Below are 72,089 nucleotides of genomic sequence, written 5' to 3' on the forward strand. Positions count from 1 at the left end.
TGTTTTGCTTAAAGTTGTAAATAACTTTGTAGTAAGTTTGTAAGTCTGCTACTGTTTTTGTTTTCTGCATCTAATTAAGCACCTCCCCATAGCTGAGAACTGGTTGGCATTTCCAGTGAACAGATAATAAGTTGTTTTTTGTTATTTTACATAACTTTTTTGTAAGTTTGTAAGTGTGTTACTGTTTTGTTTTTTACGCCTAATTTAAGCAACCCCCATCTACTTATAGGTGAATTTTGGTGCATTATTTTGTTATAATTATTATTGTTACATTAAAATTGATGTGTGAGAAGAACAGTGTTGTTGTGCAAGAGAGGTAATATCAATACTCTATGTGCTGGCCATAGGCTTCAACATAAAAAGTCCCAAGTTCTGGGATATATTCCCAAAATATCAAGAGCTATCTCAAAAACCACTGTTGTTTGTACTCATTTTAATGCATTTTTCATGCTGATTCCAAATATAGTCTGAAATATTTCAATTTTACAAGAAATTTGGCACTTGTCATCTGCATGCAGTCAACATCCGTGTGAGGGATTTAAAAAAGAGTGCAGATTTTGGTTGTTGAGAGATTTAAAGGTAAAGGGTTGAAGCTTGTATTTACAGGCCTGAGTGCCAATCTCTCCTTCAAATTGATTTGGGGCCACTCACTTTCCAGTGCAATATTCACCAAATATATGCACTGAATACAAGACTGCTGTTTCTTATTCACCCATTATTGTGAGAGGAAAGAGTTTAGTATTCAGATTTTTCCCCATATCTTTGCCTGAATATCACTACCACTATGTCTTGGCTTGGTTACAGTGATATCTCAGTGTGGATGCTGCTGCTATTCTTTATAGTGCTTGGTAATAACACTGTTGCAGATGGTCATCCAGAGTACATGTCAATAATATGTGAAGAGGAGGATATTACCAAATGGTGGGATTATTATCAATTCTATGCACCAGGTGGCAATGGTACAAAATGTCACATCCACTGCCCCATAGACTGCACCTGTATCCTTGGTAACTACACAGTATCAAGCAACTGTACTAATGGATACATAGCTGAGACTACAATCCCATACCCATCTTATGTGAGGTATCTGAGCTGGGCTGACACCACATTGCATGGTGTCAAACCAAAAACATTCTCTCTGTTTGCTGATATATTAGATGGATTACATCTAAGTAATAGCAGTCTCCAGTACATTCAGCAAGGAGCTTTTGATGAGTTAACTATTCTGAGGTATCTATTTCTACAAGATAATAATCTTACTGCGATTACACCTGGTGTATTCAGTGAGTTGATAAGCTTGGACAGGTTATACCTTTCAAGCAATAATCTTGATATTACACCTGGTGTATTCAGTAGGTTGACAAGCTTGAAAATGTTAGACCTTTCAAGCAATAATCTTACTGAAATTACACCTGGTGTAGTCAGTGAGTTGACAAGCTTGAAAGGGTTAGGACTTTCAAGCAATAATCTTACTGCGATTACACCTGGTGTATTCAGTGAGTTGATAAGCTTGGACATGTTATACCTTTCAAGCAATAATCTTAATATTACACCTGGTACATTCAGTGAGTTGACAAGCTTGTTGCAGTTACACCTTTCAAGCAATAATCTTAATGAGCTTACACCTGGTACATTCAGTGAGTTGACAAGCTTGCAATGGTTAGATCTTTCAAGCAATAATCTTACTGATATTACACCTGGTGTATTCAGTGAGTTGACAAGCTTGGAAGGGGTACACCTTTCAAGCAATAACCTTACTAAAATTATACCTGGTCTATTCAATGAGTTGACAAGCTTGTGGGATTTAGACCTTTCAAGCAATAACATTACTAAAATTACACCTGGTCTATTCAATGGGATGACAATCTTGTGGTATTTAGACCTTTCAAGCAATAATCTTAATGAAATTACACCTGGTGTGTTCAGTGAGTTGACACTCTTGGAAACATTAGATCTCTCCAACAATTATCTTTCTGTGTTAAAGCCTGGCACTTTCAGCAGATTATTCAGTCAATTAGTGCCATCATATTATAATGATGAATGGGTCGATACATTACGCCTGACATTGTCACACAATGACCTTTTCATGTTACATTCTGGCACATTTCAATATCAAACCGAAGTCAGATATCTTGATATTGATCACAACCGATTGCAGTTCCTTCCACAAGATATATTTCATAAACTGAGCCAGTTGCGACATCTGGACCTGTCGGGAAATAAATTGACTAGCATTCCTGCTGAGCTGTTCTTTCATTGTTTATATTTGGAAATAGTTCACTTGCTTAACAATCCTATTTTGTGGATTGAGCCAAATGCTTTTGTAGGGCTGCTGAATGAAACAGATTTAATTGTAAGTGACCCTTCGATCTGTTGTTTTACATTGGCTAATTGCATATGTGACAAAGCTCCATCTCCATTCCTCACATGCAAACGTTTGTTGCCATATTTTGGCCTTCGAATAGCAGTATGGTTGATATGTGCTCTTGCTATACTTGGAAATAGTTTGGCTTGTTATGTTAAATACAAGCATAAACAGCAAAGTAATAAGGTCCAATCCTTGCTGATCACAAATCTGTCAATATCTGATTTCTGTATGGGTATATATCTGGTCATTTTAGTTTCAGCAGACATATATTACACACATTATTTTCCATCATTTTCTGAATCGTGGAGATCTAGTATGCTGTGTAGAATAGCTGGTGCCTTGTCTGTATTATCCAGTGAGGCATCAGCTTTCTTCATTACACTGATCACCATTGATAGGTTTCTGGGGGTGAAGTACACATTCAGGTATCAAATAAGCACTAAACTTTCCCGTATTATGGTTGCCCTGCTGTGGTTTGTAGCATTAGGCATAAGCATAGCAACATTGGCATTATCACAAGGCAATCCTGATATCTATGCAGTATCAGAAATCTGTGTGGGTTTACCCATTTCAAGAACAATTTCTCATACTATAAATAAAACATTGATACATCAAGTTGCATGGTCAGGTGATGGGGAGTTCACATTAACATATTCCTCTGTTGTACGCACAGGGAGCAATCCAGCTATGTATTTCTCAATTGCTATATTTACTGTCCTTAATCTGGCATGCTTTTTTGTTGTAGGTTATTGTTATGTGGCTATTTTGATCTCTGTCAGGCAAACAGCTAGGAGAGCTGGTCGTTCTGCCAATTTAAAACAAGAACTCAGAATGGCTATGAAAGTCTATCTCTTAGTCTTTACAGATCTTTGTTGCTGGGTTCCAATAGGCGTATTGTCTATTCTAGTCCAAGCTGGGGCAGTAGAGGTCAACCCAATTGCCTATGTCTGGATAGCAATATTTGTGTTACCTTTCAATTCCGCCATTAATCCTTTCTTGTATACTTTGGCTTCTTTCATTTCAAGCAGCAAGTTATGTAGCAAACGAAAGAATGAGCAAGAAATTATTCCTCTCGGGGTAATCAAGGGATCCTAGAGAGTTAATTAAATAATGAGATGTATATAAATTATGATATTGACAAGTCTGTGATTATATGTATTGAGTCATTGTCTGGAGCACACTGATACAAATAAACAAATAAAGCTAAATGTATGGACCCAATTGTGTGAAATTGCAGAGAGAAATGTTGGAAATTGCTTGGATATATTGCAAATTGTGCACAGTTATGTAAAACATTTGATCAACAATTGAGTTGATTTTTGAGACAATTTAATCCAAGCCATTGTCACTGATTGATTGATAAATAAGACATGTTTTCCTGATTCACCCAAGTAGTCACCAAGTAATGGGATATTCCGGTTGGAATCCATTAATTAATTGTATTAAGGTTAAATTTGATATACAACATTTAAAGTCATGATATCACAATCACATTGATTGGCAAATTTTGAAATTTAATCTGCGTCGACCGTTTCATAATAGAGACACTGCGATTTCCAAACGTGGACATCGGACGTACGTTGATCTATTCAAAACCACTCTCCTGTATCGAAGCGAGGTCACGTATTTAGCTATTTTTGAAGATATTCCACGCGCGAAATCGACGTAGATACATCGTTGAAAATGCACAAAATTTGTCCATTTCACAATATGTTAAAGACAGTCAAAGATAATGAACATATGAAGGAAAGTCTAATTATAATTATGATTCTTTTTGTTTGTAACAAATCATTTTAATAAAGGTACAGCGATGTGTTAAAAATGGACTAAATTTAAACGCAATATTCACACGCAGAGATTGCACATTGAAATGTGTGTGATACTTTGCGTTAAAAAAATGACATTGCGATTTCCCATTTTGGATTCCAACGAATAAAAACGCAGATGCTACGTTGAAATATGCTGATTTTACCTCATGTCTAAGTCCATGCTACGCAACCAATTTTCAGGACGAAAAAGTCTCATTTTGAAAGTAAAGTCATGATGTATGTATGTAGTGATCTTTAATCTACCAAAATATAATTATGTTTTTGGGCAACTATAATATTTGGGGAGCACAAAAAACAATCAGCTTTAATCAGCATGTAGGTCAATATTTTAATCAAAATCAAAAACGGTCTGTTTGAATTTAGGCAGAGACTCAGCTCACTGTTATTTTTACAATCACTATGCCCTCTATCGACCTAGGTTAGAAGCTGTTAGACTAGATCTAATATTATAGTCTTTATTCTAGCTGTCTTGTTCTCCTTCGTGACGAATGAGCACAATCCAGTCTGGAACCGAGACTAGCAATATTTAACACCGTATTAACGTACGTAAAAACGTACGCGAAAACGTACGTTCCACGTGCTGCGTTTGGAAAATCGCAATGTCTCTATTATGTTACAAGTATTTGACCTACAGTCATGAAAATTTGGTTGGCAATAATTATTGCCCATTTTTAACAAATGGTCTATTCCAGTTGAAATCCATACACCCGCTTTGGACGACATGTCTTGCATATGGGGTGTATGGATTTCACTGGAATAGCCCAATTTAACTAGTGCAATGGTTGCATATGTATTTGCCTTAATTATGCGTTTTATATTATGTATATTAAGCAGGGGCGTAGCCAGCTTTCTTGGTCGGGGGGGGGGGGCAAAATAAAATTTTGAGGGCACAGAAAAAAACAAACAATTGCATCATACAATACATAGAGACTGTATGTCTTCGAGCTTAAAGGCCTTATTGGGATGATCTGCGCGCGCAGCGTGAAAAAAAAAAAAAAAAAAAATGGTATTTTACATTATTTTCGCCCATTATCCGGCTGAAAAGGGCTTTATTGTTACAATGTGCGCGCGTAGCGCGGAAAAAGTTTGTATTTTACACTATTTTGGCCCTGAATTTTGCTAGAAAAGGGACTCCTTGGCCTTTTTCTTTTCCTTTGCCCTCATTATTTTCTCTTTCATTTTTTTTGTCAGGGGCACTCTGCCCCCCCTGCTGGCTACGCTACTGATATTAAGCAACAATTGGAATTGTACTTTTTTCTTTCTTTTTTCTTCAATAAAGCGTTGTTTCCATGGTAATTTTTTTCAATCTACTTGAGGACAGATTTTCCCGATGTTTAAGACGCTATACCAAGTTTTAATTAATATTATTATCATCAATATAGTTGTGGTGATTATTGAATATATTTTAATAAATGTCTTCAGTCTTCAGTCTTTATGCTCCTAAATAAAGCAGATAGCTTGTCCAAGGAGAAATGTGCTGCTCAAAACACAGGTGCAGATGTGCCAATAGTGCAGGATATGTACAAGATGTGCGAGTAAAAATGAACTCTAGATGCTTAGAGAACCTGGTGGACTGCAGAAGGCTGTAAAGCTCTAACTGCAGGGAGTGCTGCTGACTGGAAGGCTTGGACTGATATTGATGTTACAGCTTCCACAGGCAGGCAGTTCCAAATTGGTATCGTGCGAATGAAGAAAGAATACTTGTAAGTGTCCCGAGATGCTCGGATGGGCTGATACCGGAGATGGTGGGTTAATCTCCCAACGGTTGGATGCAGTTTGATGATGGGTGGAAAGTTGACATTTATGAGTCCATGATGTATTTTGTGGAACATTGAACACTGAATGAACAGTCTCCTTGTTTTAAGAAGGTCCAGATCTAACTGGTGCAGTAGTGGTGTGACGCTAGACCGCCTATCAAAGTTTCCACAAATAAATCGGGCTGCTTGGCGCTGGAATGTTTCCAATGACTTGATGTCCCTAGATGTATATGGACTCCATGCTGATGCAGCATATTCAAGCTGAGGTCTTACTAAACTTTGGTAAGCCTTTAGTTTCACCTTCTGTGAGCATGGTCCAAGATTCAAACCACCAAGTTCATGATATCATATCATTGTGATCCTGCATACTGACAAATAGCAGAGGTCTATAAACAGTCCCTATAAAATGTTTTCGTAGGGACTATAAACCGTCCCAATACCGTCCCTACCGATTGACCACACAAAACACAATTTACACACTAGTGAGCAAGGTTGTCTTTCCAAGCACCGATTGACCACACAAAATACAATTTACATACTATTGAGCAATGTTGTCTTTCCAAGCACCGATTGACCACACAAAATACAGTTTACAAACTAGTGAACAAGGTTGTCTTTCCAAGCCCGATTGACCACACAAAATACAATATACAAACTAGCGAGCAAGGCTGTCTTTCCAAGCACCGATTGACCACACAAAATACAATTTACAAACTAGTGAGCAATGTTGTCTTTCCAAACATCGATTGACCACACAAAATACAATTTACAAACTACTGAGCAATGTTGTCTTTCCAAACACCGATTGACCACACAAAATACAATTTACAAACTAGTGAGCAATGTTGTCTTTTCAAGCAGCGATTGACAACACAAAATACAATTTACAAACTAGCGAGCAATGTTGTCTTTTCAAGCAGTGATTGACCACACAAAATACAATTTACAAACTAGCGAGCAATGTTGTCTTTCCAAGCACCGATTGACCACACAAAATACAATATACAAACTAGCGAGCAAGGTTGTCTTTCCAAACACCGATTGACCACACAAAATACAATTTACAAAGTAGTGAACAAGGTTGTCTTTCCAAGCCCGATTGACCACACAAAATACAATATACAAACTAGCGAGCAATGTTGTCTTTCCAAGCACCGATTGACCACACAAAATACAGTTTACAAACTAGCGAGCAATGTTGTCTTTCCCAGCACCGATTGACCACACAAAATACAATTTACAAACTAGCGAGCAATGTTGTCTTTCCAAGCACCGATTGACCACACAAAATACAATTTACAAACTAGCGAGCAAGGTTGACTTTCCAAGCACCGATTGACCACACAAAATACAATATACAAACTAGCGAGCAATGTTGTCTTTCCAAGCACCGATTGACCACACAAAATACAATTTACAAACTAGCGAGCAAGGTTGACTTTCCAAGCACCGATTGACCACACAAAATACAATATACAAACTGGCGAGCAAGGCTGTCTTTCCAAGCACCGATTCACGTTGTGTCTCAAAGCACCAAGAAAAATTTTGAAGATTCGATTATAGGTATAAAACAATTGATATTTTGTACTTCAACTGTGTAAATGAAATTATTTTATATGATCTAAAGGTAACCATGGTAACATTGTCTTCATCGTCTTTCGCAGACGACAATGTGACTAGTAAAAAAACCTCTTATAAAAACCTCTTATTATTTCATTAAATCTATGACCATGATGACTTGAAGAAAATAAATTTTGTGCCCTCGTTGAATAAAATATCCTTAGGCCGTATATTATCATTTTAGAAGTGAGAAGTCCGATATCTAGTCTATGTAAAATTGCTTGACGATAAAATGCAACCACTTTTTTAAATTCAAGATCAAGGGTTACATTAGACTATAAATTCCTCACAAATGCATAACACTACACTCCTGGTTCTAGGGCCGGATTTACCATAGGGCCAGATGGGCCCGGGCCCAAAATTGCCCTTTGCAGTGTGCATCTTCCATTTAACCGATGTTTTGGGCCAAAATAGTGTATAAAATTGCAAAATTGCGCACTGGCTTATTATATAGCAAAATTCAGCTTCAATTTCGGGGCTAAAATAGTCTAAAATTGAATTTCATAATAAAATCCAAATTTTCGCCTGGCCCAGGGCCTCCAAAAGTTAAATCCGGTCCTGCCTGGTTCTGGTGACTCGCTTACCATGGCCACAGCTTTAGATCAGGCGCGTAGCAAGAGCTTCGGGGGCCATGGACAAATAGCAGTGCGACAGTGCGAGACCCTTTTAACATATCGTTCAGTGGCGGCGGAAGCATACAAATAATAGGGGCGAGCATATTCTTTTCCGTGTGTTGCTTATCTTCGAGTTTCGAGTTTTATATATTTTTTCTGATATTACTGGAACATTTACGCGCGAAGCATCGGGGGGGGGATACTCAAGTTTGATTTTTGTAGAGGTGTGCCGCTGAGAATTTGAAAGTAGACCCATAAATATACCAATTTTCAAGAAATTTGGACAAATTGATATACCAAAATTCAAAATTTTCGGCCTAATTTAATCCATATTGTCTTAGTTTTTTACAAATTTTCCCAAATTTTGCACAAATGTTAAAATTTAATTCTTCTGACCCAATTTATGTTTGATTTTATGTTTGGGGCACAAGGACTTCGTCCACCCTGTCCATGCGCTTGCTACGCCCCTGCTTAGAGTAAACAACAAAATAAAAATGTCTTAAGCCAAATCTAGTTGGTTGTAAAAGAGCTTTTATTCCTGTGTGATAGTGATAGCTTATTAATAATAAGTACGAATAATAACAGTACGAATAATAATAAAAACGATAGACATTATCATAATGCGTAAAGCTATAATATTTATAAAGTTCTGTTTTTATAAACATCTGTACCAAAAAGTAATAGCCCCATTTATTGTGAGATAATAACTCAAAATCTATGCTTCAAAATTAAATAACTAAAGGAAACCCACTTTCGTTTTGCAAATCTTGATGCCACGTTTGTCTTAATAGCCCAAAATGTGTTGCCAAACTTGCACCTAAACAGGCTGAACGCTAGTCAGTCGATGCCTATTGTTCAACAAGACCCACTCAGTCACTTAATTAGGCGCTTGAAACGAACGAATTCGGTGTTGAAATAAGCAAAAATTTTAGTTACATCTTTTCACGCAATAATTGATTTTCTCGGTCAAATGAAAAGCAATAATTTTCATTTCTTTGGTAAATGTCAGAAGAAAACTATAATGCTTGGCTGTATATTTTTTTCAAACCCTGATGTTAAACTTAGGTGTGAAAGTTAGGCTTCATGTGTAAGATTTTCGATTTTCACAGGCTTCATTTAGCCCCGCGAGGTTTTTTGGGAGTTAACGTTTTTGCTTTTCAAAGTAACATAATTCGCTGACGAAAGATATTTCCCAACTTTCTAAAGCACATCATAATAGGCTATATGTCATAGTTTTGTCAGAATTTCGGTTTTGATTGCACCATTTTTCAATTCCGACTACCAATTTTGTCAAAATCAACTCGCGAATGTACCCATGGATGGATGATTTTGCAAGCCACAATCACTGACAATAGAAATATCGATTATTTCTGCTGGTTATTAGAAATGAAGCACTGGTTGGACATTTGTGGAGTCGCAAGTGAAAAAAGGTGAAATCAAAACGGATATTCTGACAAAACTATAATATATAGACCCACACGATCTGCCTTACAGAGGTGGGAAATATCTTTCTTTATCGAATTATAATAGTTTGAAACGCTAAAACATAAATTCCGCAAAAAGCTCGCGGGCGAAATTAAGGTCTATAAAAATCAAAACTCTTACAGTAAAAGACACAATTTCATGCCTAATTTTAACACCAGGATTTAAAAAAAAACACCTGCCATTACTGAAGGAAAAAAACATTGCTTTATATTTGACCGAGAAAATTAATTTCAAAGCAAAAAGGTGTATTTCTGAATTATGCTGATTTCAACATGTATCGATCGACTTTTTGCGCGACTATCCATAACAAAAGAAGCTGTGACCAGCGTTCAGAGTGTCATTAGTGTGTAAACCGGATCGTCTTGTTTTGCACGCTACTTCTAACGAATTATTAAAGCATGAACAAGTCAGTGCGTAAAAGTAGAAGTAGAATTCAATTCAACTAACTGATCAACATGAATAGTCAGTTCCCAATGCAGTTATTTTATAGGCCAAACGGGTATTTCCCAAGATTCCTTTTGTAATTCACTAACTCACATTTTTATCATATTGTGGTGGTGATATAGTCATTCCCAGGGACCCCACACCCCACCATTGTATTTGGGGTTACTATTAGGATCTCTGGGTGGAAACCATGGTGCCACTGCCGTTTCATTGTATGCCCGTAACCGTCCCATCATCCTTTTCACAATGCCAGGGCGTCTGGTGGCCAAGTCATGTTTTTCCAGTGGATCTCTGGCTATGTTAAATAACCATATTTTCTTATCTCGTGGCTCTTCAGGGCTTATGAAAGTTAAATTGGATTCCTTAGGTGGATACCAGGCGCAATTGGCGAGATTTATCCTCCCTGCACTACCTGTTAATACGAAAACAACATTTGAGAGCAGAGCAATTAGTGGTACACCATCATTTCCAGCGGGTCATGGAAGATCTGTGCAGGGCTGATTTTGATATCGCTATAAGGCGGCCAATATTCTTTTATGGTAAGGGATCGTTCACAAACACTTGTTAGGGGGGCCTGATGCAAAAAAATTTTAACGCTTAAAATTTTCGCCCCCCCCCCCTTTTCAGATCCCAAACATTTCAGGCCCCCTTTTTTGACCTGAAAATTATGGGTCAACCCCATCAAAAAGCAAAAGAAAAATTTGTGGTCATTTTTTCAGCCCCCCCCCCTTAGGAGGGTCAAAACTTTTAAGGGCCCCCATTTTGCATCAGCTCCCCCTAACAAGTGTTTATGAACGGTTCCTAAAATGGATTTTTTCAAGGACACGAATACGAGCATACAGACGAATATGGCGCCATGATGGAAGGTCAGGTTTGGTGTCAAAGATTTCTGTGACTTCAAATACTACTTGTATTTCATATCTGGTACCTGTCACGCCTTTCATCATGTTCATTCGTATTCTTGACAGCAAGTCCTAATTTCGACAGTACTATTACAAAAAAGTCACTCGCATTTCAAATTAGTAGTTTCTTTGAAAAACAAATCACTATTGCCTGATGGAATCATATATATTAGTTGACCCTTTTCCGGTATTCTGTGACCTTGTTTGAGGGCGTTTTTACTCTCTTCAACAGGTAAGATTCGGTACATACTGCAGTTACTGTTCATTTTCCTATACACAATACACAGTGCTCTCACCATTGACGTGTGACCTCTACAAACAGTGTATGTTAGAGGTATAAGGCATTGCCTAGTTAACGTCACTGTGTGAATACTAACCAGCCAATATTTTTTGTACTCTCTGAAATTCTAGAAAATATAGTTTTGTAACATGTCCTAAATTTTTAGCTAATTTAGATGTTTGGAAATATTCGCACTTTTGTGTTTTAGTAAGGAAGGGCACGGCAAGGCCTGCAAAATTCCCTGTGTAAATCGAATGCAACTTTTAGTGACTATCACTCATTTTGTAACCGCTCTCTTCCGAAGGGCATTAAAACTAAACCACTTGACGGATATTTTTTGTACTTGCTGACAATCAAGAATAATGTGTACATTACATGTAGGCTAAAAACTGAGTAGGTGGATCATCTGCAAACGGTCATACCTCCCTGATATGTAAATGACAGATAAAAGCAAAAACAACTCCCAAATCTGTCCATTAACTTTGGTCAGTGGAGAGAGTCACGGGATTTCAAGTGGGTGATTATTGATTGGCAAGTGATATATTTGGGCATAAGTGCAGCCAACCATTCAATGTGAGGATGGACTAGACTTTATCAATTGATTTTGCTGGAGTAATTTCCTGTTAACCAGGTAAAAGTACTGCAAAGGTCGAATCATGTTTGCTGTGCAGCATAACTGCACTATGACACTAACACCTTTATGTTGTTACCTCAATACAAAGGGCGAGCAAGAGTTAATTGTGAATCATTCATAACCGATCGATAGCTTGTGCCTCACTTGGTCGATTCGACATACTAGTTTGCGTTGCTAAAAGAATAAAGGTTATCCACTTTACTCATGCGTGACTTCTAACAAAAGGCGCTGGTTCCCGTAGTATTCCTCATTCAAACTAATTCAATGCACGACATCTGAGTTACCTGCATGACTTTGGCGGGCTATTTTGAAATAGTTATGGTTGCACATGCAGGTACTTCTTTTGAAAGTCCTAAACAAGGTATAGGAGTCGCTGGTAGGATATGGTAGGATATGCAGCTTATAGAACACGGATAACCTCTATAACCGTGAATTTAGTGTCATCCCCCTTGGTATTATTTTAAAAGTAAAGGATAAGTCAGTAAAAGTGTCATAAGGTATTTGTTGTCATATAAAAAGTGAGTACCGGCAGTGTTGATAAATATGAAGCTCCATTCAATTGCGGGGGGGCGACAAACACCCAAACTAGTACCAAAGTGTGACACTTTACCCTTACGGACGCACGTTCGATTTCCGGGGGTGGAAGCTTCTGAACAAAATTGACTAACCTAACTGTGTTCAAAAATGCATGCGAATTATAAAAAACACATGGTTTAGTCTAAAACAATCACCGTTTTTGCTGGCAAAAAAAAAATGTCCCTTGCCACGACTACAACTTCCAGCCCCTCCCCCTGGAAGTGAAATGGTGCGTCCTTTATTAGGTCGTTTTGGTCTTATCACTTGCAGTGTATGTTAGCACACCATTTTTCTTTGTAAATCGACGAACACCACTGTCAGTAATTATTACTCAACTGTTGAGTTATTATTCAACAGTTGAATACCCCCCCCCCTCGAAAAAAAAGGAATTTTTACAAAGACTACACTGGTGCAGTGTATTTTGTAATTATGCCGATTTGAAATAACAAAAGACCGATTTTTAATCAATAATTGCAACCAATCATAGATTCAGAATTTAAGCTATCCAAGAGAAATGTGGGTTAAATGATGAGTTTTAATACTGACCGTCACGTAAGAGACATATATTTCCCAGTAGTAATTTCCAATCTCCCATCTGTAGAGCTGCTGTTCCTGTGAGTTTGGGCCATGAAATAGGATCAATGCTGTGAAGAAGCTCCTTCCTAGGAGAGGTGCTGTTGGAGCTGTGTGAAATAAATGATTATTAATTACATTTAATTAGCACCAAATGGATCAATGGTCTGATAGATTGGTAAAGATTTGAATTCTGCTGTGACACTTGTGAAATAATGTTGTTAACATGAGGTCAAAAAAAAACCAAGGTTTGTCCACGGCGCACGCGTAGCTTTTAAAATCTTTGATTTTTGTTTTTACATTCTGAAGAAAGAAACGAAAATACAATTAAAAAATGAGGGGGTTAGAGCGTATAGCACATAACCTTTTTTTTATACTAACATCGGCATGTGACGCAAGCTCCCGTTAGGTGACACTAGCGAACTGACACTATGGACCACGATGACCTTATCCCAATTGCATAGTTCAATAACCTCAATTAGACAATCACAGTGCAAAATTTGACCTCAAGTTGCAGAGTATGAGTTTCCGTACCCAAATTTTCAAAGGTCATTCAATGAATGTACACCTTTATTGGGGTTAAAGAACTGTGCCCTGATAGATGAGCATGTTGTGGGTCATAGTGTGAGAGCCGAAGTTGTAGATCGATTCTAATCTATCTAAAGAGAAAAGAGGAGCGTCACAACTTTACAAAGGACAGGACTATCCAAATATGACCAGAATACAACATGAGCAAAGGTAGAATAGAAATGATAATCCATGAAAATTTAGAGATTGCTGACAGGTTTGTGGTTAAAAAATATCTCCTAGATTGCTGCATGGAGCTTGCCCATGGTCTGATAGACTGGTTCTATTTGGGTAAAATCGCGTTCCTACCGGCAAATGTACGTAAAAGTTGGCATCCAGCTAATTTTTGTTAATTTGGGTATGCTGAACTCGAATCTGTTGTCTGCCAAGCAGCATTTTGAGACCATGACCTTCAATAAGACCTCCAAAATACTTTTATTCCAATAACACTTTCAAACATGTCAAATTATTCGTCTGGCCCCACGGGCCCCAGAAATGTAAAGTTTGTGTGCGTAAGACCTATAGTTAAGAAGTTATGGGGCACAAAATGTTAAAGTTATGGGTAAAAAGTCAAAGTTTTCCGATTTTCGTAAAGGTTGAGGCAAGTTGTTCACCTAGCTTAGAGGTTTCAGAAAAAGTTTAATTTGCACTGGGCTGCGATGTCTAGTTAGTATGTTACACAGCAACGAGTTAAAAGATATGTAGGATTCCACGGGATTCTATGACATTTGTACTTATTTATCATCTATCTTCTGAACTTCATATCGCGATAGTAGAAAGTATTCTTTTCCTGAATCCCGTGAACTTGAGGAACAGTTTGCATCCATTTTTACGAAAATCGGAGCATCTTTAATTTTCCACCCCTGTACAACATGCAAATGGACCTTTAACCTGTTGAGCCTCATAACTTTGTAAATATATGTCCGTTACATTTTTGTGGTCCTTAGGCCCAGACGAATAATTTGACATGTTTTTGGGGGAATTTGGAGCATGTTTAATTTTTACCCCCTGTATGATCATGTAGGGGTTTTCGGGGTCTTTTTTAAGGATTGCGAGGTTCGAATATAGCTTGGCAGACAACATTTTTGAATTTAGCATACCCGAATTATCCAAAATAAGTTATACAATTGTGTACGTTCATACATGCAGGTAGTAAACAAGAAGTAAAAAAGATTACAACTTTCAACTGCACTCACCAGGTTATTTTCCCAAATATTTCGGAACCAACTGGTTCCTTCCTCAGTGGGTAATGGTGTGTGAGATGCTGCTGAGATCAGTGTTTCTAGAAGATCTTGTACTAGAGTTGCCAGTTGGTTTCACTGATTTCAGCAAGTTGTTGTACACTGGAGATAGTTCATTACCCCTGCGAGGTGTTGATTTTGGGCTGCGGTTTTCTCCTAATGTGGATCGCTGATACAAGGAAAATCCGTGAAGCAATCCACATTAGGAGAGACCCGCAGCCCAAATTTAACACCTCGCAGGGGTACGAATATCTCCAGTGAACAACTTTCGTGAATTTCAAAAAATGAAATTTATTTGATATCAGAAAGACATACTTCGTATTCAGAATGCAATTCGATATGTCTGATGTGCTCTCATGTCTCACAAAAAATACTATCGAAACGCTCAAAACGCTCATTCCAGATCCCTTAACCACCACGGTCACTGACATTTCTCATGGCAAAGGATATAAGCCATTCAACTCTAACAAGAACATGCTTTAACCGTTTCCTTACATAATTGCTTTCCAAACATCAATTCCATCTATCGCTTTTGTCATGGTGTATCTTCCAGCTAGGCCCGAAAGGATGGTTGGGAACCAATCAGTGACGTGGATCCACGCATGGCTAGTGGTACCTTTGATTGGATCAGGTAATAACGGACTATGAATAAATCCAACTCCACGGACACCTCCCTCATAAAGAGTGTTTTTGGATCCTCGGAAAGGCCAATTATTTCCAGAATATTGAACAGATCCACCGTTATCTGAAAGAAAATGGTTAATTTATAAGCCTTGGGCATTTAGGCGACGAAACAACCCCTGTTAAGTAGACGAAGAATGCTAATAATTCGTGACCAAGTCTTAGAACAAAGGTTTGAAAGTGTTTTTGGCATGTCTGAAAGGTACTGAACAAATTTGGCTTGGGCTGCCCTCTTCAAAGTGTCAGGCATTATGGTAGGGGCCAATTAAGGTCAAACAGGGGTCAAAATTATACATGATCCCAATTCTTTTTAAAAGTATACCAAAGTACTCCCCTGGTCATATAGTTTGTCATATGTGCAACCTTTATGGTTACGGAGTTATGGTCAGAAACGTGACAAAGGTCAACGCACTTCTGGCCAGGTGCATTTTTACTAAAACGGTTAAAATTGTACTGTTGACATATTTCTTTTGTACAAATCCAATAAAAATGAAGATGTTAAACTCACATTTTAGTGACGTTTCACCACTACGCTATAGTGGTTTCATCAGATTGGCAACTCATCACACCTGACTGCTTCCTTTTATAGGCAACAGGAACCGCTATAGAGGGCGTGATGAGTTGGTCAAAGAATTTGTTGAGTGAGTAGGCCCCTCGTCCTTGTTTAGAGTGTCTTTTCCTTTTCGGCGAATCCAGATGGCTTCTTTCAATCATCTGGTGGTCTTGTCAGCTTCTCTATCGATGACTTTTGAGTCCTCCCAATTGATGGAATGGTTTGTCGAGGCAACGTGATCGGTGATAGCTGACTTGTGAATGTCTGTAATTGATGACTTGCGGCTGGCTCGTGTGTAGGGCTTAGTTTCAAATTTCTCCACCTCTTTTTGGTGTTCTTTGAGGCGAACGCCGAAAGGACGGCCGGTTTCTCCGATGTAAGTGCCAGCACAGTCCCCGCAGGGGATTTCATAGATCGCCTCTGCTTTTTGTTGCGGGAGGAGTTTGTCCTTCGGGTGAACAAGCATACTGCGGATGGTACGGTGGGGTTTCATAGCAGTAGAAAAACCATGTTTTTTGAAAACTCTTGAAACTCGCTCCAGATAGTCCCTCTACATAGGGAACTACCACCATGCCTTTCGACTTTTCACTGTCATCGTTATTCTTTGAGTTAGACTTTGTTTTTGGAGTGGCTCTATTTTGTTTGACTTTTTAATTGACCAATCTGGATAACCGCAGCCAGATAACGCTTCGCGGATATTGGCCTCCTCTTTCTGTCTGTCCACTTCCTCAGTGACTATAAAAGGAAGTAGTCAGATGTGATGAGTTGCCAGTCTGATGAAACCACTAGTGTAGTGGTGAAACGTCACTAAAATGTGAGTTTAACATCTTCATTTTTATTGGATTTGTACAAAAAGAAATATGTCAACAGTGAAATTTAACAATCCAAATGAACTTGTTCAAAGAAAAAAAAAGGTTAAAATTGTAGTTATGTTTTCTGACATGACAAATTCAACTGAAGAACTTTAAAAAATCCAAATGGTCGCCTTGATCTTAAAATTTCAAAATGGCCGTCAAAAATGCATAAAATCAGGTACCGGGTATGGGTCAATATTAGGATGCATCATGAGCCCTCAAAGTTCAAAGTGACCATTAATTGTGTACATATTCTTAACATGCTCCACTTGTCCTAATGAATACATGAATACAAAAGCCACCCAAGTCCATGGAAAGTGATTTTGAGAAAACATTTTAATTCCTTCAGTTACATTTTCCTGGGGTAGGCATACAACTTGCAAGTCAAGATTTACAATTTCAAAGGCTTACCAGTAGAAAAGATGATAATGGTATTATCATAAAGACCGGATTCTTTCAGTGTCTCAGTAAAATTGCCTACACCTTCATCCAAGCTGTTTATCATACCTGCTAGGGTTAGTCGTTGTTCATTAGCTATTATGTCTTTATAGGGCTCTTTTGTAGCGTTCTGGTACTTGTATTGGATCATGTATAGCCATATATGACAGGTACAGGAATAAAGGCTACAAAATAAAACCAACAAACATAAATATTTAAAATTAACTACACTGCTCAAAAAAGTATCGTAACACTTGAAAACGTCGCCATGATTTAAAAACCAAAGAGTATTGTTCCAATTAATAAACTCACTGAATATATACCGTGAATTTTGACACCTCATTTATTGAAAAAGTTTTAAGTAGTTTAATGGTAAAGGGTCGGATGTCAAAAGTCTCCAAATGATTCTGCATAGATTACTGGGTGCGGTACATGCTTTATTGTGCGCGCCATTTTCATTCAAATTTAAACCATTATGTTTTTCGCATGGTTGATTAATCGATGAAAACAGACTTGAACCCCCAATGGAGAATGGGACACTCTGAAGAAGATGGCTAACAAATTCATCAAGCCAGACACAACCCTAGAGTGTTTGCGCCGCATCCTTTTGAGAAAGTGGAACAGCATTGACCAAGAAGAAATAAGACACCACGTCAGAAGCATGCAACGTTGCATTACAGCAGTTGCGAACAGTGATGGAGGACACACTAAGTATTGAAGGAAAGACGGAAGTAAACTGCATTAATTTTGATATGACTGAGAGTAAAAAATGAATCCATGCATAGGCGTAGATCCCGGGAATGCCAATATTTTACTGGGGATGGCCTATACAATCACCCCCCCTATGTTGACGCCTGTATGTTGGTTTCTGACCAAATTAACCTCATATTTGGCCATTTTAGCCCCCAAAGTGCCCCTTCGCGCGAATTTATTCCACTTTTGCACCATATTTCACCAGTTTAGCTTCAATATGGCAAAGTTTTTCGCGCACTTAGCGCGCATTGGTACCATAAACTTATTATGCCGCCAAAAGGTGCTGGATTCACTATACTTCAAGAAATCTTTTCCAACCCTCCCCAATTAGTCGGGCTCTCATTCACGCGCGGATGGGAAATAGTGTTCACTTTGATACGGTTTATAGACTGAAATGTTGCGTAGAACACGCTCCCGTAGTCCACTTTATTTAAAAATGTGTCCAAAGAGATTTTTCCGGGGTGCCCCACAATGGTCAAAATTAATAAAAATGTATTCTAAGGCCAATGGTGGTGATTTTGGTGTCTAAATATATGTTTATGGACTTGCGAAAGTCATTTAGATAGTTTACAAAATCCAAAATGGCTTCCTTATGTTCCAAAATTCAAAATGGCGGCCAAAATGGTGAATTTTAGGCAAACTTATTTGAACTTATTTATTATCAGGCCGATGGTGGTGATTTGGGTGTCTATGAATATGTCTGTGGACATGAAAAAGTCATTTACATAGTTGATGAAAATCCAAAATGGCTGCCTTATACCAAAAAATTCAAAATGGCCGCCAAATTGCCGAAAATTATTCTAACTTATTTGAACGGCGCTCTCGGGCCGATGGTCGTGATTTGGTCGGACATGAAACAGTCATTTATATAGTCAAAGTTATCTGGGATCAAATCTTATACCCTAATTTCATTTTCTGTAAGGGGTATGGGGATCAATTTCGGTGACAACATACCTTGTGATCCGGGAAACATTAAGGTCAAAGCTCAGGTAAAAAGGTCATTAAAGGGTTACATGCCTTGCGATTGTTTGCGCTCTGTGAGCGCAAATTATCTCTAGTTATTATTACTGTTTTAAAGGAAATATTTTTTGTGTAAACACTGAAGCATCCCATGTAATAAAAGAATATATAAATATTAGCTGTACATCATATATAACGATTCGTGTTACCCAAGCGTGCTATAGTTTATGTGGTTTAGGCGGCAGAGAATTTAGATTTAAATTTTATACATGCACTTCAAAGTATTTTTTAAATTTAGTGTAAATGAGGGCAGAAAAAAATGTTGACAATTCTATGTAAAATTACATTAGACCTCGCCAAAGATTATTGTTTCGTTTTTATTGTAATCTAATCATTTATTTTCTGAAATAAAATTTGGGGTCTAATGTCAATTTTTTTTATATAAATGGAAAACCCCCGAACGTTTATACCAAAAAATGGTTGGCTCCATATACTGATCTATATAGCCACGTGCAGTCCGCCCGGGCAGTCCGGAGAGTCAAAATCGATAATGTATTGTGCATGTATATAGGCCCATGTATTGTCTTATTTATGTATGTTGAACACGCAAATATCAACAATTAAGCGCTATAATAAACACTAATATTTTAAGCAGATCAAATTCCAAAATATGGCACATTTTCTGTCTTTGCTTGTGTGGCATAAAGTTACGATTAATATGTTCAAAAAAGTTTCAAGATGGCTACAACAAGTCACATTACGTTTTGTTACCTGGAGAGATTTGATCACGTCTCGCCTCCCTTTTCAACCAAATCGACGGTAATAACTCTTGTAGTGAGGAATCAACATTTAACCACAAATTGCCTCAGGCAAAACTCACATCCTGGGAACCAATACCACACAAGGTCATTTGTGTGTAACTCACTGACCCATGTGGGCCATATACTGCCTCTAGCTATAATGACAGCCTGGTGATATGGTCAACTCATTGACAGATACCATACCAACGTAATGCAGGTAGCCGAGCGGTCTAAGGCGCTGGAAGTAGGCCGATGCTGTATGCATGATAACGGCGCGGCGTGGGTTCGATCCCCATCCGCTGATCTTAAAAGGGGGGAAGTATCGTCAAAATGGAGTCCCATTTTCTTTTGCATAATAGTTTCAAAGTTACTCCTCTATAGGGGGTGTGCACTTATTTTCCGGAATAGCCCATTTGTACTTGTAGCGTAATATACTAGTAGTTATGTAGTCTTTGTGGAATTTTTACCTTTTCATACGTAGCATGTCGTTTTATCACCTTTTGAGCTTCTCTTGTCAAGAGCTCCGTTGAATAGTGACCACTACCGTCCCAGGCTGGATCAAAACTCTGTACAGTGTCATTATGAAGATCCAATCCTGATATCTTGTGATTTGGGAAAGTGTCATGTTTTAAGTAGGTGTAATGATCCATTGTGGAACTGTACATACCTGAGAAAATGCGATATGATATGAAATTGAATTTCAGACAAATAGAACAAAGTAGGGGCCTACACTTAATCCTGTAGTAAATTTACATTTTAAAAATGATATTAAAATATTAAAAGTCACGACTGAAAACTATGGTGAACTTGTACAGTTATGTTAAACCTTCCCACTATGATATTAATATATGCGATAATTTTACCCACCTATGTGTGGAAAGGTGAGACTCGTATGTGCGAAGAAATTGCCATTTTTCTATAAAAGCGCAATTTTACTTCCGGTGTCTGAAAATCAGCATATTCCACCATGCATCATTTGTACGTGTATGTTGATCCGAGGGAAAACAAAGGAGGGATTATTTACCCCACCACAGACACACGGAACAACTTGGCCCAGCCTATTAAAAGTCATTTATATTGGTCGGACAACATCATATCATTGCCAAGCTATTATGAGGACAATGAAAATGACTCTTTTTTTTATAGAAAATAAGACGTTTAAAATTGATATTCCGCAAAAACCAACTTAAGCGATGAGTTCCTTCGAACGAGACAAATTTGAGTTTGACATAGAAAAAAGTTAACGTCATGAAATGACTGTGCCTGCTTTGCAAGAAGGAACTATAAACATTCTCAATGCACAGAACGTATACTGTTGTTGTTCACAGAAAAAAAGTCTGAATTAAGTATTACAAATTTAATGGTTTTTAAACATATGGATAAAATCAGCCGCTTCTTTCTTTATATATTAGTAAATTATAATATTAAAATTCATATGTATATCAATATCATGAGAAAAATTATTTGAGCTTAGAATTTCAGCGTGATCAATCTGAGACAAGCATATAAACCGTGTTAAGTCCATAAACTCATGTATCTGATTTCCCTGTATATTGCAGCTATAATAGTTAATAATAGTTTCAGTTGGATGAAATATTACAAAGCAAACGCATAGTAACAATACTGTGTGGGCTTTGTTTCCGAAATGAGAACAATAGTCTGCATATTGTTATGCAGCATTGTTATGGTAAATGATAGTACAACTCATTGTTGCTAATGCCAAACTTGTCAAAGTGATTGTGATTGTCTGTATGATGAGAGCATGATATAGTGTCCGCTTAATTTACCTACGTCATCAGCCAAACGGGGGGAGAACACGTACGCTTCAAACGGGGGGAGAACACGTACGAGGCTGAACTTTACCCACGCAATTTCTCCTTTTTCAGGAGAAATACGCATACAAAATTGCAACAAGTGTCAACTTGTAATGTAATAATTATTCTCTTCGAATAGAGATAAACTTGTTTTTGCAATAGACCTGCCCTTTAATATTTAAATCTCGCGCGTGTGACGGTTGGTTGGTTAACATTCAAATCTCGCGCTCCCGCACGATAACAGCATTTTTCCGGTCTTTTGGTGAAAAACAAGTTCATCGATCATCAAACTATGACTGCTTACGGTTGGCCTTTGTATATGTGTAGGGGTAGTGATTGGGGGGGGGGGGGGGGTTTGTTAATGGAATGGGGAAAGCTTCTGTACAAAATGTGCTCATTATAATTATGATATAGGCCTATCTTTCTCGGCATACAAATCCCGGGAACAAATCAGAATAACGTTTGAAATTTGAATTTTGTACTTTAAAAACTCTAAAAATTAGGAATGACTGACAACATAATATTATAGGCCTAACAAAGTTACTTTTCGACATAATTGAATAATTTGCCCCCCCCCCCTAACTCCACCCCTAGGATTATGAGGATTATGGTTAAGGAATAGGAATAAGTTAACAATATTCTCCGGCAATCAAATCAAAAACAAACAAAAAAAAGCAACTCTTTTGTAAGTAATACGGGTTTTTGACCAGTTTAATATGATTCAAAAACACAAGCTGGAAAAATGTAGTAAAAAATAAAACGAAGGCTTGGGTGGGTTTCGAACCCGGGACGTCGGCATGCGCGGGACTTTAAAAAAGTCACAGCGCTCTAACTGATTGCGCCACGAAGCCAAAAATACACATACAGAGGTAAAAAGACAAACTTAATAAAAAGGAAATCAGTGACAACAGAAAATAATTAATCTGACAAAAATGTGAATTTAGGGGGCTAAACTTGCCAGTTTACAAAACATTACATTTTTTTCTTGCATATTTAATGACCCCGTGACACAACTCGCAATTACAGAATTTATTTTTACTTTTGGACACATTGGGCATGCAGTTAGTGTGTATACAAGGTTTCAGATCTCCTCTTTTTTTTTTTTTTTATCAAGAAGGCACAGACTCCCAAAGATGAAATTTATTTAAAGGGCAACTTTTAGGTCCAAATTTAGACCCCCTACTCCAAATTTAAATGGCTGCCACAGAAAATCCGTAAGAGCTACAGACCTCAAATTTGCAGGTTTTAATATTTTACAGGTACAACATAAAATATAAAGCAAATCGGAGGGGTCAGGTGGGGGGGCTCCTTGATTATGATATGGAGTGACCCTATTTTATAAAATCGACTATGGCATATCTAGATGATCATGAGATATCGGTCGACCAAGAGCATGGAGAGAGGAGAAAGAAAGAGATGGAGGAAGGGAGAAATGATTGGTTTGAAATAGTTATGATATCATACCAAAGAATGTTTCAAATCCTCGATTGGTTGGTAAACAATCTTCCTTATAAAACCCCAGATGCCATTTGCCAACTGCGTGTGTTGAGTAACCAACATCTTGTAATTCGTCTGCTAATGTAACCTCATCTGATGGAAGACAAGATGGCTGCGATACATCAATCACATGATGTTGTAACCCATATCGTATCTATAATTATAAGAATAATTGCAAAACAAGAAATGTCTTTAAAAAAGACAATGCCTCCAGGATACCAGTGGGCACCTTTTGTTATTAGTTAAGGAGACACTTATAATGCTAGCTTTAAGGTAACGCTATTGGATATAGATTTTGTTTGATTGAAATATGTGAGCCCATTCTCTCCTGATTACAAGACTGAAAATTTTATTTTAATCGGATATTCGGTTACCAAAATATGGCCTGTCAAAATGGCACGTAACCAAGAAGTTGACAACAACTTTCTTTTATTTTTGTTATGCAATGTTGTCAGGTAGGCCTTATTTTCTAATTATATATGCAAGAATTATACAAAGTAAAATGTTCAGATCGGCTACAAAATAAGATATAAAACCCATGGATGCCTTTGGCAAATTTCCATTTGCATAATTAATTAGGGCCCTAATCAACTTTTCTAATAAGTGGCCCTAATTAATTATGCAAATTGAAATTTGCCAAAACGCAACCGTAATTTTGTAGTAGGCCTATAGTGTGTGTTCTACCCATGTACCATGCCTCAGTGCCATAGCTCTTTTAATTGTATCTGATTATCTGAAATCTTTACTTTGCATAATTCATGCATGTAGGGGCCTAATTAGAAAATCATCTGGCAACTGGACTTGTCAAAAATATAGAAAATAAAAAGAAAGTTGTTGCCAATTTTTTGTTTTTGTTTCGCGCCATTTTGACAGGCCATATCTCAAGAACCGAATGTACCGGTAATCTACAGGGCATAAGCTTTAACATACTATAGTATTATTTAAATAGAAAGAAAATCTAAATTTGTGCATTTAATAGCCAATGGCCACGGTCACCTAAAGCCACCTTGCAATAATTCTGATGTATGAAATAAGACCTTCCAGATGCAGGCAGTCGTTTCTGTTTTTTAAATATAGGCCTAAGTTGTATCAAGAGTCATTTCTTGTGGATTTTTGACTGAAAATTACGATTGTAACGTTTCAGAGTAACACATTTTCGTATCAGATTCTTTTATGCTTGTTTATTGTATTTTGTTTTCAGGACTAAAATAATATTAATATTAGGCCTATTAGGCCTATATTTAGGGGGTCTTTTCATAGGCCATTACTTTTTTGTATGTGTAGGCCCCTAATTGAATAAAAAATCAAAAACATTATTGTTTTGTTTTCTTTCCTTCATTTGTGCTTTGTTTTGCATCGAAAGGGCCAATATCAACACCTTGTTTGTAAGAAGTATTGTGTGGGGAAAGATGATTCTTGCATTTTATTTTTATCTTAACAAACAAAAAGCAAATTTCTCAGTCATAGTCTTGAAACGGTCATGGGTATGCATGCAAAAATATTGCAACAGTACTCAGTAGAATGTAAAAAACTGCCATAGGGCCTACATACCACCAACATGACCAACCACGCATGGGAATTGGGGAAGCAAATAGGCTACTTTAAAACGAATTATTCCGAATTATATCAACGCAATTAAATTGCAATACTTTAGTAGGCCTACATGTATTTGAACAGCAATGAAGCTTAGCCGGCCATAGGCGCGGCTAGGCGTATCATACCATCAACATCATCATGATCATGACATGCCGTGTGTACGTTGAACGCGGCACAGCACATACATCTCGTATGCAGCGCTGTGAGTTGTCAGCCGGGGTTGTCAGAATATAAATTTGCATGCCGCGCAATGTGCGGCATTTTAGGTGTCAATTTTAAATCAAACTACCTCCTGGCGGAGGCAGAAAAAAGATTAACGACGAAAAATAGTCCCGGCTTGCAACGTGTTTGAATTTAGAATTCGGTCGCAAAGTCTCACATGTTTCTAAAGCCACTGCACTACACAAGAAGGTGAGCTTTTGCCGGGGTCTGATACTAACTATTTTTTGGGTATGGAAATCTATGCTAACACCTATTGGGTTATTCCAGTTGAAATGGAAGACATGACCTTAAAGCCATAATGTACGATCTTATAATACGAAATTGGTTAATTTTTTTCAAACCTGATTTTGTGCATATTTGTAATGTTTACACATGTCCCAACTTGCACCTAAACGGAAGCAGCCAAATTTGTAGTCTTTGTAGATCAACAGAGCAAAGTTCGACATATTATCATAATATAAAAATTATGATAATATGTCGTCCCATAGAACTGCATGTTAAATGGCCAAAATAGGCAGTGGGGTTTCTTTCACTTTAGCTTATTATTTCAACTTAAAATGGCCAGCAGCTCTTCCTGGCAGTTATTACTAATATTACTTCAACATTTTGAATAAAGAATAACAAAATAAAAATTTGAGGGAAATCCTATATTAATGCTTTAGTCTTCCACACAGGAAGTATCCGAGTTTGAAAATCAAATTGGTTTACCCAAATGGGTGACTAGACTCCATATGAAATCTGCACTCCCAGTGTGGGAGATTAAGTTATTGTTTTCTGTAGAGGGTATATGGCTTCTAACTGGAATAGCCCATAATTATTCATTGTCACTCCATTTCCATGAGAAATGATATATGAATATTTCCAATTAAAGTTTATTTTCGTTGTTTCCATTCTACCAATTTGAAAGAAGTGTCACCGACCAGCATGCCCACCAAATATAATATTTAAATTTAGTTAATGGTCTGAGCTTTCAATCCTAGCAGGATATTGTCAGGCGGATGTGAGTTCATAAAGGCAATGTCGGGGATTATAGGTCACAATCGATGGGGGAGAGATCAGGTCCGACCAGGTACGACCGAGTCTCCTACACAGGTTACGCTCCCTGTGGAGGGGCGGAACCAAACTGGCTGATGTGGAGACTAAGCCAGTTTGCGTCGGTCTGATACTCGTCTTTGACCATGCGCAGATCTGGCTGGTCAGGAAGATATTTAATATCCCGAATTTATAATATGCCTACCAGTTCCATCTATAACCGATTTGCTAGAGAATATTTGTAAATTGTTACCATGTTTAATAAATTCGTATTAATCGTATAATAAAATGTGGCCAAATGTAAATTTGTGTACATAGTGTGTGGATCCACTCTTCTACGGACTTGGCTACTAAACATGTCGGGAAGGATATGGCGGTATGCTGACCTGGGTCAATATGTTCTGGGCAGATGAGGTCCGACCAATTGCCTACGACCTTGTGTGCGATCATGTGTGACAGGCAATTCCCGATAATAATAGAAGTTCCCTGATATTGTCAGAGTTGTCAGTGTGGGCCCTTTTAACATCTTCTTTATCTGCCCTATCTCATTTTCGCTTTTGCTCGGGGCCTAACCCAGCCGGGATTACGCACTTTCAGTTTCCCACGCGTTTGAATGAGAATTGGATTGCGTACTTTCCCAATGTTTGGTGAGCATATTTTTCCAATATTTTGAGAAGTTGACGTCAAATGTTCTATTCTATATTGTTTGTCAATAATGTCTGTTGCCAATAGTATGTTTAAAGTTGTAATTTTGTGTTTTTGATCGCAAAGATCGGATATTATTATTCCCATTTCGAATTCTGAACCCTTCGCAAGGGTGCAGAATTCGGCAGAACTTTGACGATAATTTTGCCTTTTGGGCACTAAAATGCATTCGATCCTTAATTTTATTTCAACAGAATCTTTAATTAGCAAGCACAATAAGGTGGATACCAATTTTATATACATTGATGAAATTTTAAAGATTTTTTTTTCAAATTTCTGACCTTGACAAATCGTTAAGTGTGTATTTCCCATTGACATCCAAAATGGCGTAAGCCAGTCCTTACTATACATAGGCACGGCGTATTATAGGACTGGCAAGGGAGTCTAGCCTAACCTCCGGACCCCTGGACTTTTGTCACTGTGCCTTTTGCAGGGGCGTAGCAAACATTTGGACCCCTTTTCTTTTGTCACTGTGCCTTTTGCAGGGGCGTAGCACTGCCCTATCCAAATGTTTGCTACGCCCCTGCAAAAGGCACAGTGACAAAAGAATCATGGGTGATTGAATGCAGTTTAAAATCCCCGCCAAGGACGCACCATTTCACATTTCAAGTGGGTGGACCGACGGGGACCCCGCAATGGCTGTAATTGAGGTGCAATCAGACGTGGTCTAATTCAGACGTCGGCAAATTCGCCGATAATAGGTGATCAAAAGCGATCGGAATGTTACAAAAGTACAGATCGCATTCAGCTTACTTCATATGAGATGATCTTTGAAAAATACGGCATAATTTGTCTTGGTGCTTGCGGAATGCCATGCAGTAAAATATTAAAACGTTGCGGCAATTCATGATTGACAACTAGCAATCGGCGTGTCCTTCGTATCCTCCGCTCTCAATTTCTTATCCACTCACTAATCCTCACAAAAGCTTTGTGTTGATTACGTAATGTGTGGAGGCAAATTGCAATAAGTACAATGAAATAATGAGTAGGGCGGGCTTCTTCTTCATCTTACGTAACAGTAGGCCTATTGTTCTCCAAAAAAAAAAACCCGGAAGCTTGTCGTCTGGCGCTCTAGCTGAAATACAGCAAGATAATGTAAGATACAGTCTCAACGCAGGACTACCGATTCTTATTGTTCTACAAGGCTCACTCAGTCATTTAATGAGGCAATACAAACGATCGAATTTGGTATTCAAATGAACAACATTTTGAGTTACACCTTTTCAGTGTAAAATTTTTTTCTCGGCCAAATGAAAAGCAATAATTTTCATTTTTTCAGTAAATGTCAGGAAAAAATGTAATGCTTCATACTGTATTTTTTTCAAATCTTAGTGTTAAACTTAGGCGTGAAATTCAGTCATTTAGTGTAAGATTTTAGATTTTGATAGGCTTCAACTCTGCCCGCGAGCCTTTTTTGGATCAACCTTTTAGCTTTTCAAAGTAATATAGTTGGCTAACGAAGGATTGTTCCCAACTTTCTAACGCGCATCACCGTGAGCGATATATCATAGTTTTGTCAGAATTTCCGTTTTGATTCCACCTTTTTCACTGCCGGCTGAACATTTTCAAAATCAACGAGTGAAATCCAAGGCATTGTAAATCGATATCCCCGGGTGCCATATGCAGTGATATGAAGACCGGTATGGCTACAGTGTTGCCAGAACTTCAATATAGCAAAGAAATTCCCAGGCCTAATGTGTTGAAATTTGCTTCTTCTCAAAACAACTTTGCCCAGCATTTGGTAAAAAAATCAACAATCTTACATGCAATTGGGCAATATTTTAAACAAAACTTTCATTTACAAAACATAAATAGGCCCTACTACGCTGTATATTTTATAAACTGTTTGGAACACACTTCCAAATACCCGGGTCCAAATAACCTTCGTAACATCCCCAGACTTTCGTTACCGTATTTAAACGGCAGCTCAAAACCAATTTTTGTAAATTGATGGTTTTTATGTTTGTTTGAAAATGTCGTGCTTTACGCGCTTTGAGTTCCTCATCGGAAGATATTGTGCCTTATAAGAACCATTCATTATCATTGTTAACTTAAACCTGTTCAAGCAATTAATTAAAAGTGCTTGCCTAAAAACAGAATAACTTGGATGTTAATACTTGACCTAGTGTTTCAATTGTCATGAAGGTGACTGGGTATGGTGCCTTTTGTTTGTGTTTGTTTGAAACTGCTTTTAGAATAACAATACAAGGTTAAACATGGAAGTTTATAAAAACAAAACAATTAAATAACCTAAAGAAAAAAAACCACATTTGTGGCAACAATGAGCCTTGCATTGAAAGTCATATTTAAAATGTGTTGAGTACCACCCCAAAGTTTCCCTATATACACCCCCTACTACCCACCTCACACACCTCTGCACCCACCCCACGCCCGATAGGCCTATACATAATATTACATACCGGTATAATATTTATATAGCACGTTATAGCTATACATTTAAAAAAGTATAGCCCTATTATGACAAATAGGCCTACATGTCAAATTAAAAACAAACCCGAACACAAGCCTGAAGGGTGTAATGAAAATGCCAACACTCATTTTACGTAGGTTTGGACAGTACAACGTGTATGGCAAGCCAAGGGGGCCAAAAGCGTGGAACAGCTACGCGTAGCTTCTTTCTCGTTACGAGCAGCTGTTTGACCAATCAAAATAGTCAAATTTAATCACGTGGTTGGGTCGTTAGCTGCGCGTAGTATAGTTATAGGTATCCTCTTTCACAATTATTATCTTGTAATTAATTTACAGAATTAGCATAGATAACGAACGGGTAAAGGAGGCCAAATCACAGCACGTGTCAAGAGAACATGTTGCTAATGCCTGGCTAAAATGACACAAAGCATATTTATTTAGTGTTTCCAAGTTTACACCGTGTTTAATAGCAAGTAACTTTATACTCGGGCTGTATTAGCGGTGCAGGGGATATGAAGGTCAAACAACAACTACTACTGATGTAAAGCGCTGTGTAAAGATATTGCAGGAAAGCGATATCACATGCCACTGTGTAAATATGGAGAGAGTAAAATGGGTCATCATTTTTTTCGGTACGGGGGGGCGAGACTTAAATTTACAAAAAGTAGGCGCCAACAAATTGCGGCCCTCATTATTTCGGCATCAAAATGTTATGACCCCTACTCCCACCACCGAGACACCTTACCCCTAGACAGGCTAAAATTGTATTGAAATCAGTCTTTTGAATACAATAAACACACTATCTGTAGTCATCTTGTGACTCCCTACATTTTGTCATTATCAATTTATGACCCCCCTCCCCCTTATTTTTCTTTCCAAAAAAGTATGACCCCCCTATATTTGGGATCCCCTTCCGAAGAAAATGATAGCCCCTAAATATAGAACAATCATCATTCTGTTCAGATATTACTTTAATAGCACCTATACCATTTTTTTGCTGATATACTACAGATATTTTCATTTACAAAAATTAACAACGTAATATTTGTGAGAGAGGATGTTTACATCAGCTCCACGTGTTTAAAACCGCGAATCTGATTGGTTAATAAGCTGCACGTAACGAGAAAGAAGCTGCGCGTAGCTAGTCCCACGTTCTGAGCCGCTTAGCTTGCCATAAACGTGCGTCTCTTAATACGGACTAACCTAGGTAAACAAACAGACAAAATGGTCGACATAATCATGGAAACCATATTTGCCATTGCAGGCTATCACCATGATCACGGAAGCAAATATCCAAAATTCACTTTAATTTACCAAAGCACCCAAATGGGAGATTTGGGCTACAAAATCGCCCGTCGAGTAATCCTGCTTTCAATGCAGAAGAGACCTGGATTAGATCAATGGAATTATCGACTATTTATGCTGTTTGCTTTCGAGATAAAGTACTGAGTTTGAGATTTTAGGAGCATGACGTGAAAAAGGTGAAATTAAAACGGAAGTTCTGACAAAACAATAATAGATAGACCCACACGATGTACTTTACAGAGGTGGGAAATATCTTTCCTTAGCGAATTAGTTTAAACGCATTCGAAAAAAGCTCGTGGACGGATGTAAGGCCTATAAAATTCATAAATGTTACACTAAACGACAAAATTTCATACCTAATTTTAACACCAGGATTAAAAAAAAATGTATATCCAAGCACAATGTTTTTAACTGACATTACTGAAGAAAAAAAAATATTGCTTTATATTTGACCGAGAAAATTAATTTCGTAGCAAAAGTTGTATATCTGAATTGTGCTGATTTTAACATGTATCGATCGAGTTTTAGCGCGACTATGCATTTCTAAAGAATCGGTTGTCCAGCGTTGAGACTGGATAGTAAATGTAAACCTGTATTTTAGCAGGGATCGATATAATGGGATAGGCATCGTAGTATTACGTAACACACCGAAAGATGTAGTTTAACTCTAGACAATAGGCGCCATATTGCAGGAGGGTTAGAGTTCATAGAGGAAACGTTAAAGGTTAGTAGATTAGGTCACCCAGGCACATCACTAATGTGTTTCACGAGTTGTAATACCGACAGGTAAAAACATTGATTTTGTAAAATTCTCCCGATTTTTTAAAATTACTAAATAAGGTTTAGTACTTCAAACCATTCTTTGATGAATCTATGCAATATGACGGTAATTTTTGAAACATCTAAGAATCAATCTTAAACATCTTCATGATATTAATTTTTTGCGCATGGTCAAAGCATGCTCTTGCGCTATCCACAGACTATCCGGTGGAAACTTCAAAGCAACGATCATGCGTTAATATTTACAAAATGGCGAATGATGTAGTTTAAGTCGAACAATAGCGTGACCGGCGTGACGTAGTTTTTGGCATTGTTCCTATATGCACTTTCACCCTCCTGATTTTAGCTAGAGTATCTCGAGCTAGGTGCAATTGGATTCATCTATACCCACGGGCTTCTGGTCCCACCGGCCCTGTAACTTACCGGATAGCGTCCAGTCAAAAGTTGCGCTCTCGTTGGCGTGCATACATTATGCACATAGTAGTTATCTAATATGACTCCATGAGAGGCTAGCTTGTCAATATTGGGTGTTCTTATAGCTGATCCATGCAGTTTGGCATTGTAGCCCACGTCATTGTAGCCTAAGTCGTCAACAAGAATAAAGACAACATGCGGAGGCGACCTTCTATTGCCATTTATAGCGGTATCTATATAAGTTGACTCTTCTTGTGCTTTCAGCAGCAGCTCTAGGCAGATGTATACAGCCGAAAGTACTGCAACGAGAATTGCTAGTCTGAAAAATACAATTGACATCGTTTAAAAATACAAATGACAACTTCTAGTCTTAAGGCTACGATGCAAAGTGGTAACGAATACTTTGACAACGAACTGTGACAAATGCTAAAACATAATAGATATAGGAAGCACTCATTGATTCACCTTGGGTTCATCGAACCAGAGAAGATGAGAATAGATTATCATCGAACCCACTTTCCTCGGTATTGATATGCAAATACGACTGTCTGTATCTATTGCCAACCAGCTAGAACGCTGGACAACCGATTCTTTAGAAATGCATAGTCGCGCTAAAAGTCGATGATACATGTTAAAATCAGCACAATTCAGAGATACACCTTTTTGCTATAAAATTTATTTTCTCGGTCAAATATAAAGCAATATTTTTTTTTCTTCAGTAATGTCAGTTAAAAACTTGGTGCTTGGATATACATTTTTTTTAAATCCTGGTGTTAAAATTAAGCATCAAATTTTGTCTTTTAGTGTGATATTTTTGATTTTTATAGGCCTTTAGTTCGCCCGCGAGCTTTTTACGGAATTCATTTTTTAGCGTCTCAAACTAATATAGTTTGCTAAAGAAAGATATTTCCCACCTCTGTAAAGCACATCGTGTGGGTCTATATATATATTATAGTTTTGTCAGAATTTTCGTTTTTATTTATTTTTATTTTATTTTTATTTAAACGTCAAACTCAGTACTTTATCTCGAGAGCAACCAGCAGAAATCGATATTTCCATTCTTGTCAACCAGGTCCCTTTTCCTTTTGCCTGACCAGCGATTTGGTAGCCCAAATCCCCAATTGGGTGTTCTGGTAAATGAGGTGAATTTTGGAAATTTGCTCCCGTGATAGCCTGCAATTTCAATTTATAGGGGCTATGGATTCCATGAATATGAAAACCACTTTGTCTGTTTGTTTATATACCTAGGATGAGGTCCATGGGAAAATCCACTGTCCAAACCTAGAAAAATTCGCGTGTTACTATATGGGATTTTAATTTTCTGTCCCTCCTATCTCCAGGTGAATTTTGAATGACCACCCCCCCATCGCGGGTTGGCATTTTCATTACACCCTTCAGACTTGTGTTCGGGTTTCTTTTAATTTGACATGTAGGCCTATTTGTCATAATTTAGCGCTTTATAACCTACTTTCTAAATGTATAGCTATAGCCGTGCTATATAAATATACTGCGCCAATAAAGTATCCTTACACTTGGAAAAATAATCACAATTTCCAAACTGAACAATATTGGGGGTAAATTTGTATTTTTAATAGATGCCCTATTTAATCCTGCACATTATGACACCACATTGAATCAATGTGACTTTAAGAAGCAAAGTTACAAGCATTTGATTAGACGAAGGTCCAGTTTTAAAAGTGACAATCTGGCCTATTCAAAACTCCACAGACTAGACATCTGGTTTGAGAGTAGTGATTGGCTAATTTATGCATTTGGCTATAACTAAGAACAAAAGGAACAAAAGAAAACTGAAACAAAAGAACTGACAAATAAAATGAAAGTTATAAAAAGTACAGAGAAGCAAAAACTGAAATAAAAACTGCTTTAAATAACGCTTCATTGAAGAAGCTGTGTTGTCTCTTAGTTTCGTTTGTTGGAATCTTTTTGCGCCTTATATAGGCCAGTTTGTCACTTTTAAAACTGTACCTTTGTCTATTCTACAGTTCTATTGGTTGTAACTTTACTTCTTGAGGTCATATTGGATTCAATGTGGTGTCATAATGTGCAGGATTAAATAGTGCGTCTATTAAAAACAACAAATTTACCCCAATATTATTCAGTTTTGAAATTATGATTATTTTTCCAAGTGTAAGGATACTTTATTGGCGCAGTATATTATTATGTACCGGTATGTAATATTATGTAGGCCTATGGGGGTGGGGTGGGTGCAGAGGTGTGTGAGGTGGGTAGTGGGGTGTATGTAGTGATGGTAGGGGTGGTACTCAACACATTTTAACCATGACCTACAATGCAAGGCTTATTGTTGCCATAAATGTTTTTTTCCTTTAGGTCATTTAATAGGTTGTTATAAACTTCCATGTTTAACCTTGTATTGTTTTGGCTGCTTCATGATGACTTTCGGTGGGTTTCCAAAAGCAATTTCAAACAAACACAAACAAAAGGCACTATTCCCAGTCACCTTCATGACAATTGAAACACTAGGTCAAGTATTAACATCCAAGTTATTCTGATTTTAGGCAAGAAATTTTCAATTAATTGCTTGAACAGGTTTTTCACGTTTAAAAACAAAAACCTGTTTAAATTAACAATAATAATGAATGATTCTTATAAGGCACAATCTCTTCCGATGAGGAACTCAAACACGAAATTGACAAACAAACATAAAAACAATCAATTTATAAAGATTGGTTTTTAGCTGGCGTTTAAATAACTAACGTCTGGGGATGTTACGAAGGTTATTTGGAAGTGTGTTCGAAACAGTTTGCTTGATAAAACATCCGGGGGGCACTGCCATTACAAGGTGGACACCATGCTCATGTATGGACTTTCAAAATGGACCCTAAACAAGTAATTATCCTTCGTTCTCAGAATACCCTAAACAGATTAGTATTTTGTCATGTTTTCCACACATCAAGTCTGATGTAAGTAAGCCTTCATTAATGTGTTGCATAAAGCCACAAGATGTTCTTAGAAATAGGCCCTACTGGCCTTTAACAACACATTTGCTCACATCATCAAAATAATTAAGTAAATGAAACTGTGAAAAGTTGTCAACTATCACTATCATGCATTTTATTTAGTATTATGGTTAAGATATCTAACTATAGGCCTACACGTCAATAAATGCTATATACCGTTAACACACATCCAAGTTGTTGTAAAAGTATACCCTTTTTCCCGATTTTGGCAATTTTGACACCCTTTGCACTGTACGCTCGGACATCGTCTGTCCGTGAAAAACTACCCTTTTTACGCGTTTTTGTACGCGAGCATGGTGTCCACCTTGTTATGGCAGTGGCCCCTCCGGATAAAACATACAGCGTAATATTTATGTTTTGTAAATGAAAGTTTTGTTTAAAATATTGCCCAATTGCATGTAAGATTGTTGATTTTTTTACCAAATGGTGGGCAAAGTTGTTTTGAGGAGAAGCAAATTTCAACACATTGGTCCGATGATAATAATAATAATAATAATAATAATAAGCCGCACTTATTAAGCGCCTTTAACCCAACAGGGTCTCAAGGCGCTTTACAAACCATGAAAAATACAATCTTAAAGCTACAAATTACTACCGGTACTTAAAATACAGTCTTAAAAACTGATCACGGTGATGATGAAATCAAATAATTAATCACTCACGTGATGAAAGATCCCCGTGCTTATAACATGATCAGTTTCATAGGAGCGCTAGGCCTGGGAATTTCTTTGCTATATTGAAGTTCTGGCAACACTGTAGCCAGGCTGGGCACCCAGAGATATCGATCCACAATGCTAGCATTAGCCTAATATTTCACGTGTGGATTTTGAACAACTTTCAGCCGGCAGTAAAAAATGGTGGAATCAAAACGGAAATTCTGACAAAACTATGATATATCGCTCACGGTGATGTGCGTTAGAAAGTTGGGAAAAATCCTTCTTTAGCGAACTATATTACTTTGAAAAGCTAAAAGGTTGATCCAAAAAAAGGCTCGCGGGCAGAGTTGAAGCCTATCAAAATCGGAAATCTTACACTAAATGACTGAATTTCACGCCTAAACACTAGAATTTGAAAAAAAAATACAGTATCAAGCATTACAGTTTTTCCTGACATTTACTGAAAAAATGAAAATTATTGCTTTTTATTTGGCCGAGAAAATTAATTTTACATTGAAAAGGTGTAACTCAAAATTTTGCTCATTTCAACACCAAATTCGATCGTTTGTATTGCCTCATTAAATGACTGAGTGAGCCTTGCATAACAAAAGAATTGGTTGTCCTGCGTAGAGACTGGGAACTTCTATTATTATCGGGAATTGCCTGTCACACATGATCGCACACAAGGTCGTAGGCAATTCAGTATCAAAGTTACGTAATGTTACTATGTCAACGGGATCACGCTCTTGAGTAATGAACCACGATCAAAACAATCACCACACAAAGTATATGGCACTCGAAGGCATACCAACATAGCGTGATCCGGTAACCAAGAGGATTACGTAACCACTTCGATGCTGAATTGGTCGGACCTCATCTGCCCAGAACATATTGACCCAGGTCAGCATACCGCCATATCCTTCCCGACATGCTTAGTAGCCAAGTCCGTATAAGAGTGGATCCACACACTTACCGTCGTTTTATCTTTTCAGTTTCTGTTTCCGTAACCGTATCCGTTTTTGTAAGTCATTGTTATTCTGAAGTGGTAGTCTCCCAGGTGTGACCAATCTTTTATTCTAGCCTTTTGTTAGTTACTGAAAATTTGAAGCTCGTGAATTTCGGTTTTCGTTTAGGTAAGTTATATTGATTTTTGACATAAAACCTTGAGATGTGCGGCTGGGTGCTAATCTAGACAAAAGAAGAGTCTAAATTTTACGGTCCTAAATTCGCGGTAAATTGTACGGCTTCAATTGACTTGTGTTTGGTGTATATGCACTTACGCCTAGACGTAAGTAGCTCTTAAAAATAATCTTGCATTGAAATATATACTAACCATGTTGCCAAGTTATAAGCAAAAGTCTTTCATATTGGCGATGAAACGAGCGTCTAAAATAGTCAAATATCTCCCAATGAGGCGCGTACAAGTGGTGATTTGGTAATCATGTTTTATATTGAAATGCAATACAAAAGAATTGCATTGGAGCAAAGATAATGTATTCTATTCATTCGTAGCAATGGCAAGCTAATCTGATAATTGGTTGGGCCTATATGCAAGACTTGGGTTTATTTTAAATGTTTATTTTGCAGAGCTTATTTTCAGTCATGGATCATACTGATAAATTTCGCAAGGGAGGGAGGAGATACTTGAGACTGAACAAGTGAGAGTGGGAGGGGTGAGGAATAAAGAGTGGAGAGGAGAGACGTAAAGACTAGAAAGAGAAGAACTCGAGAGGAGACAGTAGGGACCGGGGAGGAGTGGGTAGACTGATCATGGGGGGGCAGGAGGAAGCAAAATAGGGAGATGGACATTGATACGAGGGAAGGGCGACACTGTGGCCCCGCACAAGTGCATTGGGGTGCGACAGGCTCATAATCGGACCTTTTGTGATTTAGACCATTAAAAACACCGTGTTTCATAACTTAGGGTCTTTTTATCTTTTCAGTTTCCGTAAGTCTTTTGTTCAGATACGAAAACGCAAGGGATTCAGTAAGTTACTGTAATCTGACTTCATTGTTAACTCTGAAGTACCAATCAGCTTATTTCAATAGAGGTGATTGCTTATGTCAATAAAACCGGGACGTTAACACCAGTGTTTTTAATGGTCTAGCGCCCTCTCGTCTTTACATTGGTAAATTGATCCACATTAATTTGACAAAATGCATGCCAATCCGAATGACAAAGTCCACTTTTTTCTGTAAAAACGTTGCAAATAAGCCCTAAAATCACAAAAGGTCCGCTTATGAGCCTGTCGAACCCCAGAGCACTTGTGCATGGCCACAGTGTCACCCTTCCATCAATGTCTATTTCTACTCCCTATTTTGCTTCCTCCTGCCCCCCCCCCCCATGATCAGTCTCCCCACTCCCTCCCGGTCCATACTCTCTCCTCTCGAGTTCTTCTTTTTGTAGTCTTTCCGTCTCTCCCTCTCCTCTCTTTCTTCCTCTCCCCTCCCACTCTCACTTGTTCAGTCTCAAGTATTTCCCTCCCTCCCTCCCTCCCTCCCTCCCTCCCTCCCTCTCCATCCCTTGCGAAATTTATCAGTATGATCCATGACTGAAACTAAGCTCTGCAAAAATAAACATTTAAAATAAACCCGAGCCTTGCATATAGACCCAACCAATTATCAGATTAGCTTGCAATTGGTACGAATGAATAGAATACATTATCTTTGCTCCAATGCAAATCTTTTGTATTGCATTTCAATATAAAACATGATTCCCAAATCACCACTTGTACGCGCCTCATTGGGAGGTATTGGACTATTTTAGACGCTCGTTTCATCGCCAATATGAAAGACTTTTGCTTATAACCTGGCAAATGGTTAGTATATATTTCAATGCAAGGTTTTTACGAACCACTTACGTCTAGGCGTAAGTGCATATACACCAAACACAAGTCAATTGAAGCCGTACAATTTACCGCGAATTTAGGACCGTAAAATTTAGACTCTTCTTTTGTCTAGATTAGCACCCAACCGCACATCTCAAGGTTTTATGTAAAAAATCAATATAACTTACCAAAACGAAAACTGAAATTCACGAGCTTCAAATTTTCAGTAACTAACAAAAGGCTAGAATAAAAGATTGGTCACACCTGGGAGACTACCACTTCAAAATAACAATGACTTACAAAAACTATTACGGATACGGAAACAGAAACTGAAAAGATAAAACGACGGTTAGTACACAATTATACATTTGGCCACATTTTATTATACGATTAATACGAATTTATTAAACATGGTAACAAATATTCTCTAGCACATCGGTTATAGATGGAACTGGTAGGCATATTATAAATTCGGGATATTAAATGTCTTTCTGACCAGCCAGATCTGCGCATGGTCAAAGACGAGTATCAGACCGACGCAAACTGGCTTATTCTCCACATCAGCCAGTTTGGTTCCGCCCCTCCACAGGGAGCGTAACCTGTGTAGGAGACTCGGTCGGACCTGGTCGGACCTTACACCACATTTCGCCATACTGCATTTTAGAAACGCTTGCTGTTAGAATAAGAAAAATTTTAATGCTAATTTATTGCACATTCTAGGGAAGCGTGGTTACCGTTTTGAAATAACCGAGTGAGAGGGTTTTCAAGAAAATATTTTTCCTGTCAAAACTGAAGCATCCTCTGTATAAAAGAAAATATGAATATTAACTGCACATCATATATAACGATTCGTGATACCCAATTGTGGCACATTTGATGTCGTTTATGAGGCAGAGAATTTTATTTCAATTTTATATACGCCAAAATATTTTTTTAATTGAGCGAGAATGACGATAGAAAAAACCTTGAAAATTCCATGTAAGAATGACATTAGACCCAACCAATGATTACTGTTTCGTTTTTATGGTAATCTAATGTTTTATTTCCTGAAATAAAATTAGGGTCGAATGTGGATTTATTGTATAAATGATGAAAACATCGACGTGTATACAAGAAGCTACAAGAAAATGGTAGGCAACGCCACGCCGACATACTTTTAGTATACGGCGAGCACGTGCGAGTCAAAATCGATATAATGTATGACAAAACTATTGTGCGTAGGCTCATTTATTGTATATAGAACACGCAGTTTATCAACAATTGAGCGCTATTAATACACATTAATGTTTTTAAACAAATAAAATTCCAAAATATGGTACGTTTTCTGTCTTTGCTTGTCACGTGGTATATTGAAGTAATGAAGTTGCGATTATATTTTTACATTTTCATCATTACACCATCAAGCCTTTACGGACGAGCGGTCTAAGGCGCTGGTGTTATGTCAATACTGTATAGTACTGCTTAGTGCAGCGTGGGTTCGAACCCCGGCGGCGCCTCTGCGAAAATAAATTTAATATAATTTTTTTTTTAATTTCATATTATGTTAGGGAAATGTGGCTGGGAGAATGTATGTATGGCGAAGAGTGGTGTGGTCGGACCTCATCTCTCCCCATCGATTGTGACCTATAATCCCCGACATTGCCCTTATGAACTCACATCCGCCTGCTGACACTGGCTCATTTGCATGGCAAAATAACCCGTCTCCTCCGCAGCCAATTTGGTTCCGCTCCATCGAAAACAAGCTGGTCACAGAGGAGATTACCCTCCTTTGTGTTTGTTCATTTTTGTATGGAGAGCCAATCTTGGAGTCTGTAATGACTTAGGCTACGCTCTCAGGTAGAGTCCGACGCTGCATTGTACTAGAAATACCTTTTCTGATAGAGCCAACCAGGAACACATATTCATTTATATAGCATTAATTTAGTATCACCCTGATGCAGTGGAAAAACTTAATTCTTTCATTAAAAAGACATGAAAATTAAAAAAAAAACACGGATCCACCTGTGCACCTATAAAATGGGCACAGCAATTTGTCTCAAATATGAATGAATTTTAAGAAACATACGGGATATGATAAACCATTGACCCGACGCCATGATAGTAGGATTTATATCACTCATACATAAATTCTAGACAGTTCATTGGTTGATTATCATTTATCATTTTTACCATCACCCTCTCCGTGTGATAGTCTTTACTATCATAGTGCTCTGCCGTAGAGCGCCTGCGCCAAGCCGTGCGCCAAGACTCTTGTACTCGCCGATTTAGGGTGGACCCCAAAATGTGAAGCATATCACGGCAAAACATGGTGTTATGTTGATGAAAAAATGTATTTCCTACCTTAAATAGTATTTTAGTAATAGAATTTATGCATGCGTGATATAAAAGAAATATTAACTGTCTTAAATGCGTGTAATGGTCGAAATATAATCACTCGGTGAAAGATGTATTGTTCCATTCCACTCGCCGTTCGGCTCGTGAAATGGAACAATCCATCTTTCACCTCGTGATTATATTTCGACCATCACACTCATATACCGTTAATATTTGTATACTATTAGTCGTTTTACATACAATGTATATTCATTCATTCATTTGTGGTTTATTAGCACAATGCATTGTAGCCCGCAGGCTAAATTACTGCAAAGTTTACAAAGTTTAAAATACATATAATTATACACAATAAAGAATATGATAAAAGTGAATAACAAAATAAATAAACAAAATATTGCAGCAAACCCTATAGCACAAACAATACGAAAACAAAACAAGTTATAATCCACCCCAAGAAATCCAACCCAGACTACTCACAAGCACACGACATTTGCACAGCTCAAACCACAACAGCACACTGAAAGGGCACATAACCACAACAGTTGCACACCCACACCACTCATCAAAACACTAGACACATCCTGAATTATACCACAATCAGAGTCCTCACACCAACAAAACTCACATAAGATAGCCTATCCTGAGTATCCTCCCACCCCCTGCACTTTCAATACAACAATACAATAAGATAATATATCAAGAATGTGGGAAAATAACACATCAATATAAAAACAGTTAGCCAGCAACATGATAAAAATTAGAGCACTTTACAAGAGATCATTGAGCAAATTGACAAAATAAGGAATTGCACTATTTTGAAACCGATTGGTTCTGCACTTGATTTTGTTAAAATGGTTTGCATTTCTCAGAGAATATTGCACTTTATCTTTAACTCGTAAAGGCAACCAGGCACTGAACTCATCAGACTTGTAGATATCCATGGCAAATTTAACACAATGCATTTTACGCCTTTCCTGAAGGCTGGAGAGGTTGCACAGTTCAAGAGCATGGTCATACGACAGATAATCTGGACCAAAAATGATCCTAAGGGCTCTTTTTTGCACCCTTTCCAGCATTAAGACATGAGATTCGGTTATACCCGCATTCCACACAGGTACGGCATATTCTAATAAAGGCCGCACATAACATCTGTAAATGGTTATCAAATCATCAACAGAAAGGCTAAATGTTTTGAGCACTTTAAGCATGTACAACTTATTGCTAGCTTTGGGCTTGACTTGAGTTAAATGAAGATCCCATGTGGAGAGGAGAGGAGAGGAGAGGAGAGGAGAGGAGAGGAGAGGAGGGGAGAGGGGAGAGGAGGAGAGGAGAGGAGAGGAGAGGAGAGGAGAGGAGAGGAGAGGAGAGAGGGAGGAGAGGAGGAGAGGAGAGGAGAGGAGAGGAGAGGGAGGAGGAGAGGGAGAGAGGAGAGGAGAGGAGAGAGAGGAGAGGAGAGAGAGGAGAGGAGAGGAGAGGGAGAGGAGAGGAGAGGGAGAGGAGAGGAGAGGGAGAGAGAGGAGAGGAGAGGAGGAGAGGAGAGGGAGAGAGGAGAGGAGAGGAGAGGAGAGAGAGGAGAGGAGAGGAGGAGGAGGAGAGGAGGAGAGGAGAGGAGAGGAGAGAGAGGAGAGAGAGAGGAGAGGAGAGGGAGAGAGGAGAGGAGAGGAGAGAGAGAGAGGGAGAGAGGAGGAGAGGAGAGAGAGGAGAGGAGAGGGAGAGGAGAGGAGAGGGAGAGGAGAGGGAGAGGAGAGGAGAGGAGAGGAGAGGAGAGGAGAGGAGGGAGAGAGGAGAGAGGAGAGAGAGGAGAGGAGAGGAGAGGGAGAGAGAGAGGGGAGGAGGAGAGGGAGAGGGAGAGGAGAGGAGGAGAGAGAGGAGGAGAGAGGAGAGGAGAGGAGAGGAGAGGGAGAGGAGAGGAGAGGAGAGGAGAGGAGAGGAGAGGAGAGGAGAGGAGAGGAGGAGAGGAGAGGAGAGGAGAGGAGAGAGAGGAGAGGAGAGGAGAGGAGAGGAGAGGAGAGAGGAGGAGGAGAGAGGAGAGAGGAGAGAGAGGAGAAGAAAAGAAAGGGGAGGAGAGGAGACCTCTTCTAATGAGAAGTATGATGCCCCAAACGTAACAATGAAGTCAACTTACACACCATCCTACTTAATCCCTTGCGTTTTCGTTTCTGAACAATAGAGCTCCCGAAACAGAAAACTTGAAACGAGGGTTAGTACGAGTGATTGACCAGTATTAGCCGTAAGTGATGAATGACCTACACCACATTTCGCCATACTGCAAGAGTTTCTAGAATGCTGTTAAAATAAGAAAATTTTTAATGCTAATTTATTGCACATACTTGGGAAGCGTGGTTACCTTTTGAAATAACCGAGTGAGAGGGTTTTCAAGAAAATATTTTCCTGTCAAAACTGAAGCATCCTCTGTATAAAAGAAAATATGAATATTAACTGAGGCCCTGCATGAAATTATCGATTGGCTCCAAACAAAGGATTTGAGCCGGTGTCCTTCACCGTAGTTATGGCGGAGTGCAGTCCATTAAATCAAATGTTACCATCAACCTATTTGATCGTAGTTCAGGGTTATGTGTGTGAGACGAACTGTCACGGTAGATTGCAATCATGCTTTTGTTGAATGCATTTGAGTAGTCCGCCATATTTACGGGATGATAGTCACATGCAAGGCCTCTATATAACGATTCGTGATACCCAATTGTGGCACATTTGATGTCGTTTATGAAGCAGAGGATTTTATTTCAATTTTATATACGGCAAAATATTTTTTTAATTGAGCGAGAATGGCGATAGAAAAAACGTTGAAAATTCCATGTAAAAATTACATTAGACCCCACCAAAGATTACTGTTTCGTTTTTATGGTAATCTAATCTTTTATTTCCTGAAATAAAATTAGGGGTCTAATTTATTGTATGAATGATAAAAACATCGACGTGTATACAAGAAGCTACAAGAAAAATGGTAGGCCACGCCACACAGTGACATCGCCCCGATATCTTCATGGTAGAAATCGCCATGGTAGGTTGAATCCACAGCCACCCATGGCCATTTTATTCGGCCCTTATGAGATGCATAATTAGCGAAGTGACCTGACTAAGGCTACTGAATAGACGGGGTAATTGATTTCTCGCTGTGTGAGTAAGCTTGTATACGACATTGCGGTCAATGGTTATACTGTCTCCACTTGAGTGAGTGCCGCTATAGCCTGCTGCGCACTGTAGTCCATACAGGACCAACGCAATATAAAATTAGAGTTTTGGTCAAATTTTGAGTTCAAAGCGCACGGCCAATTTTCAAAGCGCACGCCAGCGACTATCATATCTGTTCAACACGTATTTTCAAGTGTATGAGACCAAATCTGGTTTCTTGAGAAAAAATCATTTACGGGATATATTCATCATTTTCTAACCCAGTATCCGAAGATTTTCGTCTGATATCAAAATCGTGCATAGCAATTCACGTGTATCGATCCCGTGTATTCATTTTAATGTCTCTGCTGCACCAAATAATTATTAGCCAGGCGATGTCGGTGTGCACCACATTGATAATCTATGCTTTTACTGTATACGGCGAGTAGCGCGCACGTGTGAGTCAAAATCGATATACTATTGTGCGTGTATAGCCTCATTTATGATCGGATTTCTGTATAATTATAATACACGCAGTTATCAACAATTGAGCGCTATTGATACACATTAATGTTTTTAAACAAATAAAATTCCAAAATATGGTACGTTTTCTGTCTTGACTTGTCACGTGGTATGTTGAAGCATGGAAGAAAGAGATAAGAAGGAACCACAACGAACGCATTCACTTTGTACACTCCCTTTACCGACATTTAATTGACATTGTTATTCATGAGGATTTACTTTGAGCAATACCCCGCGTTAAATAGGTGATTGGTATTGTACTCCATGTATTTGCATGTCTTCTGGAGCGTGTCTGAAGGATGATTTGAACTAATGACCTTCCGTGCAAGCACCCTATAGGATTTTCTCTGGTGACGTGATCATCGGTCATTGACGGCCTACATCTTTTTCTTCCATTTTGCCCAATTTTCCCGAACTTTGATGACTTTTTTCTCAGAGTTGGCAGTCTTTGGCACTGAAACGAGTTAGCTAGTTACGATTATACACATATAAACTATTCAATTAAACATGTTTTATATACCGGACTCAACCGGAACATTGTGCATTATTTAAGAACATTTTACATCTATTTTTCATCGAAAAAGTCACCAAAATCTTACCTTATTTGCTAAAGCTGAAACTCAGCAAAAAAACTTCCGATTTTGACGACCTTTTCGATGTTTTAAAGGACATTTTCTACACAATACGATCAAGAAAACAGTTTGAATGTAGATACCAAAAAAAAGCTATTATACATGTTCAGAGCATCAGTGAAATTTCAGAATCTTACTTCCGTGTACCGTTTGTTTTTTCGTGGATGGGTTTGTTATAGTTTTTTTTCCAGTAATGATTTCGCCAAGCATCGATCGCGGTAAATGGATCATACATGAAAGGAGGTACCATTGATAGCTTTTCTTTTCATGCGTCAATAGATAAGCGGATTAAAACCTGACCGATCGAAGTCGTTGTGGTTCCTTCTTATCTCTTTCTTCCATGGAAACCAGAATTTGTTGTTTAAAACATACGGGATATAATGAACCATTGACCTGACGCCATGATGGCAGAATTGATTAGTCGTTTTATTTCATGTTTTTACCGTATATGTTTTTACCCAGGGCAGTATACTAGGTCCGTTGTTTTTCCTTATATTTATCAACAGTATGAACAAAGTAATTTCCCATGATCAAATATCTATGTATGCTGACGACACAACACTCTCCGTCAGTGGTAAAGACCCCCAAGATATCTGCTAAATTGTCTTCTGATCTTGATTCAATAATGAATTGGTTGAATGTTAATAAATTGTTTTTGAACACTGATAAGACAAATGTAATGTTGATTGGAACTGCGAGTAAGTTAAGGAATGTTAATGAGAAAGATTTTTCTGTATTTTGTTAATGGTAAATAGCTTGAAAGAGTAAGAAAGGCAAAATGCCTAGGTGTTGTTATTGATGATCAGTTAAAATGGCATGATCAAGTTAATAGTATTATTCAAAAGGTTTTCTGTAAGATTATTGGACTATTTAGACGCCTGAAACCTTTCCTTGAAATTGATACATTAAATGTTATTTTTAAATCGTTTGTTCAGCCTATATTTGACTATTGCAATATCTCATGGTATTGCCGTTTTAAAGATGACAGTTCCAAACTTAATGTTCTTCATACACGCTGTGCAAGAGTGATTTTGAGCGTGAACAACTTAACTTCATTTGATTTCATGTTTAGAATTCTTGGTTGGGAACGACCTCACACTTGCAATGATCATTTTAAAGCACTAATGGTTTATAAATCTCTTAATGGCCTGGCGCCACATTATCTTGCAAATGTTTAACCATGTATGTACAACTCACAGTGTTAACACACGACAGGCTGCTGCTGGTCAGTTGGCTTTGCCACCTTCAATTCATGGATATGACTTAGAATGTTTTAAATCATCGTTCACTTACAGTGGTGTAAAATTATGGAACAAAATTTAAAATGATATTAGAAACTCAATAAATGTGCAAACTTTTAAACGGTATTACAAAAATATATATTTTCACCAGTTTTAATTAAATAGTGTATTATGTAAATAACATCTTGAAATGTGAGTTTTAATAATTATTGCAAACTGTACAAATGAATGTACCTTTTAATAATGGCTTAAGTTGTAAGTTGTATAATTATAATTATTCTTTGTAATTCTCTATAATTATATTCCTTTTTATGTATTTTGCAGGGCCCCGTGTTAGACCATCTTCGGCTGAATCTGGCTACTCTGTGTAAACATGTTGTAAATAAATAAATAAATAAATCGGTCTACTCTGTGTAAACATGTTGTAAATAAATAAATAAATAAATAAATAAATAAATAAATAAATAAATAAATAAATAAATAAATAAATAAATAAATAAATAAATAAAATTAAAATAAATAAATAAATAAATAAATAAATAAATATATCAAAATCCCATTTCTTGTTTAAATTATAATGACTTATATTTTGCATCTTCAATGTGCAGTCCATATGCACAAACGAATACTAGTCTTTTGATATTTAACTTTTGTACAACTCATATAACATGTCACTAAAGCAGGTCATGTGTGTTGACCTTCTTCTGTTGTATTTGTTTATCTGTGTGTGGAGAGAGAAACGCCATTGAAAGTCCATCGGTTCGGTATTAAGGCGTAGTTCATTGAACTCACCTGATTGCTATTCCAAGTACTTTGATAATACAGATAATATGTACTAATGGGTCGAGACGATTGCATTATGTACTGACCTTCTTCTATTGTATTTGTTCATCTGTGTATGGAGAGAACACGCCTCTCCCTCATTTCAAATATATAGTTTTTGTTTCTCTATTGTTCAGAAACCAAAAATCAAGGGATTAAAATGTGGAGATGAACTGGTATGCAATCATAACACTATTGTGCTGGGAGGACACAGAGGGTATATATAATCAAAAGTATAATGGCCTATAACCATACGTATATAATAGCCTATTGTGCTAACATTTTCAAAATCGATATCTATCAACGCGGACGACTTTTGATGTTCTCTGCCGTAGCTGGCACACTTCCACGACACCATAAAATTACACCCGAGTTCCGAGATTTGTTTGATAAGTTATGCATAGACATCATGTGCATATATTGAGGGGTGGGGGTGGGGGTATTTTGTTTATTTGTCTGAAATATAAACGATGCATGATGATGTAGATGATTTGATTATGAATTAGATTATTCCCGGAAAGCACAACCCATACCTCTTACCTATGTTTCCTCCGCCACTATATATAACCTCCTCCTCCCCCCTCCCCACTCGATATCGACTCTTCCTATTATTCCTCCACTCTTGAGCCCCCTCTCCCCCTCCTTCCTTCCCACTTCAATGCTCTCTCCCTCTGTTTCTCTTTCTCCCTTACCCTTACCCCCTCCCCCCACACACAAATACCCTTTTTCCCTGGCGATCTCTTCTATCTCTCTCTCTCTCTATTCTCCAATAAATAAATTGAATAAAAGTTAGTTTAAACCAGCTTTCTATGATATTGATCTTCCGTCATGCGACATGCACATAAATAGAATTGTGTATAATAGTGTTTATATCACTGAAGTCATAATCTGTCAAGTGCCTATTGTAATGTATGTGGAAATATTTTGATGGTCGATATATTTTCACAGTGAAATCAACACTTAGCTAATTCGTAGTCTCAAGGTATGGTTGTGCTTTCAAGGGGAAATCAATATCATTGAAAGAGACTAAATGACATCATGCATCGTTTTTATTGGAGAAAGAGAGAGAGAGAGAGAAAAGAGATCGCCAGGGAAAATTTGTGTGCACATGTGTTGGGGGGGTAATGTAGGAGAAAGAGAAACAGAGGGGGAGAGCATTGGAAGTCTGGGAAGAGATGGAGGGAGGGGGAGCTCAAGAGTCGGAGTGGAATAATAGGGAAGAGTCGATATCGAGTTTGGGAGTCAGGGAGGAGGTATATATAGGTGGCGGAGGAGCATCAGGTAAGAGGTATGGGTTGATGCTTCGGGGAATAATCTAATCATAATGAAATCATCTACATCATCATGCATCGTTTATATTTCAGACAAATAAAGGCCACCCCTTATACATGTAGGCCTTCGCCTCGTATATATCCATCCTTTATGTCTCAACGATGTCTATATGGTGTCATGGAATATACCAAAAGTCGCCTTATGATATCTCCCAATGGCTATTATATACGTATGGTTATAGGCGATTATATTTTTGATTATATATTCCTTCTTGTGTCCTCTCTGTAAAATAGTGTTATGATTGCATACCAGTTCATCTCCACATTTTAATCCCTTGATTTTTGGTTTCTGAACAATAGAGAAACCAAAACTATATATTTGAAATGAGTGATTGTTACACTGGGTATTTTCAGTGTGGCTATTGTCTAGGATTATTTTTCATATAGCATGGCCCAATGCATTTCAGTGTGATTAGGACCATTTCAGTGGAATTAAGGAATGGCCTCTCATTTTGAAAATGTTGCGGTCTATTTTCAGTGTGATTATAGACATTAATCTGATAACAAAAGAACTCTTTTCAGTGCAATTTCAGTGGTATTATCTATTGTATAATTTTTCAGCGTTACTCTGCACTTTTCAGAGTGAATTTCAGTCTCAATATCTCATAGAGCGTGTTTATAGTGAGCCAGATTATGCGTTATTTAGCTGGACTGTCACGCAGTCTATATTTGTTTATGTTTTACTAACCATTGCAAATCTAGACTACGCGGTAGTTTAGCTAAATAACGGAAAGATTGTCTCACTATAAACACGCTCATAGTGGTAGTTCATTGAACTCACCGGATTGTTATTCCAACTACTTTGATAATACAGATAATACGTACTAATGGGTCGAGGCGATTGCATTGAAAAACTAATAAATTATTCATAACAGTTACGTAATCAGTCGATAGTGTGGACCGTGGAAGGACTCCTGGAAGCGGCAGCTTTAATTAGCATGAGGCCGCATTGATATGTAAATAGCGTATTGTTATTTAAATTTGTGCCCAGACGTATTGAGGGCGACAGTCATGTTATCCCGACGGAGAATGCCGGGCTGAGAATTGCTGAGTGAAGGCTGATAATCACCTTTCTGTATAGGTAATAAGCTAGTATATTTCGTGTACCAGTTGGTTATAACAAAAAAATTAGTATCATATTAAATATATTAAGTGTATAAACTTTGAAATTGACATGAATTTGAAGAGCAGAGCTTCGAAATCTAGCTAAGTCAGGTGGTGTGAAATTCTGCTGCGTGACCCCCTCTGCGTGGTAGAATTATATTCATAAAACATTGAATTTAACAGATTTAATTAACAAAGATAAATAATATAGAGTACAAATGGCAATTAACTAGTAAACAAGCCTGAAATCTTAAAATGTTGCCACGTGATTTCCCGAATACGTGATATGTCAACATGTGACCACTATTCAGATTTACCGTATATATTTGGAGTATTGTTGCACGGCTTGCACATACACTGTGCATTTCTTTACCTCCGTATAAAATCAATAATTCATGCTGGCAGCCAAGTAACATGCTGTCTGCTTAGTGCAGATTGGTATTTTATTTTACTTGAGAGCATAATAGAAATACATAAGACGAATAAGGCGCCATGATGGAAGGTCAGGTCGGGTATCAAAGGTTATTGTAACTTCAAATACTACTTGTATTTCACACCTTGCCTCTGTCACACATTTCCTTCATATTATTGACAGCAAGTCCTAATTTTGACTTTGCTATTGCAAAATGTCATTTCATATCAATTAGTAGACTTTCTTTGAAAAAACATATCACTGGTGCCTAATGGGAATACCTGTCCGCCATTTCATGAAACTGGATCGTTTTCGTCTGGTTTGTGCCCAGATGTATTGGGGCTCGCTATACTCTCATTGAACAGGCAAAGTTCGCAAAACTAACAACGTTGTTATTTGCCAATATCAATTAACATGATCCAAGGGGTCGAACATGAATTATTCATAACGGATCGATAACTGGCCTCACTTTATAGCTAGTAAACCAGCGGATTTTTTCACAGGTTTTGCGTGACCGTGAATTTAGTGTCACCCCCTTGGTGTGGACACTCTTTACTTGCAAACCATCAAAATTCGTCATTTTTTGTGTTGGAAAAAACCCACGTGAATAGAGTGTCCTCTCAGGGTAGGTACTCTGTGGTAATATTTAGCATTGTATATGTGCAGTCCATATGCACAAACGAATACTGAACTTTATGATATTCATGATTTTGTCTCATATAACATTTCACGTAGGAGATCATACGTGTTGACCTTCATCTACTGTATTTGTTCATCTGTGTATGGAGAGAAGAAACGCCATTAAACGCCATTAAAACTCCATCATTATTATGGCGTAGTTCATTGAACTCACCGGATTGCTATTCCAAGTACTTTAATAATACAGATAATAATGTACTAATGGGTCGAGGCGATTGCATTGAAAAACCTAATAAATTATTCATAACAGTTACGTAATCAATCGATAGTGTGGACTCTTTTTACTTGCAAACCACCAAAATTCGTGATCTTTTAGCGTTGGAAAAGAAACCACGTGAATAGAGTGCCCTCTCAAGGATAGGTTCTCTAAGCATTCAGTCCAGATTAGCGATATTTGAGTTTTGCGGGCTCATTGGAAAATGAGTAGGCCTATTGTTCACACGTGTATGTTATTTCTTTGTCTAAAATTAAATAAACATAGTTTGGTGTTGGATGCCTCGCACAGTGTCGACACCCTATATTATAAATATAAACTTAATACTCCGTTGGTGAGCGACAGGCGATTGGTATTTCACCGAACGCAAGAAAAGGAGTCCCATCTGATTGGCTATAAATCGATCGCTAGATCGCTCAGTGGTGGAGTACAAACTCAAAATGGAGAGATGTATTCAATTCGATTGAAATCAATATTCTATTATTGACGCAGTTAAAGAAAGTGGTATCGTGTGTTGATATAATACATTGTATAGACTTGTGCTTTAATAATCTGTACACGTGTTCCTTTATATAATTGTAATTATCAAACAGTTTAATATATCACAATTTTGATGAACGATTTCAAAATCGTTACGGATAAAATGCAGTAAAATATATCCACAGCAAACAGCAATCCCCGCTAATTAGTGTATTGCATTTCCAGTTAGTGTATTGGAAACAAAACCTGGGGTTTACCTGACAAAAATCGAATTTTCTTGTAATGGCAATATCATATGGGGTACTTGTTCATGCGCAAATCGTAAAAACATAGAATAGAAACTCTGTTGCAGGCTATGTGGTATCTCATATCGTGTGCATATGGTATGCTTAGCCTGAGTCGCTCGGCCTATCTCGAACAAAATCGCCATGGGTAGCTTTTGAAAAACGAGAGGATTCGCCGTACTATCACGGCAATTTTTGACACGAAGATATAGGGATGATGATGCTGTGCTTCGGAAGTCGCCGTGGTGTATATTATTCGAACAACAAGAAACAAACCCCATTATCTTATAAAAATAGTACCCTGTTTACTTATTAAAGCAAAATGAAAATAGATAACTTAACATGCCTAGTTCGATTACTACCCAGCAAACACAAAGAAACGATCTCCAGCAAATATGTTCGATTCAAACACAATAGCCAGGACATAATTGCCAACACAATAGTGTTTTCATACCATTATTTCTCCCATTCAAATGTAATTTTACTGGGGTTGTGAGTATGAAGGATGGGGTGCACATTAGTACAGCCAGAGACACTGAAATGAATACCGGGATCGATACACGTAAATATGCTATGCACGATTGATATTCAGACGATCAATCTTTGGATACCGGGGTAGAAAATGATGAATATCTCCCGTAAATGATTTCGTATAAAGAAACCAGATCTGGTTCCTTGCACTGGAACATATATGTTCAACGGATATGATAGTCGTTAGCTTGCGTCTTGAAAAAGAAGCGTGCGTCTTGAACTCATAAACTGACAAAAATATTCTGATTTTCTGATGTGAGCACTCACTCACATGGCGTATACATGTTCACTCACACACAGAGGTCGCACACAGCGTAGTGTGAGCACTCACTCACATGGCGTATACAAGCTCACTTACACACTAGAGAAGTCAATTACCGAGGTATTGACAGTAGCCTTAGTCAGGATGTCCCTTGGCTCATTATGTGTCTTAAAGGTCGGGACAAAATGGCCATGCGCGGCTGTGGATTCAGCATACCATGGCGATTTCTGCCATGAAGATATAGGGGCGATGACACTGTGGGGTGTTGGGTGTCTCTTCGTCCTTACTTAATTTATCCCTGTGAGGTACTCTGGTCAGTAGCAGGTAGCTGATAGCTGCAGATGTACGAGGTCCTTATGTACTACAAGATAATCGCGTAACACTTTCCGCTATGAAATTAGAAATTCATGTGTGTTATATGAAACTTTTGCCACGTAAGTTCATAAATGGTATACTGGCTAATTAATGATATAATCGTATAGATTTAGGATTAAGACACGAGGTATAAGTAGCACAGTGTTTCAGTCACTCAGTGGTTAAATGATCGGACTTACCATCATAAGGTTGCTGGTTCGAGTCACACCACTGTCAAAATTGTGTACTGGGTCAAGATCATGATGCAGTCATGTCTACAGTAGAATTCACCACGACCTTTGCAGGACTTAAACCCCATTCAAAGCTATTAAACCAAGATAACACCCATTGAAAACAGCTCAACTATGTTAAATCAGATCTTCTCTGGTTAAAACCACACTACTCATGTTTCTGTTTTACCTGTGCGATATTGCAATGAGCTGGTATTATAGCTAAGTTGGGTGAACGATTATAAAGCAAACGCAAGGTAACAATATTGTGAGAACCTTTGTTTACGAAATGAGACAACATTGTTAACCAGCATTCTTGTAAATGAGAAACATACTGGTTGTAGACTTAACACGGGTTGGAAATAATTTCTTCATATTTTTTGATGTTATCTATCGTTTACATATCCTTCCTAAGCCACCAAAGTGCGAATATTTCCAAACACCGAAATTAGCTTAAAATTTAGGACATGTTACAAAACTATATTCTCTAGAATTTCATAGAGAACTTTAAATATTGGCCGGTTATTTTTCACACAGCGCTCTACCTCATTGGCTCAAAACCAATCGCTCGAGATCAAAAATAATATAAAAACTAAACATCAACACTACTTGTTTAGTTCGTTGACTGGGAGCGCTTTCGAGGAACTTCCTCGTCATCAGTCGATGTTGTTAGCTGATGTTTGTTGGAAACGGCCGCGGCTCTGATGTCAACCTAATCATATGACTCACACTATAGGCAGGTGACGTCACTGAACCGAAGTTGGAAAATTCATGTCCCTGGTCTTTCTGAGCATGGTCTATGTGCCGAGTTTCATCAGGTTGTTCCAAGGCCAATGTTTAGCAGGTCTGCAACCTTAACAATATGAGTTACAAAATTCGTTCATAAACTTTTTGTTATGCAAGGTAAAAATTTGAACCAATCTATTGCATTTTGAGGTTTTGTACCATTTTGTTTTATCAAGAGGTGCATTGTACAGCATGACAACCTTCATCATTGACTAAGTAATATCTACTTATAATGATCGTACTGTAAATCAACAAGGAAAATGCATCAGCTATTCATGGGCTGTGCTGATGCAGGTATAGACATTGCCGGAATTCAAGAGCATCGTCTCATTACACCAAGCCCAACCGATGAACTTTGGTCAGATGATAGGAACTGGGTTTTATTATTCAGTTCCGCTACCAAGCAAAGGCACGGAGGAGTTGGTCTGGTCATGTCCAAGCACATTCATAGATGTCTTAAGAGTGTTGAAGCTGTTTCCGAGAGGATACTATTTGTAACATTCCATGGCAACCCTCAGCTTAGCATCACTGTTGTATATGCACCCACTGAGTGCGCAACATCTTCTGACCAGGAGGAATTCTGTTCATCTCTATCTGACCACTTGGATGGTATGAAAAGGCACAACATCCATCTCATCCTCGGCGATTTTAATGCCAGAATAGGAACAGATAGTCATCTTTCCCATCCTTGGGTCATTGGTCCACATTGCTACCATGATTCAACCAATGACAATGGTGTGCGTCTGGTCAACACCTGCCAGGAGTACAATCTCAGACCGGCCCAGATGAGATTCCCGCAACCCAGGAACCGTCTCTGGACTTGGACCCATCCAGCTGGATCAACCCATGCACAGTTAGATTACATACTAATAAACAGCAAGTGGGTAAATTCTCTCCGCAACTGTCGAGCATACAACTCAGTAGAAGTGGACTCCGATCATCGTATTGTGAGCATCCGTCTAGCTGCCAGTCTGCGAACTAGCAAAGGAAAACCTTGCAAGAGACCAAAATTCAACTGGAAGAAGTTGCAAGATCCTGATACAACGAAGGAATTTCAGCTGGAGCTATCAAACAGATTCCAGGTATTGAGCATGGATGACACTACACCCATCTCTGATAGGTATGAGACCTTCGAAACAGCGGTTCGTGAAGTTGCTGAGAAAGTTATTGGAAAGCAAGAGCCATGCGGACTACCAAGTTGGTTATCAGATGCAACCATCAGACTTAAACTTGAAAGGGATGAGGCCAAAAAGCGGTACGCCATTTTAAAGTCTCGTCAATCTAGAGAAAGATGGAGGAACTTGAACACCAGCCTTAACAACTCTTATAAATCTGATGAGCTTGCTACCCTCAATAAACAGATGGAAAACCTGAAGCTGGCCGAGGAGATGGGGAATTATACCACCACCTGGAAAATTATACACTCGCTTTCTGGGAAGAACTCAAGGAAAGGGGTGAAAGTCAAAAAGAGAGATGGATCAGCTGGAATCTTCCATAGCCCGGGCCCAGTCACAGCTTAATAGGACTCCAACTGCAGCAGCAGATCTGGGCCTTGTCATCAGCGCACCTAAGACAGAATATATGACTGCAAACTGTAACGCCCAACCAGCATATGAAGTCTATGGGAGTACCATCAACCATGTCACAGACTTCAAGTATTTGGGTTCCAAGATGGGCTCTAGTGTTGGAGACCTAAAAAGAAGAAAAGCACCAGTCTGGGCAGCTTTCTGGAAACTGGAACGCCTTTGGAGAAGCCCGTCCCTGCCAATCGAAACAAAAATCAAGCTGTTTCAGACAACGTGTGTTACTGTATTTCTGTACGGGTGCGAGTCATGGGTAATTACCAAGGACATGGAAAACTGCATATGATCTTATGATTGCGACTGGCTGCAGACTGCATCTCTCAACTTCTCCAACTTTTTGGATCTATTTTTCCCAAATCAAGACTTTTCTTGACATTGGTTCTTGACTGTGTATCATATATCAACACTAGGATTTCAGTGGATGTGTTTTTGAACTCCTGAGTGTCTCTGCCTTTGTGCACGTTGAACTGGATTTTTGGCTAGGAACTACACCATCTTGCCATCCGAATTCGGCAGACTTTACATCTTGTGACTACCTGGATTTTTGTGTACAGCTTCATATTTAGTTGTGAATCAATTTGACATGAAAGGAGACAACAATGAAATATTGATACATTATTGATTTAAGTCATCATGTTGCTCATCAAGGTTGTTCTGCTTTTGGGGCTCCTAGGCCCATGCATGACTGATCATCCCACTACCACCGTGTTGGATAGTGCATGGAAACCGTCTACACAGTGTTGAGTATCAGATATTTAAAATCTAGAATTCTGTATTACCCAAATAGCTATGCTACATTTAATTACCAGATACTTAGAGCTGGTGATATTAGTACCAACCCTGGTCCACCAAGTGATACTCATGTAGCACAATCACCTCATAAACAGACTGTTAAGTACACTCGTGAATCTCTTCTTGAACTTGGGGACTGTTGCAAAAAGTCCCAACTTCCGCCTGATGTCTGGTCCCATGTTGTGGATCTTGGAATCAACAGCAATCCCATTACTCACAGAGGCACCCGAGCTGGTTTACATATAAAGCGTCGTTACTTGAGCAACCTGACACTTGATGTTGCTCAACCATCACATGAAGATCAGCCTATGGAACTCTCAATCTATCTGTAATAAAACTGACCTTCTTTGCGACCTTGTTTTGGAGGGTGATCAAGACATTGTGTTTCTTGTTGAAACTTGGTTATTCCACAGTAATGATGTTATCATAGGTGAACTCACTCCACCTGAATATTCATTTATGAATTTTCCTCGTGGTACCCGCGGTGGTGGAATCGGTATCATTCACAAATCTCACCTAAACCTGGCAAATAGAACATTTCAAGAAACTAAGACTTTTGAGTATGCCCTTATATCCAACTCCTCCCGCACTTTAAATTTTGTGGTTGTCTATCGACCAGATCCCTCTGGAGTTAATACATCACCTTTCCTTAGTGAATTCGAAGAGTTCCTTAGTAACGTAGATCTTCTGACTGGTAGAACTCAATCAATCAATCAATCAATCAATCAATTTTTTATTTTTCATCAATCTCATAAAGCATACAATGTAACAACAGAGGTAAATTAAATTATTGCACATTAACAAGTATTGATGAAGGCAGGCACATCACAAGGCCAAGAGGCCTGAAAACGATGTACCACCTTATAACATATAATTATAATTGTACATTAAATAATCAAAACATTAATTATACACAAAAACATACAAAGAACCCATCTTAAGTTATACAAAATGCAAATTAAAGCAACAAATAATTTAGCAGTGTTTGATAATACATTATGGTGAATTGTGTACAGAGTCGGCAAAAACAAGAAATTATGAGATTATGAGAGGTATTAATTAGATTTTAAATACCTTATAATGCTATTTTTGAATTCATTTACCTGTTTAGCTTCTTTAATTTCACTTGGCAAACTATTCCATAACCTAGGACCAAGTGTTAGAACATCAGTCATTTTATGGATATCAGTACGATAGTTCTCTTTCTTTCTGGTATTATAATTGTGAATAGACTTCATGTTTATGAACAAATTGTCAAATGATCTTGGTAATAAACTCATATGATATTTGTACATAAAAATACCCAGTTCTTTATTAAATAATTGACATATATTAAGTAAATTGTACTTTTCGAACAGTGGTTTGGTGTGGCAAAGATACGAACTATTTGTGATAATTCTAACTGCTCTTTGTTGGAGCTTCACAATTCTGTTTAAATTATAGTTATTAGCAGAACCCCACAATACTATACCGTAAGTTAAATATGGTAAGATTAGTGTACAATACAACTGATACAAGCTTGGTTTAGGTAAAATAGCTTTACTTTGTTTAAGACGCCAATATTCCTAGAACAGGTCTTACAAATGTTGTTAATGTGTGACCTCCAAGTAAGGTTTTCATCAAGTGTAATTCCCAGAAATTTGACATCATACACACGTGAAAGTTTGCATCCATCGAGAAATACATTGTGAACTTCAGTTATATTTTTTGTTTGATGAGGTGTTCCAATAAACATAAGATTTGTTTTACTGGCATTTAAGGATAACTTGTTACACTTAAACCAGTTAACAATTTCCTTCAACTCATTATTTAAATTATCACAAAGCCTTTGAATATTGTTATCAGAAAGAAAAACAGTTGTATCATCTGCAAATAATATGAAAGATAGAAGTTTCGATGTTTCACTGATGTCATTCATATATACAATAAATAGTAGTGGCCCCAGGATGGAACCCTGTGGCAGCCCACATTTAACACTGGTATGAGATGAATTTGCAGAATTAAAGGATACATATTGTTTACGATTTGACAAATAGTTTTCGAACCAGTCATATGATACACCACGAAAGCCATAATGGTACAACTTTTGTAATAGAATGTCATGATCAATAGTATCGAAGGCCTTTGAAAGGTCCATGAAGATACTTGCAGTACACATATTTTCATCAATAGCCTTATTTGTATCTTTAATAAAGTCTAATACGGCCATATACGTAGAATGTTTATGACGGAACCCGTATTGTCTATTGTACAATAATTCTTTGGCATTTAAAAGTTACTACATCTTTCATGAACAATTCTTTCAAGAATTTTGGAGAAACAAGGCAACACAGATACTGGTCTATAATTACCAAATGATTGTGGAGAGTCTTTCTTGTATATAGGCACTACCTTTGCTATTTTCATGGCATCAGGAACTATTCCTTCTGTGAGCGACTTGTTAAATATAATTTTCAATGGATATACAATTTCATCGGCAACCAATTTTACCACATCAGACTTTATTTGATCATAACCTGGACTTTTTCTATTACCCAAATTATTAATAATCTTCAGGATTTCATTTTCGTCAGTTGGTTGGAAAAAACAAGTAGAGTTGCTGCTATTAATTAGGTATTCATCAAAATTTTTACCTTGATGTTTTATAGAAGCAGCTAATGAGGGACCAATGCTTGCAAAAAACTCATTGAATTTGTTTGCTACTTTAGGGGGGTCAGTATAAGTTTCATTGTTGCTTACAAACTTCTGACAAGATGTCTTTTTCGGACATATGAGCACCGAATTCAAAATTTTCCATGTATTTCGCATATTAAACCTTTCTTTGTTCAGTTGGGAACTGAAATAATTTTGTTTTGCCCTCCTTAATAAGGAGTTTAACCTGTTACGATACATCTTATATCTTTGTACATTTGCATCAGTAGGTCCTCGGGGACTTTAACATCCATTGTGACCTGCCCTCAAAGCCTGAAGTGAAACAGTTCTGCACCATTCTCTCTTCCATGGGGTGTCGTCAGCTCGTTGATGTTCCAACGCATAGACTTCTCCGCACCTTAGATCTGCTTATAGTTAAGGACGATGAGACATTGGTTAGCGAATGGGATGTAAACCTTACTTACTACTCCGACCATCTCATAATAAATTGTGTTCTTGATGTAACTAGAGTTATGATTTCCAAAACATTTAGAGTCTCACGTAATTTCAAAGCTATTGACCACCAAATTTTTGCTACTGATCTTGCAGAGAAGATAAACTCTGTTCTTGAGCATAAACGTTAATGATCTTATGAAGGGTTATAATAATGCGTGTCTAAATGTTTTGGATACTCATGCTCCTGTAAAGTCTAAGCCTCGTTCTGTTCGGTACAAACCCAAATGGTACAACGACAATGTGATAAAAGCCCGTCGTGAGAGGAGACGTTACGAAAGACGTTGGAGAAAGACCGGCTTGGATGCTGATTACCAAAGCTACATCGACGCAAAGAGTACTGATGCCGATGTTATTGTTAGGGAAAAAATCAAATTTCTATAAAAATAAATTTGCAGACTGTACAATGTACAGTGTACATGTAGTTCTAAGGATATTTACAAAACAGTTAATGAATTGCTAAATGTTAGTGGCAATGTTCTACCCGATAGTGACACATCTGCTGAACTTGCTAATAATTTTTGTGAATATTTTGTTGGTAAGGTAAATAAGATAAGGTGTGAACTTGATATGTATGATCCATGTAGCAGTAACTCTACCACATCTCATGAGAATCAATCTGTTGTATCATGTATTGAAAACCAATCTGTTGTTTCGTGTAACCTATTTGATTTCCAACTTATTACTGAAGACGATCTGTGTAAAATCATTGCGAAGTGTCCAACCAAGAGTTGTCCTCTGGATCCCATGCCCACATGGTTGGTCAAACAACATCTTGAGACCCTTGCTCCCATTCTGACTGCCATTGTCAACGTTTCCCTCTTTTCAGGTATTTTTCCTGCAGAGCTTAGTAAAGCAGTAATAACGCCAGTCCTGAAGAAGCCCTCTCTTGATAGGAACCTGTTAAGCAATTATCGCCCCGCCTCAAATTTGCCGTTTGTGGGCAAACTTATTGAGAAAGTGGTTTCTACTCAGGTCTCCAATTACATCAATGTCTATGAGTTGTCGGAACCGTACCAGTCAGCCTACAAAGTTTCTCACAGTACCGAGACTGCGCTTACCTGTGTCCAGAATGACATGCTTAGGGCTATTGACAACCAGCGGGCCGTTCTACTTCTGATGCTTGATCTTTCAGCAGCTTTTGATACCGTGGATCACGGTATCCTTCTGGCTGGAACGGCTCGCTGGTGATTTCGGTATCAAGGGTAAGGTGCAAAACTGGTTCAAGACCTACCTTGAGGGTAGGACTGGGAGAGTTCATATAGATGGTGTTTTTTCTGACGATAAAACCTCATTTATGGGGTCCCCCAGGGCTCAGTCATTGGCCCCAGGCTTTTACGTACTACACCCGGAGAGTTGGTCAAATCATTGAGAGTCATCACCTACTCTACCACATTTATGCTGATGACGTTCAGATTTATACGATCTTTGATCCGAATTGTGTTCCGAGCCAGTGTGTTAATGATCTGCAGGCTTGGATGCTCAGAAATAGATTGAAACTCAATCAATCTAAGACTGAGTTTTTTTATTGCTTCATCTGCTCACCACTATAAGACCCTACAATATCTCACCCTTCATCTTGGTAATCAGGAAATTCCATCTTCCCCTAGCATCCGTAACCTGGGTGTTATTTTTGATTATTCCATGACAATTTGTCTCGTACCATTAACTGGCAGCTGCGAAATCTCAATCGTATCCGTAAATACTTAGATACCGACACTTGTCATAACATTGTCCGCACTCTCATTTTATCCAAACTGGACTATTGTAACTTACTCTTCAATGGTATTGATAAAAAACACCTAAACCGTCTTCAGGTCCTCCAAAATAAGTCTGCCTGTCTTATCTTCAGGCAACCGAGTCGCAGTCATGCCTCTCCTCTTCTCCAATCTCTCCACTGGTTGCCTGTTGCCAAAAGAATACAGTTCAAGAGTCTTCTCCAGACATTCAAAGCATTTCACACTCAATCACCTGCTTACATCTCTTCTTATTTTCAACCTCGGACCCACAAAACATCTTATGCGCTTCGATCTGACGCTGCTGTCACACTTGAAGTGCCGCGTTCCAAGAAACAAGCTGGCGATCGCGCCTTTTCAACAGTGGGGCCGCGCCTTTGGAACGAGTTGCCCACCACTGTCCGTGGTCAAGAAAATATTACCACGTTCAAGAATCTCCTTAAAACTCTTTCCCACTGATTAGCTCTTTTTCCTTTCTTGTCTTCTCTCTTTTAGCGCTTTGCCTACTTTTGTAAAAGGCGCTTTATAAATCACATTGTTTATGTTTATGTTCAAAACAAGATCAATGTATTTGCAACATCTTGCTACAGAGTCATGTTAAACATCAAGCGTGTGGATCAGATTCCAAATGAAACCATCTACAACCTGACCAACACCACTCCACTGGTTGCCAGAGTCAAGATTCATCAACTCAAATTTCTCGGCCATATACTTCGTCTTGAAGATGGCGAGCCTGTGACAGAATATGCGCTTTATATTCCACCACATGGGAAGAGGAAACCGAGACGGCCACGCACACTGTACTTACAGTATGTACAGAACCACCTGGGAGATACTGAAGGGATGCTGCAGCCAAAAAAATTGTTTCGCTTCCCCAAGATCGCATTAGTTGGAGAAAGCTTGTAGTCTCCGCAGCCGACTAATGATGATGGGGGGGTGTATGGATTTCACTGGAATAGCCCAATTTAACTAGTTAAATGATATCATGTGTACTTTTCTTAATTATGCATTTTATATTATGTATATATTACGCAACAATTGGTATTGTATTTTTTCATTTTTTTTTCAATAAAGCGTTGTTTCCATGGTAATTTGTTTTCAATCTACTTGAGGAGATTTTTCCGATGTTTAAGACGCTATACCAAGTTTTAATTATTATTATTATCATCAATATAGTTGGCAGTTTGTTATATATAATTGGTCTTTTCTAAAATGTCAAACCACCAAGTTCATGATATCATAACATTGTGATTCCGCATACTGACAAATAGCAGAGGTCTATAAACAGTCCCTATAAAATGTTTTCACATGGACTATAAACCGTCCCTATAAAATGTTTTCACATGGACTATAAACCGTCCCTATAAAATGTTTTCACAGGGACTATAAAATCGTCCCTATAAAATGTTTTCACAGGGACTATAAACCGTCCCTATAAAATGTTTTCACATGGACTATAAACCGTCCCTATAAAATGTTTTCACATCGACTATAAACCGTCCCTATAAAATGTTTTCACATCGACTATAAACCGTCCCTATAAAATGTTTTCACAGGGACTATAAACCGTCCCTATAAAATGTTTTCACATGGACTATAAACCGTCCCTATAAAATGTTTTCACAGGGACTATAAAATCGTCCCTATAAAATGTTTTCACAGGGACTATAAACCGTCCCTATAAAATGTTTTCACATGGACTATAAACCGTCCCTATAAAATGTTTTCACAGGGACTATAAACCGTCCCTATAAAATGTTTTCACATCGACTATAAACCTCAAAAATTCAAAACTACAAGTGCTGCAATGGCAAATTTGGTATCAAATGAAAGAGATTATCATACAGGGTGTCCCAGAAAAAATTACCGAGTGAATAAAATTGAACGTAAGTCGAGAAGCAGACATTAGATTCACAAAATTTAAAATGTAGCGCATAGCCTATTTCAATGTGCATCACGTACGAAAATTTGTTTTATTCGGTTGAATGGTTGCGAAGAAATTAACGATTACATAATGTGCGTATCAATGCAGTCCATTCCAAGTTTGATCAACAGGCGCTTTTTTCATACTCGCTCACCATGCTCACTGCTTCCTAAAGTTTGTGTATCTCATTAAATTTAGTCCACATTATCAATTTTATAATCCGATGGTGTTATATTATTCATGCTTTAACTGAAGATGAATAACAATTTGTCCGAGAAAACTTTGATTTCTGTAATTAGAGCTTTCCAACTATAACTATTTAGGTTGTGTAAATAATGTTATAGTTTATTAACTTTCCAAAGAACATTTGAGCCAAGAATGACAATGATCAAGTGCTTACAGTTTACGTGACATGCGATTTTTAATACCGTGCAACATTAATGTTGAAGTTTTAAAAGATTTAAACTTTGCATTACAATTTCTACGAAATATTCCAAAAGTTTAAATGTGTGTGAGAAATTGTTTAAGCCAGCTGGAATTCTTTTATGCGATAATTCTTTATGAAACATTTATATCAACATTAACGAAAAAAAAATATATTTACAAGTACCGAGCATCATCTTATATGCAAGCTTTTTCAATATCGCGCAGGTTTTCAAATTTGAACAAAACCTAATTAAATGTTTTGCAAGAAACAGATTGTTTAAAAAGTACGAAAAGGATTTCACAGAACAAAATATGAAGCCCATTGACAGGTAACCACTACAGTGCGCTTTGTGCTGAATTATCTTTCTTTCCAACTTGGAATGAAGTAAATTGAGGCATGCGTTATGTAATCGCTCATTTCTTCGCAATCAGTCAACCGATTCCAGTAAAATTGACGTATATGATGCAGAATAAGATGGGCTACACGCTGATGTTTAGATATTTGGATTTTGATGTCTATTGCTCGACTTACGTCCAAATTCATTCGCCCGGTAATTTTTTCTGGGACACTTAAATTAAGTCGACTTGCAGTTCATTATTGCATGTTTATTATGAATTTTCTTTGAAAAACCTGTTTTTGGCCAAATTTGTTACTTTTTTAAGTGAAAAAAGACCTATATTTGGGATCTCATTTGCACATCTTCATTAAGGTTTTATTTCATGTTTTTGTTTTAAATTGCTCAAGGAATATTGAAATTTACATATTCTATGATGTTTTTCATGTTTTTTTATCTTGTTAATGTATTTATTACGTAATTTGTTTCCATCTTTTTGGGCGGACAAATTGTAGCACGAGTTACCGTAGCACGAGTTACCATGTTTTTTGCAAGCCAAAGTAAAACTATGAAGGACAAATCTTTTTTATGTATATCAAGATCAAGCTTAACATAGTAGTTACTTATCATAATCAATTAGGCTTTATAGTGTTTTTTGTTTTAGGACACCATCCAAATTAAAGTGAGTGATTTTTTTGGCATGTCACGGCTCGTAGCACGAGTTACCGTTTTCATAGCTGTCCCATACGTATAAAAGTTGATATCTGCATTTAGCAATACTATGAGGATCTAGCCTTGAATGTTGGGTATTAAAATACAAAAAATAAAGATTCCACTCAAATGAGTTTAAAGGTTGGAGCATAAAGTTTGTCAAAGGACGCGATAAAGTGTAGCACGAGTTACCATGGAATTGCCCAAAATGTTTTCACAGGGACTATAACCGTCCCTATAAAATGTTTTCACAGGGACTATAAACCGAGGGGCGGACAATAAGTTCCTGCAACTATTATGTATACTCACCAGGCGTGACTCAGGTAACATTTATTTACAATTATAAGCACTATATATTTCAATCTTTCAAAACAAACAACAATTACTATAAGAGTACCTTTGATTACGTAATCTCATTTGAATCAAGTCATTGATATATCATGTACATTGAATATTGTCGACATTGGCGGGGAATTTGAATTGCAATAAAGGCATGTGTAATTAAAATAAGCAAAACTAAGTACCAAAGGAGTTTAAAAGCCTTATTTTTGACATAAGGTAATCGTAATTTGTTCATTTGATAATTATATCCATCAACAGATAAGATGTGGTAATTGGTCGTCTTTGAATTTCCTTCAAAATAGGCCTTAAAGACAAACAAAAAGATGAGCACACAAGGTAGAAACAAGAATCAAAATTATCTACAAAATGAAACAAAGACAAATAAAATGATTTGTATGGTATGAGAAATCATAGTCAGTGCAATAACAAGCATGCATTGATGCTATGCATGATTCAATGTACCAAAATGTATGGAAAAAAGGAAAATTGCGGCAAAAAATAATGACTAAATGCAATGTTTGCGGAATAGTAACAGTGTGAGTAATTTGCTATACTAAATAGCTGCAGCTTTCACATTTCAGGTTACGTTCATTTAAATGTACTCTGCGGCATCAATTTTGGGACCATTGCAACAAATGAGGTGCAATAATGCGCAGAAATTCTGCCATATTTGGCATACGATCAACCATTTTGTAGTGATGGTCATTCATTAAGTGAGGGTTAATTAATTGTTGGTAGGTGTTTGTATAGAAACGGTGCCAAAACATCTGTTCCAAAATTGCTTGCCCCTCCCCCTTTCGTCCTACCACAAAATGCTTACCCCCTCTTTTTTTAGCCTGCCAAAATATTTTAATGATTACCCAGCAAACACAAAACGTTTTCGACATCATTCGCAAAAGGTTATAAAAGGTTGTCAGAAAACGTTTAAATATACCGTAAAACCCCGTCTACAAGCATATATAGTGTTAATTAATTCGAAGCAAGCGTTATATACCAATACAATAGATCGGTCTTAAAATAATACTTGTTTGTATATGCTTGGATCCGTAATTTATTTGCTCAAACTCCATAATGGCGACTAGATTAATGTAGCTTTCATCAGAAGCACACTATATGCTTGTAGACGGGGTTTTACGGTATTTCACCAACCCTAAAACGTTATAAACGTGTTATAAACGCGTTTTGTTTTCAATCAAAACTTTTAATAACATTTAAATGTGGGGTTAGAAAAGTTTTAAATGAAACAACACTGTATTAGAATTTGAAAGATGTTGTCATAATGTTATTGTAAAATATATTTTGGATAATATTTTGCAAAATATTTTATCAACACTTAAACACATTACAATGTTTTGCATCAAATTTTTTAAAATGTTTTCTAAAAACCCTGTTTTATACCCGTTTTATTATAATAACCCGACATTTAAAAGTTTTCTGTAAAGTATACTTACTGGGGGGTTATAAGATCAAATAATACACAACCTAATGATAATGGGCTTGATATAGCAGTGCACTGGTTTTTCAGCTACATTTGTGTGCTATAGTTAGCTACAACCAAGAATCATTGTAGGGTTAAATGGAAAGATCACAAACCTCCTGATATTTCAAACATGGCGCCAAGGGGAACAAAAGAGTGCACACAAAGTGAAAGAGAACTGATCAAAATGTGGAGAAATTAATTTAAAAAAGATTGTAACACATTTTAACAGAAGTCCTAATTGGGACAGCGCTGGTGTAACCATGGTAACCGCAATTATGTACAGAATATGCCGAGGTGTGGACGACCACAGTGTGCTGGGACAATTACTGGCCGGCCGTGTCTTAAAGGTCATTGACCACCACGGAGAGAACAATTTTAGATAAAATAACTCAAAACAGTGCGTGGATTGGATGACCAGTATCTGCAATATACCTACATGTACCTTCAACCTCAGTTACGAAGGTCAGAGAATCAGGCTAAACATATTTGTAGTAGTATTATCAACTTTATCGACATCACAACTCGGCTGTTTCAATCACTGAAAGTTTAATCACAGGCGGACATTGGTAAGATTCCAGGCCGGAGGAATAGAAGTTTATCTCGCGGTTACAAGCGGTGCATTGAAGATCGTAGCCGAGGTAAGGGGCTGTGCAATAATATTATTTGCCCCTTGGCAAAAAGAGGCCTGAAGAAAACAATGTTTGGCAGGTCAAAAAAGAAAATAAGAGGGAGGGTACAATCAATTTTGGTTAAGAAATGTTTCAAAGTTGGGTGAAGTTTTGGCACACATTCATGAGGGTACCTCTGGGCCGGATTTACCTTTTTGGGGGGGCCCTGGCCAGGCCAAAATTTGGTGACCCCCAAACACACCGTGAGGAAGTCATGTGCATTCAAGTGGTCAAGTTTGTAGATTCTACTAGGACATTTGCGCGCGAAGCGCGGGAAAAAAATCAATTTTATACTATTTTAGCCCAAATTGAATTTTGCTATATGATAGGCCAGTGCGCAAAATTGTGCAGTTCTTGTATCCTATTTTAGCCCAAAACTGGTGTTTTCCGGCTAAAATGGAAAACGCACACTGCACAGGACATTTTTTTGGGCCCCCCAAAATTTGGGGCCCTGGGCCCGGGCCCATCCGGCCCTATGGTAAATCTGGCCCTGGGGTACCTAATGATGTCAGGTCATGAACTCGTATTCTGCCATGTTGTTGCAGTACAATGTTCTTGCTACTAGTATGACGCGTCCGTAACTCAGCACTACCTGCCACGCAGGGGGAGTGGCGGTATATTTACGTGCTGGTCACCCCACTATGGTTAGATACACATACCTCAGGGGTCATTGCAGAAACATTCACAGGCGTAAGCGATCCGATTTCTGACAGGTTTTTTATCTGTACAATTCTGCAACCCAGTACAATTGCACTTTTGTTGTATTTTGGTGATACGCAAGAATAAGACATTTTAAATAAAACGCCGCTTAGGAAAACAGTTCGGAAATATAATGTAAATTAATTAGAATTTCTTATATGCATCATTTCCTTATCGCTAAACTTGCATTATATATCTAGACCATTTGAAATTGGTTTGAAATCAAAACTTGATCACCGGTTGACTGGCGGTTACCAGAAGTTGACAATTTCTGCATTCGTCAGTATATTGTACACAATCTAAAGATAAGCCATCTGTCAGCTATTGCAGGTAGACCTTTTTGCACGACAGCCTCGATTATTTTGGGGAAGATTATTCATCTCAAGTTGTTTAAAACATTTAATTTTAAAGGCCTGGGTATGGGCAAACTTAAAGTACAGGTAACTGGAGAGAGGAAGCGACCCCAAATCACAGCGGCAGGTAGTCACTGGGCCGCAGAGCGGCTGATAGACTGGGCCGCAGAGTGCGTATTTATTTTGGATGGTTCATGTTTGTTTTAAATATTGGGATGTTTGTCCACCATTTGATATTTTTGCTGAAAAAACGGCGACATGCCAAAGACAAATCTTTGGGCACATACTTTGTTATTGTTAATACGGTTCTTTTCCACATACCTACGTTACCATTCGCTTTGGTGCTGTACTAATATTATATATTTTGTGACTGAAATTTGGCGTTTCTATGTGTTATAAGCTTACCATGAAATTAACGCTGATATTTGAACATGCTCCTTTTAAAATTTGTGTCGGATCGTCGGCTTTTGCAGGCAACAGAATGCAGATTGACTCAGAATAGATGTCATATTCCTCTATGTCGGTCTCTTGACGATATAATTACTTTGGATCCATTGTGACAAAAACAAATCGTCTGGAAACAGGGTTTCTGACTGAGTTCGGAACAGCTGTAGTCTTCGGTGCCGTACCAATATCTCATAAAAAGAGCACGACTATAGCAAGTGTGTTATATTTCCCGCATGAAAGCTTGCGTCTACGTCTATATTATACTGCTTTGGATACGTTTATTGACAATTGTTTTGATTTATACCAAGGACATACCAAACTGTTATCAAAATTGTGCTGTAATTGGCACTTTTAACACGTATTTCGATTGAACCTCTGTATTTTGTATCATTCAAAGAACAGTAGTTTTAGCTAGTATGCAGTTAATATTGATGAGCGATTAGTATTTGACCAATAAGATAGCGCGCTTTCAAAAAAAAAAAAAAAAGCGCTTTACCTCATTAGCTAAAAGCCATTCGCTATCGCTCAGCGATGTTCTAAATTTATAAATTTAGCATAGCAATGGACAGCGTCGTGCTAATCAATAATGGACGACCAAAAGAGTTCAGACAATTAATTTGACTTTGGCAGCAAAGGCAAGAAAGAAAATTCAGAAAAAAAGAGCGTATATTAATTTATCCCCAGACACTGAAATGACGAAAGCACTTACACCAAAATTTGGGCCTCTGGTCAGCCATTCAGAAAGAACGCATAATTTATTCAAGCAATGTTTTTAGAAAATTCCCTGGAATCAGCCAAATAATAATGATTTCTGGACAACTTTTTCGCCCGAAGTAAATACCCGACCGAGCATCCCAACAATTACTGTGAAGCTAGTTGCGCCTATAACCCAAGAGTTCCCCTTAACACACTGGGAACTATTTCGCTAGGCACTCATCTAGCGGTCAACTCCTTATCGAGGAGGAAAAGCTCCATATACCAATGGACAAAAATTTTGCTAGGCAATCCTCTACACGATCATCTCCTCGGAGGAGGAAATAAAAAGCTCCATAATACCAATGGAGAGAATATAAAATGCCGCGGACTTACATGAATTCGCTAGGCAGTCATCTAGCGCGTCAAAAGAAATTAAATGGCTGATACCTTTCTCATTTTCCTATTATATTCAGATTCAGATTACATAGTGGACATCGGTAAATATACCCATGCCAAATACCCAGTAGGTAGATGCCTACGGAAATTGGAACTATTAAATAGAATTTATTAATGTAGTACATGTATAATTCTGTACATTAAATCGATCATTTTAGAAAAATGATCCAAAAACTGCCACAAGGACTACTTGTTAACATCCGTACCCTGTACCCTGGAATAAGCTATTTCTGATCCCCTCATTTCCTTTGCTAGTAAATACCGCAAGATCCACACTTTTGATTATTTGAAGAGCCTCTGAATTGTTGAGGCCTCTTCACCACAGTGGACCATTAACCCGATTTTTGTTTGTTTGAACATGTTGAACGAGTTAATTGCAAAGCCCGTTATTTTTCGCTGCCAACGCCAAGCAAACACAGTGCCATGCTCTGCACATTTATGAATTCGAATACATAACTAGGATACCATGTCTAATACAAAAGGCAGCCTTTAACAGAAATTAACGCGATAACCAGCCGGCTGCGCAACCTCATAAAAACTTGAACCCAGTATTTCATTTTTATTTATACTTTGATGAACAAGAAAATCTGAGGGCATAGTACTTGGCCCCTGTCTAGCTATCCCATGCCAACCTGGTGTTAATTCCTTCCTTCCTGCTATAAATAAAATTACTCCACCTAAGACTGAAGGGCATTACCACCTAAGACTGAAAGTGGTACCAATTGTATCGATTTTGTTAATGCTTCTGAAGACACCCTAGAGTGAACACACCTATACAAAATAGAATTTAAGAAAATACAACTGCGCAACAGAATAGAATGTGTTGCTGAGATAGAAATTGAACCTAAAGTGATCTACCCACGCACACTCTCACACCCGTATACAATAGTCATACTACTATGTAACTAAAAAACCTCAATGTAATTAGAATATTATTCAAATTTGGAGAACTTTCAATCGAATATATTTTCATTTCTCTTTCGTACTTCATCTCATTCCTAATAATAATAATAATAATAATAATAATTTATTCTTATATAGCGCATTACATCAAAGACCACAAGGCGCTTTACAATTAAAACATGTGTACGCTAAAACAAAATACCCAATTAATTATAAATATACATCGTTAAGAAATATGAAAAAAAAATGAAATAGGCACACGATGAACATTGCACAAAAGGCATTGCACGGACAAAAACATGCAAAATGAGCAAAGAAGCAACTAAGTGAAATGTTCAAAGTGACGGCATAAGCAATGAAGCAAAATAAGTTTAACCAAACAACAATTTTGTATAAACAACGGCATTATACTGCAAACAAATATCAAACAGAAGATGAAATTAGAATCATAATACACATTTTTAAAAACGCCAAGCTGTACACTACATTGATAACACGTGAGTAGAAAACAAAAATGAAAATGAAGTATACAGCGAAGCAATTAAACACATGATCAATTCAATGCAATATCAAAAATGACAAAACACAAAATTACCTTTTAATTTGAAGACCGACACTTATGTACTTTTCTCACTACTGCGAGACTCATATTTTATGACACACTATCAAACTTTTGAAATCAATTTTAAACAGATATCAAATATGACATATGGGGAGTGGTGGGTGGGATAAAAAATTTCTGCATCCGTTCTTGCTGAAAAACTGACAGAGAATGGCCTTAGCCAACAAAATGGCCACCGACGCCTCCGAGCAAGGATGCCCGTGATTGGCCCTCCTGATACCAAACAAGGCACCCAATTGTCTCCCCATGAAAAATCGCGTGACCTCACGAGGGCGATCCCATTTTAGCTGCAGGGATAATTTTAGGTTTCATTTGATGTACAAATTAAACTGCAATATCAAAACAAACATGCACCAAACACTCACAAAGACTACAAGTACAAGAAAGAAGTCGGGCAAATAAACAATTTGCATCAATCAATTTCAACTTGAACCCCAAATCCTTCAAAAATGTTTATAACAGTTTTAAGATGTTCTACACTGTAAAAAATATTTTACTCAACACTGAGTAAAAAGGTCACAGCTCAACAGTTGAGCAAACAATTACTCAACATTGAGCACATTATAGGTCACAACTTAACTGTTGAGTAAAAAATTACTCAACATTGAGTTATCTTTTACTCATTTGTTGGGGTTGTGACCTAGATATGAGCTCAATGTTGAGTAATATTTTACTCAACTGTTGAGCTGTGACCTTTTTACTCAGTGTTGAGTAAAATATTTTTACAGTGTAAATTGTTACCAAGAATAAGATTATCGTTAATCTTATGCAAGTACAATATTAAATTTTAAATTATTAAAATGAATAAAAAGATGAACAAAGAAGAGGATCGAAGCATAAAATGATAGAAGAACAACGGAAAATACGACAGGTAATAAAAATAATATTTGACAGCCAATTATAGACAAATGGTATGAAATTAAATAATTCATAAAATGAAGATGAACCTGAAAAAAGATAACGATTGAAAGAAGGAAAGGAGAACATATTGCAAGTAAATAAAAAAATAATTAATAACATAAAATCAATGATTCAAGGTGTTGGGTAAATTGCTTTCAATTAGAAAGCAATTATACAAAAAGAATAAATGACGTTGATTAAAAGCCCTAATTATACAAGAATTATCCAATTACTTCACATGCGATGTAATTGGAAAGCAATTATACAATACGATAAAAATTGACGTTTATTAAAA

General features: G+C 37.7%; 1 pseudogene; it reads right to left on the minus strand.

Annotated features, from left to right (window-relative positions):
* Positions 1 to 8,721: 8,721 nt before the first annotated feature.
* On the minus strand, positions 8,722 to 32,164 carry LOC140156683 (arylsulfatase J-like; annotated as a pseudogene).
* Between the last annotated feature and the right edge of the window lie 39,925 nt (positions 32,165 to 72,089).

This window comes from Amphiura filiformis, chromosome 7 (assembly GCF_039555335.1).
Source record: "Amphiura filiformis chromosome 7, Afil_fr2py, whole genome shotgun sequence".
Lineage (NCBI taxonomy): Eukaryota > Metazoa > Echinodermata > Ophiuroidea > Amphilepidida > Amphiuridae > Amphiura > Amphiura filiformis.